The 72,089-nt window shown below is 34.8% G+C and overlaps 4 protein-coding genes, 1 long non-coding RNA gene and 1 pseudogene across 5 annotated transcripts; 2 read left to right on the plus strand and 4 right to left on the minus strand.

Moving 5' to 3' along the window:
• Positions 1 to 10,100: 10,100 nt before the first annotated feature.
• LOC148772320 (uncharacterized) lies at positions 10,101 to 12,352 on the minus strand. Its single transcript, XM_088814980.1, has 3 exons — positions 12,151 to 12,352; positions 10,271 to 12,024; positions 10,101 to 10,112 (listed from the first exon to the last, which is right to left on the minus strand). Exons 1-3 carry the CDS (start codon positions 12,350 to 12,352, stop codon positions 10,101 to 10,103), a joined length of 1,968 nt encoding a protein of 655 aa, XP_088671106.1.
• A 7,149-nt stretch (positions 12,353 to 19,501) lies between these two features.
• Positions 19,502 to 32,389, plus strand: SWP (RNA polymerase II transcription mediator). The gene is made up of 8 exons (XM_012999664.2): positions 19,502 to 20,061; positions 21,513 to 22,589; positions 23,223 to 23,320; positions 24,169 to 24,343; positions 24,846 to 25,770; positions 25,876 to 26,897; positions 28,427 to 29,523; positions 31,254 to 32,389. The coding sequence occupies exons 1-8, from the start codon at positions 19,849 to 19,851 to the stop codon at positions 32,080 to 32,082; spliced, it is 5,436 nt and encodes a 1,811-aa protein (XP_012855118.1). The 5' UTR covers positions 19,502 to 19,848; the 3' UTR covers positions 32,083 to 32,389.
• A 481-nt stretch (positions 32,390 to 32,870) lies between these two features.
• LOC105974553 (sec-independent protein translocase protein TATA, chloroplastic) lies at positions 32,871 to 34,692 on the minus strand. Its single transcript, XM_012999665.2, has 2 exons — positions 34,211 to 34,692; positions 32,871 to 33,254 (listed from the first exon to the last, which is right to left on the minus strand). The coding sequence occupies exons 1-2, from the start codon at positions 34,511 to 34,513 to the stop codon at positions 33,150 to 33,152; spliced, it is 408 nt and encodes a 135-aa protein (XP_012855119.1). The 5' UTR covers positions 34,514 to 34,692; the 3' UTR covers positions 32,871 to 33,149.
• A 2,729-nt stretch (positions 34,693 to 37,421) lies between these two features.
• Positions 37,422 to 44,102, minus strand: MAA3 (P-loop containing nucleoside triphosphate hydrolases superfamily protein). Its single transcript, XM_012999675.2, has 20 exons — positions 43,880 to 44,102; positions 43,505 to 43,652; positions 43,037 to 43,167; positions 42,723 to 42,935; positions 42,273 to 42,464; positions 42,053 to 42,088; positions 41,737 to 41,825; positions 41,561 to 41,611; positions 41,143 to 41,254; positions 40,955 to 41,060; positions 40,169 to 40,266; positions 39,968 to 40,081; positions 39,779 to 39,871; positions 39,580 to 39,633; positions 39,119 to 39,177; positions 38,913 to 38,997; positions 38,401 to 38,769; positions 38,169 to 38,291; positions 37,977 to 38,066; positions 37,422 to 37,892 (listed from the first exon to the last, which is right to left on the minus strand). The coding sequence occupies exons 1-20, from the start codon at positions 43,979 to 43,981 to the stop codon at positions 37,674 to 37,676; spliced, it is 2,484 nt and encodes an 827-aa protein (XP_012855129.1). The 5' UTR covers positions 43,982 to 44,102; the 3' UTR covers positions 37,422 to 37,673.
• Positions 44,103 to 48,203: 4,101 nt separating this feature from the next.
• Positions 48,204 to 51,130, plus strand: LOC105974543 (uncharacterized). Its single transcript, XR_001174335.2, has 2 exons — positions 48,204 to 48,650; positions 50,927 to 51,130. It is a non-coding gene; the product is annotated as an uncharacterized LOC105974543 (long non-coding RNA).
• Positions 51,131 to 62,222: 11,092 nt separating this feature from the next.
• LOC105974866 (uncharacterized) lies at positions 62,223 to 64,461 on the minus strand (annotated as a pseudogene).
• Between the last annotated feature and the right edge of the window lie 7,628 nt (positions 64,462 to 72,089).

Consider the following 72,089-nt stretch of genomic DNA (forward strand, 5'->3'; position numbering starts at 1 on the left):
CGTTTATTACAATAATAAATACGAAAGACCACAGCCACATGTTGGCTTGTTGGTCACCTACTCTAACAATCTCCCACTTGACCTAAAGCCAACTACCCATAAATCGCAATCCCATCGACTCTCGATGTTTCTCATGGACCGATCTCGGTAAAGGCTTCGTGAAGGGGTCTGCAACGTTCTCTTCCGAGGTGACTCGTTCAACCTTAACTTCACCTCTATCAATGATCTCTCGGATCACGTGATACTTCCTCAGAATATGCTTCGACTTCTGATGAGATCGTGGCTCCTTAGCTTGCGCCACGGCTCCGGTGTTATCACAGTACAACGGTACTGGATCACTAGCATCAGGAATGACACCCAACTCTTGGATGAATTTCCTTATCCAAGTCCCTTCTTTTGCAGCTTCGGACGCTGCAATGTATTCCGCTTCGGTAGTGGAATCAGCCGTCGTGCTTTGCTTGGAACTCTTCCAACACACGGCACCACCATTAAGCGTGAATATAAATCCAGAATTCGACTTCGAGTCGTCCACATCCGATTGAAAACTAGAGTCAGTAAAACCCTCTAATTTCAACTCGGCACCCCCATAGACCAAAAATATATCCTTAGTTCTTCGCAAGTACTTGAGGATATCTTTCACGGCTTTCCAGTGAGCCGGACCGGGGTTAGACTGATATCTGCTTGTGACACTCACAGCATACGCAATATCGGGTCTCGTACATAGCATGCCATACATTATGCTTCCTATGGCAGAAGCATATGGCATCCTTTTCATCTCCTCGATTTCACTAGGTGTTTGCGGACACATAGATTTCGAGAGACGAACCCTATGGGACATTGGCAAGAATCCCTTCTTGGATTCTTCCATGCTAAACCGTTTCATAACGGTGTCTATGTACGGATAAGCCAAGCATCTTTCTTGCTCTATCTCTATAGATGCGTATTCTTAATACGTAAGATGTTTCTCCCAAATCCTTCATTGAGAAACGCGTGGACAACCATGCTTTCGTTTGTTGCAGCATTCCTACGTCATTCCCAATGAGTAGAATGTCATCAACGTAAAGCACTAAAAATATCACTGCCCTCCCACTAACCTTCTTGTATACACAAGGTTCCTCCGGATTCTTCTCAAAATCAAACTCTTTGATAGTTGAGTCGAACCTAATGTTCCAACTACGGGATGCTTGCTTCAATCCATAAATGGATCGCTGGAGCTTGCAAACCTTTTGCTCACTTCCAGAAGATATGAAGCCTTCCGGCTGCGCCATGTAAATTTCTTCCTCAATGTCTCCATTAAGGAAGGCGGTCTTCACATCCATTTGCCATATCTCGTAGTCGTACCACGCAGCTATGGCCAGCAAAATCCTAATGGACTTCAGCATCGCGACTGGCGAAAAGGTTTCCTCATAGTCAACACCTTGCCTTTGAGTGTATCATTTTGCTACCAATCTAGCCTTATAGGTCGATACCTTTCCATCAACTCCAATTTTCTTCTTATAGATCCACTTGCAGCCTATAGGAACAATTCTTTTGGGTGGATCTACCAAGGTCCATACCTTGTTGGAGTACATGGAGTCCATTTCGGATTTCATGGCAGTTAGCCAATGTCCCATGTCCGCATCCGATACGGCCTCATTGTATGTTCTTGGATCTTGTCCAAGATCAACATGATCTTCATCATTTTCGAGGAGGAATAACCTATCCGGCATTTTCCGAACTCTTTCGGATCTACGTACCGTAGGTTCAGGAGGTATATTAGTGGTTTGTTGTATTGGTTCAATTACTTGTTCTTGCGTTTGAACTTCACTTTGTGGTTCTTGAACTACTTCAAGTTCTATCATGCTGCCCTTTCTATCAGATAGAAATTCCCTTTCCAAAAAGGTGGCATTTCTCGAAACAAACGTCTTTGCTTCTTTGACATAGTAGAACTCGTATCCCATCGAGTCTTCGGGATACCCCACAAAATAGCACAAGTCGGATTTACTATCCAACTTATCTCCCACTAATCGCTTCACATAAGCGGGACAACCCCATATCCTAATATGTTTGTAGTTGGGTTTCCGGGAATGCCAAAGTTCATAAGGTGTGGATTTAACTGCTTTGGTGTTAACTCTATTCAGCAAATACGCGGCAGTACGAAGTGCATGACCCCACAAGTATGCCGGTAAGTTTGTGAACCCCATCATTGATCGAACCATATCTAATAAAGTTCGATTCCGACGTTCGGAGACTCCATTAAGTTGAGGAGTTCCCGGTGGAGTCCATTGGGATTGTATCCCATTCTCTTTTAGATAGTCAATGAACTCGATGCTCAAGTATTCTCCACCACGATCGGATCGCAGCTTCTTAATACTTCGTCTGAGTTGCTTTTCTACTTCGTGTCTAAAATCTTTGAACCTTTCAAATTTTTCAGACTTGTACTTCATTAAGTACACATACCCATACCTAGAATAATCGTCGGTAAAGGTAGCAAAGTAGTTATATCCACCATTCGCACTAACACTTAGTGGACCACATACGTCTGTATGGATCAAATCCAAAAGACCCTCGGCTCGTTCCATTTTCCCTTTGTAGGGTGACTTGGTCATTTTCCCTTTAAGGCAGGATTCACAAGTTTGCAGTGATTTCACGTCCTCCAAAGAGAACAATCCTTCACTGACAAAATCGTTCATCCTTCTTAAAGAGACATGACCTAATCTAGCGTGCCAAAGTTGTGCGGGGTTTTGATCTATCTCCTTACGTTTTGCTGATATAACATTAATAGGTATTTCATTTGGATTTAGTTCATACAAGTTGTTTAATAGTCGTCATTTGCAAATTAAATTCTCATTCTTTTGTATAATGCAAATCGAATTTCCAAAAACAAAAGTAAAACCTTCAATATCTAATACAGGAATAGAAATAAGGTTTCTAATGAGCGACGGAACAAATAAACAATTGTTCAAAACAATAGGAAAACTAGAATCCAAAACATTTAAGTAAATTGTGCCAATGGCTTCAGCAGCAACTCTTGCTCCATTCCCCATCCTTAGGTAGGTCTCACCCGCTCTAAGTCTTCGACTTCTTGTCATTAGCTGCAAATCATTGCACAAATGTGAGCCACAGCCCGTATCCAATACCCAAGAAGAAGAGTTGACAGACAAATTTACGTCAATGAAATACGTACCCTTTTCAGAACCTTTCTGCTTTAGGTAAGCCTTGCAGTTGCGGCGCCAATGTCCTTTCTTTCCACAGTGATGGCAAGCATCATCAACTTGCTTACCAACCTTTGCTTTGGGGCCCCCACTACCTTCACCCACCTCGAACTTGTTGTTTGGGAAGGGAACTCTTTCCTTTCTCTTCTTTTGGAAAGAACTCTTCTTTCCAGAAGTAGCAGCAAAGAGAACAGACTTCTCTTTCTTAATGGTGGACTCGAAGCTGACCAACATGTTCATTAACTCATCCAAGGGAGGATCTAGTTTGTTCATGTTGAAGTTCACTATGAACGATTCATAGGAACTAGGAAGAGACAACAGGATCAAATCCAACGAGAGCTCGGCCGGGAGGGTGACATCAAGATTCACTAGCTTTTCAAGGAGAGTGATCATTTTGAGACAGTGCTCGTGGACCGAAGTCCCTTCGCGCAGTCTCGCTGTGATCAACTCCTTTGTAGCAGCGTACCTCGATGCCCTAATATTCTCACTATACATGCTATCGAGATGAGACTTTATATCGAAAGTGAAAGAATTTATGGTCCCGAATTCGTATTATACAGAGATGTTATCTAAAATGTTATGACACTTGAGACAACATGCAGCGGAAATATAACTATTAAAAGACAATGCTCAGATTTAAAAAATGTTCACAAGTAAAGACTTGTGAACTTGCCCTTTACAGGACGGAAAAATATATTAAAATCAGTATTCCAAGAATACAAACAGAAGAGTGCGAAAACTTCTTCCTTATGAGTGAATCTTTTTCAAGATCACTCTTACAACCAAATCTAGATACTAAAAGAAAGATATCAAAAATTCTAGATTTCAAAGAATGTACTCTTAAAGAGTACGTACAACAGATCCTAGAAACACACTAAAATTCTCGAGATTAAACTTCAGCTCTCTTTTTGTTTCTTCGAAATCTGTAGCAATCTTGAGTCTTGAGTTTGGTATTTATAGACTTGCCAAGCTTCCACTCTTCAGCCCATGATCTGCAAGAAAACCAACCACAAGTGCACTCAAGATAATGGGTTAGTGGGTTAGTTAGGAAGTTAACATAAATTCCATAATTAAATCCACTAAGCACTACTTAACCCCACTTAGCCCACTAACTAAGATTTAGTTTGGAAGTTAAGAAAAGTTAAAAACACATTGTGAATTTTATTCACGTGTTTCAAACTCCCCCTTTTTTGACTTTCTGATCAAAACTAAATCGTAGTCAAAGACTCCCCCTGAGATATTGCTCGAACTCCCCCTGAATTTGATACCATTTGAAAAACATAGAAACAATAAATTAAAACCAAATTCAGCAAGATAGTTCAACAAAAGAAATAATCAAAGTGCAGTCCTAAACAAAAGTTCAGAGGGAAAATAAACAAAACATAAACAAAAATATTGTTCATGAAAACAATCTAAAGTAAAATATCTAAAGTCTCCAAGGTCTCCTCGGTTTCAGCTGCTGCTCCTCCTCCATCACTAGATCCACTGCTTTCTTCTTGAGCTTCCCCCTCTTTCTTTGCTTCCTCTTCATTGACTCCTTGCTCTCTGCCTCTAGCATCCAAAGGATGAGATGTTCCTGCTTCAGTTTCATGACCTTTTTCTCCCCCTTTTTGATCAGAAAGGGCCTTCTGAATCATCTCCACCATGGACTGATGATAGGTAATCTGAGCTAGAGAATGAGTAAGCTGCTGCAATAGAAGATCTCTAGGAACAGACACAAGAAGGTTAGAAGTGTTGTCAACATGAGGTGCAACACCCTCAGTACCAATGTTATTTTGACCTGATTCAGTTGAGAGAAAATCATCTCCATTCCAAGGAAGATCTTGAACATGAGGAGCCCTCAGAAAATTTTGAGACACAGTGATCATGCCTTGTGGGGTGTGAAGATATTCTGAGTCATCTTGGCCCAAATTTTGAGAGAGTAAGATGGAATAGATGAGAGAAGGATAGGGGAGGTGAGTGGAAGGTGAAATTTTCTGGGCAAGATGACCAATAGTATCAAAGAACAGTTTGCCAAAATCCACTGGTAAACCCATCCCCAATTTGTACATGAGTACAGCATGAGGCTTAGTTACCACAGAGACATTTTTGGATGGAATCCAATTAGCCACTGTGAGTCTAAACAGGACAGAGTAGAAAGCAGTGAGTTGAGAGACTTGAAATTTTCTTGGGTGTGCAGGCCAATTTCTTAAACGGTTTCCAGAAATAACTTTGCAAATCTCAGTAAAATCACCATAATTATCCTCATCAATCACAGTAGGAGTTTGTAAATGAGAGTTGATAACTTTGGGAGAAAAAGAATAAATGGCATTGCGCACAAAGACTTTGCCAAAGTTTGGGGAATTTTTCTTTAAAAAAGAAGTTTGCAAATTGGCATAAAACTCTTTCACAACCAAGGGATCATAAGAGCAGGCAATCTCAACTAGGTTAAGGATTTTTCTTTGGTGAAGAAAAGCTGTTATCCTATACCTATCAAATTCTTCCTTAGAAATTTTCTTTTCCTCAATGAAATGACAATTCATGACTTGAGGACTCAACAGTGAATCAGACTCAAAATAGAAATTTGGACTGAAGGCATTTGTTACCTCAAAAGTGGTTGACAAGTTCTTCCCATCCAGGTCTGGTTCTTCTTCTTCTGAGGAAGCATCATCTTCTGAATCTTCAAGCTCATCAGGGACATATGCTGGTTCAGGTGATGCAGCACGTGGGGCAACACCTTCTTCCTGCTGAGAAGAGTCTTCAGAGGATTCACTGTCTGAATCAGAAGAGGACAAGTTTTTGCGAAAAGTAGCTAGTGGAACTTCCCAACTGTCTTCACTTTTCTCAGATACTTCAGCCTGAGGAGGAATTGTATCTGCTTGAGCTGCTGCTTCTGCCAGGGTTTCCAGAGGATCTTCCTGAGGTGCTGATGGAGTTTCTTCTGTAGTGGTGAACTCCTGAGCATCGACAAATGGGATGTCTACATGCTCTGCTGATGACATTCCAGAGAAATCAGGCATTTCTTCATCCTGATAAGGGGCAGCATCTTCAGTTGAAGCAGTAGGTGCAGCAGCATCTTCTGGAGCATGTGTAGCAACACCTTCAGAGACAGGTGCAGCAACACCTTCTGAACTAGGTGCAGCAACACCTTCTGAAATAGGTGCAGCAACACCTTCTGAAACAGGTGCAGCAACACCTTCTGGAGCAGAATGTGGAGAGGCTGCTGTTGCCATGCTGGGCTCCCCCTGAGTTGATGCTGGGGAAGGTGAGTTGTTGGAAGATGACTCGGAGGAGCTGGAGGACATGGCTTGAGCCTGTGGTGCTGCAAAGGTAGGATCACCTGCTTCATCATCAGTTTCTTCATCTACCAGATGAAGACCTCTTCGTGGATTTGACTGAACCGGAGTGCGGCCACCTCTGCCTCCTCTTCTTCTACCTCTGCTTCCTCTTCGGGGAGAGTGTTCTCCTCTTCGGCGTTGTGGCACCGCAGTGTTCAGATCTGGAAAAGGGTTCGTGCGTTTTGACCTGCGCGTTGGAAACCTTCCGGCAGTGGAAGAGGGACCCACAAAATCAAAATTATCTGGGTCAATCGGGTTCAGCTCATCTCCGGGCTCAATGTAGCTGATGGGTAGAGCATCGAAGTTGATTGGGTGAACGATGAGGGCCAGATTTGGGTCTGCTGGTACAGGTGCTGCAGCATCGTTGTGAACATCACCATCGACGGCTGGAGGAGGATTTCTAGGTGGGGATGCCATGATACAGTAGATGAAGGAAAATAGCTTCTTGTGCTTTTGATTTTCGAGTGTGAGTTTTTGAGAAAAGAAGCACTAAATTTATAAGCCCTAATTTTTGCTGGTGAAGAAGAAAAAAAAATTGAAGTGGAGAAGGTGAAGAAGTGGTGTCCGTTTTTCTTGGGGAGAGTGTGTTTAAGGAGAATAAAATTTCCTTTGGCAGTTTAAAGCAAAACGTGACACATGGCATAATGAGGAGTGGACTTAGTGGAAAATGAAGAATTAACCCATGTACCCCATGACCCATATAAATAGGGATAATTCAATCAAAATACAAATAATACCGTAGCACTCATGAATTATTCACAAAAATAGAAAAACACCTTTATTAATGATTAATAGTGAGAAAAAAAATAGCTGACAGGCATAGATACAATTATATATATTTATTATATATATATATATATTTTTTTTTTTTTTTTTTTTTTTTTTATTTTTTTTTAAATATATAGATATATAAACTCTTATTTTCAAGTCAAACAATTCACATGGAACATGATCAAGTGTTCAGTTTGAAGGTTCCTCAGTTACTAAGATATGACTATCAAAATAGAGGAGTTTGACTTATGTGAGTGTAATTATTGGCTAAATGTTTACATGAAGCATGATCACGTTTCAAGGTGAAAGACTTCCAGTTACTGATTTAGGAAATAATTCATCACAGTGAAGTCATTATTTAATGAAGCTAATGCTTCAGTAAATTGTGTTGCAGCTTAAGATATTTGATGAGATGCTGCAACACGTTTCAGGACATGTTTATTGAGTACACATCCCGAGAGATTTTCTGAGTTTTGAAAACCTCTCATAATCTAATGCCTTTGTAAAGATGTCAGCCAGCTGATCTTCTGTAGGAATGTACTTTAAGCACAAAATATTTTTCTCAACTATGTCACGAATAAAATGATGTTTAATATCTATGTGTTTAGTTCGTGAGTGTTGAACAGGATTTTTTGAAATGTCAATAGCACTTGAATTATCACAATATATGGTCAGGGTATCACTGGTTAACCCATAATCCCCCAACATTTGTTTCATCCAAATTAGTTGACCACAACACCCTCCAGCAGCTACATATTCTGATTCAGCTGTTGAAAGAGATACACAGTTTTGCTTTCTACTAAACCAAGAAACTAGATTATTCCCCAGAAAGAAACATGCACCTGAGGTGCTTTTTCTGTCACTAATATCCCCAGCCCAATCAGAATCACTAAAGCCTATCAAGTTTGTATTTGTGTCTTTGAAAAACTGAATCCCTAAGTCTACTGTACCTGCAACATACCTAATAATCCTCTTCACAGCTTTAAGATGAGTGACCTTGGGATTAGCTTGATATCTGGCACACACACAAACACTAAACATAATGTCAGGCCTGCTTGCTGTTAGATACAGAAGACTTCCAATCATGCTTCTGTAGAGAGTGCTGTCGACATCTTCTGCAACATCATCCTTAGACAGTTTTTGACTGGAACCCATTGGAGTTTTCATGTGCTTGGCTGATTCCAACTCAAACCTTTTGACCAGATTGAGAGCATACTTCTTTTGATTCACAAACATTCCTTCACCTGTTTGTTTGATTTGAAGTCCTAAGAAATAATTCAACTCCCCTACCATACTCATTTCAAAAGTGTGAGACATAGAATCTACAAAAGACTGCAAAAGGTTAGCACAAGTAGAGCCAAAAACAATGTCATCAACATATATCTGAACAATAATAATATGATTATTAGTTCTTCTAACAAACAAGGTTCTGTCTGCCTCCCCTCTTTTGAACTGTATTTCAAGTAAGAAGTCAGTGAGTCTTTGATACCAAGCTCTAGGAGCTTGTTTAAGACCATACAGTGCCTTCTTAAGCTTGAAAACATGATTAGGTTTGGCAGAATCTTCAAAACCCTTTGGCTGTTCTACATATGCTTCTTCATTTAAAACTCCATTCAGAAATGCACTTTTGATATCCATTTGGTACAGTTTGATTTTAAGAAAGCAGGCTATAGCAAGAAGTAATCTAATAGATTCAATTCTAGCTACTGGAGCAAAGGTCTCATCAAAGTCTATACCCTCAATTTGAGTGTATCCTTGTGCTACTAACCTAGCCTTGTTTCTAACAACTGTACCTTTTTCATCAGTTTTGTTCTTGTAGATCCACTTAGTTCCTATCACATTTACATGGCTTGGTCTGGGAACTAAGTACCAAACATCATTCCTGATGAATTGATTCAATTCTTCATGCATTGCATTGACCCAGAATTCATCCTTCAGAGCTTCTGCAATATTCCTTGGTTCCACTGAAGACACAAAACAAGTGGTTCCAGTTAGTGCACATTCAGAAGATAAATTTGCAAATCTTACCATATCTCTGTAGTTTACTCTCTCTTTTCTCCTGGTCCTCATTCCATCAAAGATATCTCCCACTACTTGAGTAGATGGGTGATTTTTCTGAATTCTACTTGAGGGTTCCTTTCTGCAGACATCAAAGATTTGCTGTGATTCAGTCTCTGTAGGATGTGTTGAGTCAGATGTGGTGACACTTGGCTCAACACCTTCTTCTCTTAAGACTGGACTGTTTGTATCTGGGCTCTCTGTGGTAGAAATGTCTTCCTCTGTTGTTTCTCTTTCAGCAATTAAGTCATCAACTTCATCTTCAGCTGTTTTACTGCGGAGATCAGCAAAGTCATCAAATACCACATTTACAGATTCAATAATGGTTCGAGTTCTTAGATTATATACTCTATAAGCATGACTGTTATTAGAGTATCCCATAAATAAACTCAAATCACTTTTTGAATCAAACTTAGCTAGATGATCTCTATCATTTAGAACATAGCAGACACATCCAAACACATGCATGTATTCTAGATTAGGTTTCTTACCATAAAGAATTTCATATGAAGTCATCATAGATCCTAATCTTAGGTACACACGGTTTGAGATGTGACAGGCTGTGTTGACAGCCTCAGCCCAAAACCTCTTAGACAGATTTTTTGCACTCATCATCACCCTAGCCATTTCCTGGATGGTTCTGTTTTTTCTTTCAGCAATGCCATTTTGCTGAGGAGTTTTTGGAGCAGAAAATTCATGCTTTATACCCTTTTTATTACAAAAAGCAACAAATAAAGCATTCTCAAATTCTTTTCCATGATCAGATCTTATCCTATGAATAGAAACTTGAAATTGAGTTTTAACAAACCTATACAAATTTCTGAATACATCAAAAGTGTCTGATTTTTCTCTTAAAAAGTACACCCAAGTATATCTTGAAAAATCATCCACACACACAAAGACATATTTTTTACCACCTAGGCTTTCTACCTCTATAGGACCCATAAGATCCATATGTACTAGTTCAAAACAAATAGTGGTACCAACGTGTTGCAACACTTTGTGTGGTACTCTGGTTTGTTTTCCCTTCTGGCACATTCCACATATAGGAATATCCTTGATCTTGAGATCTGGTACTCCTCTTATAGCATTGTACTTGTTGAGCAGCTTCAGATTCTTGAAATTTGTGTGGCCTAGTTTCTGGTGCCACAGCTCTACTTCACTTACTCTTGAGCTCTTGCATGAGATGGTGTCACCTGTTTGATAGCAATTATCCATTGATCTGGAACCTGTAAGTACACAATGATTTTGATTATCAAACACAGAACAACAGTATTTATCAAATTCTACACGTAGATCATCATCACACAATTGACTGATACTGATGAGGTTTGACCCCAATCCTTCAACGTGTAAAACATTTGAGAGTTTTGGAAGCCCTTCAATACTGAGTGTTCCACGTCCAACCACTTTGCCTTTAGCTCCTCCTCCATAGGTTACACGTCCTCCATTAAGTGTGTGGTAGTTTGATAGAAATTCCTTTGTTCCAGTCATGTGCCTAGAGCATCCACTATCAAAGTACCATGATCCTGAAATGTTAGCATTTAAAGAGGTGTATACTGCTTTGCACGAAAGTTTACCTTTGGGAGTCCATATTTTACACTCCTTTTTGGTAGATTCTACCTTTTTCTTTGAGGTGTTCCTTGAGGTGTTGTGGATTATTTTATACAACATTTTGTCACTGCTGAGTTTTTCACAAAATGGACGAATGTGTCCTGGTGAGAAACAGTAATGACAAACATAACCTCTTATTCTGGAATCTGGAGTGGTGACTGTGGACTTCCTGCAATCCTTTCTGTTTGCACCTTTTTCTTTTACAAAGACAATTTCTTTCTTCTTAACTGGCTTCATTTGTTTTTTGAACCCTAGCCCTTCATGTTTGTAGTGCTTTTCCATTGACACAATCTCTTCGAGCTTAGTTGTGCCAGTGTTCATCCTCTTGATTGCTAGAGTTGCCTTTTTGAGTTCTTCTTTCACTTTTGCCAGTTCAAGATCCTTCTTGGTGATTCCAACCTCCAAATGTGTGATTGTGTCTTTGAGGGAGGAATTTTCCTTGTTGGCTGCATCTAGAGCTTGAGTCTTCTTCTCCAAGTTTCTGATCAGCTTTTTACACATGTCTTCATCATCACTGACTGCTTCATTACTGGATTCTGCTGCATTCACAGAAATAGAGTTTAAACATGTATAATGATCAGTATTTAACTCACAAATTGAAAGTGTTTCAGAAAGTGTTGCAGCATCCAGGGAGACTCCTTGGGATTCTGTTTCAGAGGAACTTTCAGTAAGATATCTGACAGAAAGAGCTTGTTTAGAGGATTGCTGTTCCTCTGTCTGTTCAGGTTGTTCTTCCTCCTCATCACTGACAGCACAAATCAAACTCATTCCTCTCCTTCTCAAGGTATTTGCACATTCATTAGCATAATGTCCAAATCCTGAACAGGCCCTGCATTTAATATGATCCAAGTTAGGTGGTTCAGAATTTGAACGAATAAAAGAAGAATTTTTTAAATTGTTTTGAGAAGGTGTTTGAGGAAATGTTCTCTGTGGAATAGATCTGTTCCGGGGCTGAGTTTGTCGATTTTGTGGAGATCCTTCTGAAAATAACTGCCTGGGCTTGATTCCACTTCGTCTGTACGCCCTATTGAATTTCTGAATCTGAAATGCCACATTATTGAGGCATTCTTCTGCATCATCATCATATTCCGGAGCAACATCTTCCTTCTCTAATTCTGCCTGGAGTGCATTTGAGATAGCCTTTCCTTTCTCCTTTCTTTGATCTTCAAAGTTCATCTCTCTGGACTTGAGACTACCTATTAATTCGTCCAGCCGTAGAGATGATGTATCTTTAGCCTCCTCAATAGCAGTGACCGTCATGCTGAACCTATCTGGAAGAGTTCTCAATACCTTATTCACTAATGTCTCGTTGCTCAAAGGACCACCTAAGGATTGAAATTCATTAGCCAAATCAATCAACTTCTCATTGTATTGAGAAATTGTTTCAGTTTCCTCCATTCTCAGTCTCTCAAATTTGGAAGAGAGTAATCTGAGCTTGGTTCTTTTGACACTATCTGATCCCTCACAATGAAGTTGAAGAATTTCCCAAGCATCCTTTGCAGAAGTGCATACAGAGATTAATTTAAACATAGTTAAATCTACTGAATTGAAAATTGCATTTAACGCCTTTGAGTTTTGGTTAGCATTTGATAGATCGTCTGGTGTCCACCGTAATTCTGGAGTTGGAAAAACATCTCCGTCCACATCTGTGATAGTTGGTGGCTTCCATCCAGTGAGAATAGATCTCCATGCTCTCTCATCAATGGCTTTGATGTAAGCCCTCATCTTGACTTTCCAGTAGGTGTAGTTCGTGCCATCAAGTACAGGAGGTCGCATAGAAGCAGTCATCTGAGTATCCATCACGAATTCGTTTCTGTAAAGAAAATAGGAACAAACACTTAGTATACGTCAAGTGTTGGCTCTTGATGCCAATTGAAAGAATTTATGGTCCCGAATTCGTATTATACAGAGATGTTATCTAAAATGTTATGACACTTGAGACAACATGCAGCGGAAATATAACTATTAAAAGACAATGCTCAGATTTAAAAAATGTTCACAAGTAAAGACTTGTGAACTTGCCCTTTACAGGACGGAAAAATATATTAAAATCAGTATTCCAAGAATACAAACAGAAGAGTGCGAAAACTTCTTCCTTATGAGTGAATCTTTTTCAAGATCACTCTTACAACCAAATCTAGATACTAAAAGAAAGATATCAAAAATTCTAGATTTCAAAGAATGTACTCTTAAAGAGTACGTACAACAGATCCTAGAAACACACTAAAATTCTCGAGATTAAACTTCAGCTCTCTTTTTGTTTCTTCGAAATCTGTAGCAATCTTGAGTCTTGAGTTTGGTATTTATAGACTTGCCAAGCTTCCACTCTTCAGCCCATGATCTGCAAGAAAACCAACCACAAGTGCACTCAAGATAATGGGTTAGTGGGTTAGTTAGGAAGTTAACATAAATTCCATAATTAAATCCACTAAGCACTACTTAACCCCACTTAGCCCACTAACTAAGATTTAGTTTGGAAGTTAAGAAAAGTTAAAAACACATTGTGAATTTTATTCACGTGTTTCAGAAAGCATGCATGTGAGACTCATATTTCCTCGCAAGCGCGGGCTCCATGGCGGCTATCATATAGCACCTAGCATGAGTGTCATCTTTCTTCCAAACTTCATAAGTTTCCTTTTCAGCATCAGTCGCTGTGGCAGGTATAGTGGCGGGAAGCCTCTCGTTCAAAACATAGAGACGCCCCTCAACAGTTAGCACAAGCTTAAGACTACGCAACCAATCTAGGTAATTAGGGCCATTAAGTTTATTGTCGAGGATTGACATTATGGGATTTTTAGACATGATTATCTGAGACATATAGAGAAGAGGATTATTAGAGATTCGCGTTAAATGATTGTTACAATTAAATGTTTGGACTTATGTTATTTAATTGTTCTCCCACTAATTTTATCGAGTTCCACTTCCCTCTAGTAGACAAACGAGAAAACTGATTTTTCTTAATGGGCTTTAGGTCCAATAGACAAATATAACCCGTAGTTAATCTAGCCCGATTATATTTGCCCAAAGGTAGATCACAATCAATCATATCCACAATATGACCCTAAATTAATTTTCCTCACACTTGATAATGACCTAAGTTAATCTCGCGAATATCAAAATCGTCGTGTGTCAAGTCTAACCTACCAATCAAAGATGCTCATAGAACTTGATTATGCCAAACTAATGCAGTCCCTAGTTAATCTAGCCGACCACGTTAATCCAACATAACCCTTTTCTATGGCTACCTTCATCGTTATGTCAATTGAATTACAGCTTACTCTACCATAGCACTCCCCGCTAACACGGCTTACTGCACTACAGCAAAGGGCTACACATAATCCAACCGTTGGCAGAAGGAAAGAAATAACTCAACAGATTGGTTTTTTCTTTATAGCTTGAAATGATTCTTAATTAAATTAAGAATGAGGGATTTTTATTAAAATGTTTTATCTCATCAGAAGGTTTGGATTGGTCTATGTGATTCCTACATCTATGTTCTCTAAAGGTATATGGAAGCGCATATTGTCCTAAGAGGAACATACGACCTAATTTCATAATTAATTACATTAATTAATTATCGAGTTTTTCAAAATAATTATAGAACCTCAACTAGCATAAATCATTCAAATAATGTTGAGGTACTACTAATTAAGTTGAACTATAATCAATATTATATATGTGTTCTATTAATTGAAATCAATTTAACAATTTAAATCAATTTAATTAATCTAACACCTATTTACTAAAATAGATGATTGTCGATCCAATTATCTAATTGGGATTAATTGAAAATAATTTTCCAAAAATTAAAATCAATTTGTTTTAAGTTTAATTTTAGAAATCTGAAATAAATTTTTTTTTTTTTATTTTTTTTTTTTATTTTCAGTGAACCGGTTCGGCCCAACCGGTCTGACCGGTTCGAACCGAAGCGGTCCGGTTCTGTCCGGTCCAGCTGACCCAAATCAGTGGGCCGGGTCAGTCGGACCGGGAACCGGTCTGACCGACCCGAATCCACGTGGATTCGGTCCACTAAATCGCACAGAGCCATCGAACCGGCCGGTTCGACCGGTTCGATCCGATTAAACAAAAACCGATGTTTTAAAAACAATTTCAGATCCGATTTTCCAATTTTAAACAATTTTAAAGCTGGAAAAATTCTAAACAATATTTCAAAAATATTTTAAACTTACGAAAACTCCCAATTACATAATACGACAATCACTACTTTAATAAATCGAACATGCATAAAATCATAGCATATCATACAACGCAATTAATTACGCAACGAGCTCTGATACCACTGTTGGGTTTCGGGCACGTGTACGCAACGGAAAACAAAAATTTAATGTGATTTAAACGACTTTAAAGCACACAAGCACATGCCCGACAAATTAAAATCAATTAATTGCGTACCTTTGCGCTTCCCGCGAAATTAAAAACAACATACATGCTAAATAATTTAACCGAATTTAAATCAATTAACATGCTCGCGTTTAAACCAAATAACATGTTTGCAAAGATTAAAACGATTACACATAATCACATAAAATCATACGATAGCAAACATGAATTCATAGTTTAAACATAAACGAATCGAAACTAGGGTTTCGTGTATTTACCTCTTGAAGCGTGAGGTAGGAGCGTTTAGCAAGTCGAGATTGCTACGGAAACCAATCCGTACAATCGGGGCAGCAGCGGTGCAGCGGCGAATCGGCCACGGCGGCGCGTGAGGAACACGCGCGGTCTTCCGGGGCGGCGCGTGGGGCAGCGTGCGGCTTCGGCTCGTGCGTTGCTCCTCGATTCTTCGATCTACAGTCTTCCTCCTCTCGGATTTCACCTCGTATACTTCGATCTACTAAACACGTGGCACTAGACACGTAATAGTTAGAAAAACGGAAGAAAAAGAGAAGGAAAGAGACTACCAAGTCAATCGGCCGATGGACGGCCGATTCCGGCGAAACGGCGGGAGGACGGCGGTGGTGGCCGCGAGGGAGAGAGGCCGAGAGAGAGAGGTGGACGGCTAGGGTTAGGGTTTTTTTGTTGTGTGTTTTTTGTGCAAGACCTATAAATCAAGTATTTATATGTCTTGCATAAAACCCTAGCGGGCTTAAGTTGGACCGGGCCCAACAACTTAAGTCCGTTAGTACTTTTACTTGCTCGTCTCTCTCTTAATTCAATGACCGAAAAATTGCAACGATTACATTTTCGGAATCATTATAATTTCCTCGTCATTACGAGTGCCATCTCTTATTTTCCAACTTTCCAAAAGTGGAAACCCTAGTTCAGTGCACTTTCTAAATTTGGAAACTTCCCGATTTAGAAAGTTCACTAACACGTTCGCCTATTCTTTTCCTTTTCTCATTCTCATTCATAATTCCAAATTACGAATGTTGGATCCAATCATATTGACTTCCAATCATGCAAAGATAAACTATTTTATCTCTGACCGTTTATTCAAAGATCTCATGTGCACGAGCAGTGTGACCCTCGACGGTTCAGGTGTAAGCTAGCCGTGGGCCCACAACTCTTTGTGGTCAAAACTCGTCCCTTAGAGTTACGATTGAGATGAAGCTCGTTTCACCTTAATCACCCAACGAATCAAGATTGGCGTCTAGCAACTACGCGTCATGATTCCCTAGATACAAATGAAGTGCCTGCAAGAACCTTCAGATATAGTTAACGTACAGTACGGTCCCTTCGATTCATATGTCCCGATCGAACTAGAGGCATTGGTTCATCGAGACCTCTTTATATGTTCGATGACGGTGCGATCGTTCCAAGTGTTGTAATCCTTACGTGCATGACTTAGAGAATCGAATTCTCTAATCATCACTTAGTCAGCTCTGGCCAGAGACTTAAAATGATTACAAACTTTCAGAATACACAGGACATCCAAGACTATTCTAGCGATCGAATCCCCGACTACAATGCACAGACCTCCCACTAGATTTCGGACTGCACGAACACTGGCCCTTGGGATGGTCCTCGGTGGAACTCAGGGACAGGTCACGATACAGCTGGTCCTCTAGTGAAGTCACGGTGATGTCTAGGTCATAAGGACTAATGGTGTACAACTATACCATAGATATCTCTACTCGATTATTGGGAACCACTTAGAGATTTCTAGGGTGAGTGAGTTCAGTGAACTCGTCAACTTACGAGCACCCACTTATGCATGCCGATATCACAATACCGTTTACTGATGAGATGCAGTACACATACACTAAGTGCTAGTCTTAATGGGAAAGACCGATATCCTCATTAGTGGCGTAACCCTTCGACTAGGAACACGTTTAACAGTTATAATACTTGAGTAAATATCTCACGATCCTAACGATCAATTACTAGTACTTGTAATAACTGTAAGGACTATATCTATGCTTGTGACAAAGGGACAAAGATATAGAATGCCAATGTGTTTTATCATTAATACGAATAAAGGTTCGTTTATTACAATAATAAATACGAAAGACCACAGCCACATGTTGGCTTGTTGGTCACCTACTCTAACACGTTGGTCAATGCCGGAAAAAAAATTTCAGAAAAAAAGTATCAACGTCGAAGATCAGTGGTTGACGACTAGAGTTAAAATCGTGTTGGGATCAAAATTGAATAATTAGTGAAATTGGGTATAAATGACAAAATCAAAGTGTATAAAAGTTTGAGAAAATATATTTGTCTTTTAATGACCTTCGGTCTTGTCTTTCATTTTATGTAAAAATATATTTTGGATGAATTTATTTTTACTTATGTAAAATATATTTTGGATGAATTTATTTACGAACAAAGAAAAATTATGAACTTATATATAAGTGCTAGGGCATAAAAACGATAAAGAACCCCTTAAAAGAGGGATCATTTGAGAAACCCCCTCATATGTATTGTATCGGTTTATGCTATGCTACACCGGGTAAAATCCACCGGGTAGATCTTTACCATTCATATACACACAAACACAGACACGTCCACATTGGTGTATGTCGATCAATAATAAAAAACCACACGATGTAACCTTCACCGGGTGTAGCATAGAAATAACCAATTGTATCATTACAATAGATCTTTTTTCTTTCTTCCAATTTTTGAGATAAATCCAATTGCATTTAATTCAACAAATTATGTTATGAATAATCTATTTTTATCCCTTTTTTTGAACAATTTCTTTTACCTAGCCACAATTCTCCTAACCACTAGCCGTCTTTTATTTCTATTCTCTCCATTCTCTCCACAACCCACGTCCACACTCACACCCTCTCCACCCTCCTCCTTCTTGGTGAGACCTCCATCTCTTTCATTTGAACGTCGTCCATCTCTTTTCTTTCTCCACATGACCACCACATGACCACGATCGCCGCCTCCCATATCTCTTCTCTATCCACCGCTGGCAACGCCCCTCTCTCTCTCTCTCTCTCTCTCTCTCTCTCTCTCTCTCTCTCTCTCTCTCTCTCTCTCTCTCTCTCTCTCTCTCTCTCTCTCTCTCTCTCTCTCTTTTTTTTATACAACTGTTATTACGTTTATAGATCTAGCAAAGGGCATGCACCACTCTCTTTGGGAATGGAGGTTCCAAAGAGTTTAACGTTAGTCTTCGAATGTAATGATTATTTATTTTAATTTTTACATTGTCGATTTAAAATTACTTCATTTATTTAATTTTTTTTTCTAACATTGTGATTGTGGGATGTTATATTATGCGACAAGGTTCAGAATGTTGTGTGAAAACGGGGAAAGAATGCTTCAAAGTCCACTAAGAAGGCTGGAGACTTGGCTGGAAACATGTGGCACCACTGTGAGTTCCACGGGAGAGACATTGTCGTTGAACGCCTGTTAGGGACGTGCGTGAATGGCACTGAAGCGGTGCCGTCGCCATAGTACAACAGCCGGAATGATGCCTCGCTGCCCTTGTTGGTGGCGGTGTTGCACCTTTCCCTGGACATAATAGTGGATTTACATTTCAAATAAGTGGATTTACGTTTTGAATAGTGGTTTTACGATAGTAGATATACGCTTTTTTTTAATGTTATTTTTTGAGTTATGTTAGTAGTGAATTACGTTCATTCTTAGTAATTACGTATGTTTTTAGTGGTTTTCGTTAAGTTTGTTGTGGGTTATGTTAATATTAAAGTTGATTACTTTAATTTCACATTGAATTTTACGGTAACGATTTTCGATAAATTTATAGTAGTTTTCGGTGGATTTTGTATTTTTATTTTTGTATCCGTAGTGGAAAAAAAATTAATTAAAAAACTGAAATAACAAAAATAAATAAAAAGATTAGGAAGTTAAAAACCATATTTTTTAAACGAGTGGGAAGAAAAAATAGAAAAAAATAAAAGCAATATTTATTATAAAAATGAAATAAAAAACTATATTTTTTTTGATAAAAATGGAAAAAAAGGAATGAAAAAAAAAATTAAAAAAAATGAAATGAGGTGAGATTTGTGGGGGGTTAATTAGGGGATAAAGTATAATATGAATATTTTTGATAATTTGAGTCAAATGAATTTATGCAAAATTTCAAATTAAACATTGGATTTATCATTTATCATAATAGGCAACTTTATAGGGTTTTTTCTTTCTTTCGAATAGCCCCTTAAAACAAAGATTAAAAAAAAGAGAGGAATTTGATGAAAGAAATTAAATAGCGAAACCAAACGCAGCCTTACTTATAGAGATACAGACGACCAACGGAGAAGTCAAACCAAAGAAGAGTAAGGGAGGGGAAGGGAGAGAGAGAGAAAACGAGAGGAGAGAGAGAGAGAGAGAAAAACCTGAATAAATTCTCTCTTACCTGAAAACCCTAATTCAGTTATCCTGCTCCGATGATTCCTTCCCATTCGGGGCGAATTCCTGAAAGCAAGCACTAATTTAGTCAATTCAGTGAACGGAAATCAATCATGGCCGAGGTAGGGCAAGAGACATTGGATTTCGCGGCTCTGGTTGGACGCGCCGCCGAGGAATCCTATGTTTCGCTTAAGGAATTGGTGGAGAAATCCAAGTCCACGGAAATGCTATCCGACGCCGATAAGAAGATTATGATTTTGAAGTACATTGTTAAGACCCAGCAGCGGATGCTCCGTCTCAATGTCCTTGCCAAGTGGTGCCAGCAGGTGTTTCTCATTTCTTCTTTCATTACCATTTTCCTTTTTGCATTTTTCAGTTTTGTGTCGCTGTCCAAATACATTGTGTTGTGGGTTAGGGTTCGAGTTTGTATAATTGCTTCCTAAACACCGAGTGGGGATCTGTTCATATTTGAAATGTGGTGCGGGATGAGTTGGGATTTTCTGATTTGTTGAAAACTTGAGGGAATTTTGTTAATATTGGGGATAATTAGTAAGAGTTAGCCCTTAGGTTTACTTGATGTAAACTTTTTTTAAAGAGAAATATTACTTTGATTGGGCTCATAAAGTGTAGTTGTTCATCTAATTGAATGTAAAGAGTATTTCTTTTGATTTTGTGACATGGAGGCCGAGTTATGGAATCATGGATATCATTTGGTCATTAAATACATGGGGAATCAAGAACATGTAAGGGTTAGGGTTTTTAACTTGGGCTTTTGGAATATTTAACGGATATTGTTTATAAGAATCACTTGCTAGAGTGGGTTTCGGTGTATTAACTTTCCTAAATAAAGTGGTCACATGTGAAAATCATGTCTGCAAATTTGTTTATGTTTAAGTGGTTATAGGCAAAATTTTAAATTTTTAGGGGAAATTCTGATGATTTTACTTTTAAAATGGATAGAGATAGTAAGTACTTGAGAAATGAGAAAGAGCAAAGTACATAATTGGGCCTATATACGGATGCTCTTGGACTTAAAAAACAGCCATTTAAAGTGCTCTACATTCTTGCGATTGATACGAGGTTTCTTCTCTTGGCTAAGATTGAGTGAAGTTTTTGCGTTATTGGGGATGGGGGAAGGGTAGAAAATATGTGATTATATACGTCATATTTTCCATGCATAATTATGTCCACGTTGATTTTAAATACATTATTCTATAGCTGGAATGATTTATGGACTTACTGTATGTTTTCAGTAGGGTTTCTTTTGGAACTAATAGTTGATTGAATGAACCTTGCATGAGTGAAATGTCGGGCTTTAGCAGACTTCTTCGTGGAACATTAAAATGTTGTGCTGCTGCTTAGTCTCCTTGAATAATTTTCATTTTACGTTCTGCTTGATAGTGGGTTCTCCCTAAAAAATGTCCTGCAGGAATTAGATGTTGAATTTTTTTAGGACTCTGATTGCAACATTGGATATTATCTGGTAGCAAATGCAATTGCTTTAAGGCTGGATTTGTCTAGATTATACCTTTAGTTTCAATTCTACATTTCATTGAATTATTCTCCAAATAAACTTTTGTTTGGATAAATGAGACTTACTCACAGTTCAAGTGGTAGTGTCATAAATTATGTTAGATAATGATAACCATCTTTATTTTTATTTTTTTCCTTACAGGGAAAAATTGTTTACTAGTATTTCATTCTTCTATTGATACATTAGATGAAGAAACATGGTGCCCTTCATTTTTCTAATTTGTTCGTGCTGTTGGAATTACAGGTTCCTTTGATCCAGTACTGTCAACAACTTGCATCAACTCTATCAAGTCATGAGACTTGCTTCAGTCAAGCTGCAGATTCAATGTTTTTTATGCATGAGGGGCTACAACAAGCTCGAGCTCCCATCTATGATGTTCCTTCTGCTATTGAGGTTCTTCTTACTGGAAGTTACCAGCGTTTACCAAAATGCATAGAAGATGTGGGCACACAGAGCATATTGAATAAGGATCAGCAAGGGCCAGCTTTAAAGAAACTTGATACGCTTGTTAGGTCAAAGTTACTTGAAGTTTCACTTCCAAAAGAATTTACTGGAATCGAAGTTTCTGATGGTGTTGTCTTGGTTCGGGTTGATGGGGAATTCAAAGTTCTTGTCACACTTGGCTATCGAGGTCATTTGTCAATGTGGAGGATATTACATTTGGAGTTGCTTGTTGGTGAGAGAAGTGGGCTTGTGAAGGTGGAAGAATCACGACGACATGCTCTTGGAGATGATTTGGAACGCCGAATGGCTGCATCAGAAAACCCATTCACGACATTATATTCTATTCTTCATGAGCTATGTGTTGCTCTTATCATGGACACTGTTATAAGACAAGTGCAAACACTCCGACAAGGCAGATGGAAAGATGCAATTCGTTTTGAACTCATATCTGATGGTACTACTGGGCAAGGAGGGAGTGCTTCCTCCTCCCATGGCACTCATGACGGAGACACTGATTCTGGCTTACGAACTCCTGGATTGAAAATCATATACTGGTTAAATCTTGACAAAAGCACTGGAACATCTGATTCAGGGATATCCCCATTCTTAAGAATTGAACCACGCCCCGATTTGCAGATAAAGTGTTCACATAGCACATTTGTGATTGATCCTCTAACTGACAAGGAGGCAGATTTTACCCTTGACCGAAGTTGCATTGATGTTGAAATGCTACTGCTCAGAGCCATTGGCTGTAATAGATATACCCGCCTTCTTGAGATTTACAAGGAAGTGGAGAAGAATGGACAGATCAACAGAACACCTGGTGATGTCCAGCTTCAGTTTCATTTGGATGATTTTGCAACTGATTGTGGAAAGGTATCTACATAATGAAATTGTTATTCCATCAATGTTTCATTTTTTTTGTTTGTCCAATATTTTAGGCAGTCCACTGCTTAATTGACACATCTGGTTAGCGAAGAGAATGCCTAGCTGATAGTGTTTTTTTTCCTCTATCTAGTTTATAAGTTTATAAGTTGGTATGATAGACTCGGAACCAGGATTAACCATTTCCGCAAGCCCACCATATGTGAAGTATTGCAGGAATGCGATGAGGATGTCGCATGTTCAACAGGAGTATTGTGATATCCCATATTAACTGTGGCGTGATATTGGAATGGTTTATGAGTGCTAAAGTGAACTCTTCTAACAACTTGTGTTTACATATTTTTTCGAAGCAAGAATAAATTCATAGTAGTTACTAGTGGAGCTTGTTATGCTAAAGTCATTTTTTGCCAAAGTTTTACTCTAAGGCCCGTACCTTATAGTCTGACTAAATATTACTGTTGTTTATTATGGTTCGATGACGACTTAGTTCATATTTTCGGGAATAGTACATTGTACATGTTAGAAGTAGAACCATCCGTAGCCAAATTTATATTCAGTCATCTAGAAGAATTTGTTCCATGTCTTTACAATTGTGGAAACATAGTTTATGTTTTCGTTTAACAGAGGGATAATGATGCACTTGATCAAAAGCATGATGGCCAGGAAGTTCTGCATGTGCGTGCCTATGGTTCTTCATTTTTCACTCTTGGAATAAACATAAGGTCTTTTCTTACCTTTCTGTTTTCTTTAACCCCAGCATGCTTGATCTTTTCTCCATTAGAATTGACTATAAACTTGTTCTGTTATGTGCATGCTTGTGGACAGTGACTGTAAAATAAACTTCATTTGAAATTGATTACACGTGGTTGGTATTCTTTTTTTTTTTTTTTCTTCACAAGAGCTAAAAACAATGTAGCATGTCACGTTTTAACATTTATGGTTCGGGATTATGCTCTTCAGCTGACATATTCTGGACAACTTCTATAGCCATAATTTTTCAACATTAAGATAGATGATACTCTTCGTCTAACTGAAACCTGCCATTACAACGCACCACACTAATTTGAATGGTTTAGGAAGTCGTAGCAGGTTATGCCTTAAAATGATGGAAACCAGAAGCATGTTAGTATTGATTTAGAACATTGCATACAAAAACTCTGTGCACTAGTTCATCCTGTAGTTGTTGGAAGGCCATAAAAATTATTTGCCAATGAACATCTTGAACGTGTGTATGAATGTCCACTGAGTTCCCTATTTCTGAGTGATGGAAATAAATCAGACACTAAAGGAAGCTTATGAAACTCACCGCATCTATTTTGGGCGCAACTGTGTCTAAGAAAAAGAACATAAACTTGCACTCAGAGATTCTTAGCACAATTCTTTGATCTTAATTTATTACGTCAAAGTGTTGATTAGTTCAAAGCAACCCAAACTAAGCCCAAATTGACCAAATTGATGTCAATGCTCGAACTGATTCTTACTGGAGTATTTGTGGTGATAGTTGAAGTTTCAGGAGACGTTCTTTCTGGTTTAAAGAACTTAAAGCTAAGTTTTTCCTTTTGCTTTGCAGGAGTGGTCGTTTTCTTCTTCGCTCATCGAAGAATATCATATCATCAAAGGCTTTGCTAGAGTGTGAAGAAGCATTGAACCAGGGAAGTATTACAGCAGCGAAAGCTTTTATCAACTTGAGGAAAAATAGTATTTTACATTTATTTGCAAGCATTGGACGGTTCTTGGGTCTTGAGGTATTTATAATCTTTGAGACTTCTCCTTAATTTGCTAGTGCATCCGCAACTTCATTCTCTATTCAAAGTACTGTGACTTTATTTTCATCTGTATACTTAGTAAGGGTGTCTGTTCTGTGATGATAAGATATTAATTACCCACTGCTCACTGAATTTCTGATGATGGAAACTGGAAGATCTGGACATTTCCCTAAAGGCACTATTTTCCTGCTATAGATGCCTAACGAATTAGATTCATGAACCATGTGGTTTTGTTGTTTGCGAAGAAGCAACGCTGCTTAGGAAATTAAAATCCTACAGAAGCTACATCTTACAAATGACGAACAGTAGGGTTCATGTTGGTGGCAAACTGACTCTCCAAATTAAAATATCTGTAGCAAGAGGAAGCTATGTTATCTAGAGTGCATTCTCTATATGAGGGGATGGATATCCAACCTGCATATCTTGTATAAGTATTATATTGTTTGAACAACTAAATAGGCATAGTAATATCTTCTTGCAGGTATTTGATCATGGGTTTACAGCAGCAAAATTGCCAAAGAACATTTCGGATGAGTCAAATTCATTATTCATGGGATTCCCAGAGTGTGGGAGTTCTTATTTCTTGTTAATGCAACTTGACAAGGAGTTCAAACCTTGTCCCAAGTTAATAGAAGCACAGACAGATCCCTCTGGGAAAGGTGAAGCATTTGGTGATATGAGCAAAGTAACTAGAGTAAAAGATTTGGATATTAGTACGATGCACATGTGCAAAGATGAACTCAGTTTGAGCCTTCTCGATCGTCGGAAGATGGTATCGATTCTTGATGATGTTAATGTTAATGAGGTTTCTGAACGCATTCTTCACTCTAACTCCAGCTTGGAAGGTTCTGTTGCTCGATCTAGTGTTCCTATCAGTTTCTCATCTATTGTCGATGAAGTCTTTGAGATTGAGAAAGGGTCATCTGGACATAACACATTGTCTACATCTGGTCTGTCTTCTACATCCCGTTTTGGCTTGGGAAGTATGAATCTCCATAATGCAAAACCTTCAGCATCACCCCAAAACTGGGATGGAGCTCAAACATTACAAAATTCTGTGAGCAATTTTAAGAGCTTGATGCCGTCTGGTTCCACCAGTTCACTTACCACGCCTTCAGTGAAAAGCCAAGCTATGAATAAATTAACAGCTTCAAAGTCAGATCAGGATCTGTCTGCTCTCAGGTCTCCACATTCTGGTCGCTTTGGTTCTTACGGTGTAATGGACGAAGACCAGCTGACTGTAGCTGGACTTCCCTCAGCTCGGCTTTTGTCTCCACCACAGCGCACCGGCCCTCCAGTTTCAGTAGTGAGCATGAAGTCTAATGAACCTAAAAGCACGCCTGCTGGGACTGTATCAGGGAACTTTGCTATTTCTGGATCTAACTCATGGATTAATTCTCCTATATGTAAGAGGCCGTCTTAATTATTTTTTATTGCATTTGGTTTGTAAATTGCATTAACAAGCATATAGCTTCACTTAATCACATTTTCCATACATGCCTCTTTCTCAGCTTCAACACTGGACAGTGCTGTTCTCGAGAACTCAAACCAAGAAAGCATACCTCAACATGATGGAATACCCCGAAAACGAACTGTGTCAGATATGTTAAAATCTATTCCCTCACTGCATTGTCTTGCAATCAATGAAGCATCTAATAAGAGAAGGAAAATTAAGGAAACACCACATGCCGAGCTTTCTCATACACCGCCTCTTAGTTCTTGTGACCATCCTTGTAAAATTGAAAAACACAGCTTTGCGAATCTTATAGCTGAAGCCAATATGGGCAGCGCATCTCCTAGTATTTACGTATCTGCGCTCCTTCACATTGTTAGACATTGCTCACTGTGTATAAAACATGCCCGATTGACTAGTCAGATGGAAGAACTTGATATACCCTATGTTGAAGAAGTGGGTCTGAGAAGTGCATCCTCAAACTTGTGGTTCCGCCTTCCATTTTCCAGAGATGATACATGGCAACACATATGTTTGAGGCTGGGGAGCCCTGGAAGCTTGTACTGGGATGTCAAAATTGTTGACCCACACTATGAGGACTTGTGGGAGCTTCAGAATGGGAGCAATACTACCCCGTGGGGTTCTGGTATTCGAATAGCTAATACATCTGATGTGGATTCTCATATCCGTTATGACTCGGAAGGTGTTATATTGAGTTACAATTCTGTGGAGGCTGATAGTATTAAGAAGTTAGTGGCTGATATACAAAGACTTTCAAATGCTAAAACTTTCGCCCTTGGAATGCGAAAACTATTAGGTGCAAGGACTGATGAGAAACTGGAAGAGAACAATGGAAACTTAGACAGCAAAAATCCTGCTGGATTGAAAACCGTGATGGAGGGTTATGAAAAGTTGTCTGAACAGATGAGAAGAGCGTTTAGAATTGAAGCTGTTGGACTAATGAGTTTGTGGTTTAGTTTTGGTTCAGGTGTCCTTGCTCGCTTTGTTGTTGAGTGGGAGTCTGGTAAAGAGGGCTGCAGAATGCATGTTTCTCCCGACCAGCTTTGGCCCCATACTAAGGTTTGTTCATTCTTTAGCAGATATTTAATAAACTTTCTTCGCCTGCTCTTTCTCTGTGTTTCCTATTGTTTAGACATCTCAATTTATTCCAGCCCCCCTCCCCAATCTTTTCTCCTCAATGAATGACCCTTTTACAAGTGTATGCATTTCCTTGTTAGTTGGAAAGAGTTTCTTTCGTGTTAATGAAAGCTTAGAATTCATGGATAAGAACCAAATCCAAATGCAAATAAAATCCAACTCATAGGACATATGCTTCACACTGTTCGTGATTAAGATCTAATTAAAGTATTGCCAACCTTGGGTGCCACATTGTTATTGGTTCATTGGCGTCAACAGAATTTCCACCGGATGATTAGTTAGATTCTGACATCATGAAGCATAGTTACATTTCCCAAGCATAACCATGCTCAGGTTCAGGTGGCTCATAGCCTGGATCTGATTATATAGCAAATGAAATTCGGTATTCTCAATTGCGAAGTGTTTTATTTGTCAAGTGCTCTTTCAACAACCTTGAGTTCCCCAATTGAGATGGTGAGCATCTCTGACAACCTGATTTTCTTTTTACATTGTCAATGAGGGAGTAAAACCATATAGTCTTGTAGCTGGAATGAATTTTCAAACATCATTTTAAATTGCTTGGAGCAGCTTTGATTCTCTTAAAATTCTTTTGCTTTATTGGAAGTTTGCATACTAAATTTAGTGGCTCATGAGCATACTCCTTAGGCCCTTTTGTTCGGCGATATTGAGTACGTATTTGTTGTCATATGGTACCCATAATCTATTGACCGTAGTATTTGATAAATTTAGGACTTTGGGAATAAGATACATTTTTCTTTCTTCATGCTATTGGTTCAGGTCTGCCGAAGAACATGTACAGTCACAATTATGTAGAAATTTAATAGCATCTAAAGTAATAATTCTATACATCATAGATTTTCTTGTAAATATTAAAATAATTTTTTACCATCCTTGAGAAGAATGTGAGATCTTAGAAAGACGGAACAAACTTAAAAATAGTATCGTGGACAAGTTTGTGTGCTGAAAGGAGGTCTGACATTGGGGACGAGTACCTTATGTTTTTCTCCCTTTAGATTCCAAACTCACTAATTACCGTGGCAAAATTAAGATGTTGAGTTTCTATTTTTGGATTCAAACTTGCGAAAATTGGTTACTTCCGTTTTTTTGAATTTTTGTGCTTTTATTCTTTTCAGTTCGTAGGCATCACATAGAAATTTAATTTGTCAAGGTCAGATTCCTATCCAAATGCCATTCCATCCCATAAAAACTGAGTCTTTGGTTAATTTTTATTTCCATGGAGACAGAAGTTTACATGTCTAAAATCTGGGTGCATTGATGACTTTGAGTTGCTTGAGTTGGAAGATAACTTGATTAACCTTATTTTAATTTACTTTTGAGTAAAAAGAAACGTGCTTTATGATTATTTTGTTTTGCCTGTGCAAATGTTTTGAAGATTTTTCATTAGTTTCTTTAAACAAGCAGATAAAACTCTTAATTTATATTTTCGACAGTTTTTAGAAGATTTCATTAATGGAGGCGAAGTTGAATCCCTTTTGGATTGCATTCGACTGACTGCTGGACCGTTGCATGCTCTTGCTGCTGCTACAAGGCCTGCGCGAGCTGCTCCTGTTTCTGGGGTTCCTGGGATGACAAGCTCTATTTCTTCTACTTTAAAGCAGACTGGATATGTGCCATCTCAGAGTCTGCCTAGCAATTCCAACACGAATACTAGTCAAGCTTCATCTGGTCCTGCGGGTAATCCTGGTGTTCCTACATCAACAGGCCCTATTGGAACTCATAATACTGCTGCAGTCCTGGCAGCAGCCGCGGCGGCAGCAGCAGCAGCTGCTGCTGGTCGAGGTGGTCCTGGCCCTGGCATTGTTCCCAGTTCATTGTTGCCAATTGATGTTTCTGTGGTGCTAAGAGGCCCCTACTGGATTAGAGTCATATATCGCAAAAATTTTGCTGTTGACATGCGGTGTTTTGCTGGAGATCAAGTTTGGTTGCAACCAGCTACCCCACCAAAAGTTGGTGCACCTATTGGGGGATCACTTCCATGTCCGCAGTTTCGACCTTTTATTATGGAGCATGTTGCTCAGGAATTGAACGGCATCGATTCTAACTTTCCAGGTGCTACCCAGGCGCTTGGATTGTCTAATTCAAATAATCCCAATCAGAGTGCAACTTCACAGCTACCAGTTACGCCTGGAAGCAGATCCAACCTTGCAAATACTTCACCAATGGCTCGAACAGGAAATGTGTTAGCTGTTTTAAACCGGACAGGAAACTCTCTTCCTGGATCTTCCAATGTACCTTTGGTTAACCAATTACGTAGATCACCTAGTTCTGCGGTCCCTGCTCATGTTAGAGGAGAGCTGAATACTGCCATAATTGGACTTGGGGATGATGGAGGCTATGGTGGTGGATGGGTTCCTCTTGTCGCACTAAAAAAGGTCCTTAGAGGTATTCTGAAGTATCTTGGAGTACTGTGGCTATTTGCACAATTGCCAGAACTTTTGAAAGAGATCCTCGGGTCAATTCTGAAGGATAATGAAGGTGCATTGTTGAATTTGGATCAGGAGCAGCCAGCTTTGCGCTTCTTTGTTGGGTAAGCCTACAAGTTACACCTTATACATCATTGCGTGTTCATATTTACTTATTGTATAGAGCTTACAATATGTTCCTTGGACTTCCTCATGAAATGAGCTGGAGGATCAGTATTTAGCATCGACTTCACGGTTAAGAATCATTATAGCCTTAACCTCTCAACTTTTACTTTTCTCTGCATCCTCTTCTGTTAACTTGTCGGTTTCTCTTGTTAGACATACATGTTTGATTTGGAGTAACACACACTTACATTTTTAGTCTCAAAATAAACTTTGGGCGGGTAAAAATGTTTGAGGCTTAAGAACTGAATTTTCTTCGTAAGAGGGGTATGGGTATTCATGTGTTTCTAGATGACTATTTGTTTTTATTCTTGTCCTCATCCTTGCAAATATTCTTCATGCACGACGGGCTTTGTGAGTTTTATCCTCAAGCTCTCCTTTTTTTTTTTTTTTTTTTTTAATACTTATTATTATGTTTGCTTCTGTTCCTGCTCAGTTGTTTACACTTTTGTTGAAGCACTGTTGAAGTGAATGTCTCCCCAGATTTCTGGTGGCATCCTCACATGGCAATTTACATCTTACTAATGCAAAATGCTTGTCTACTTTAGCTATCATTAAAATCAATGGATGGTCATCCAAGCTGTGTTGTGCAAAAAGGACTTATTAAACATTAGTCTCCGAACCAACTACTGATATTTTGCTGACAGCAAATTTAGTGCTCTGAAATGTGATGCCAATTTTTTGGCAGCCAAAATTATTTTCCTCTTTACTCCCAGAGTCCGATAGATTAAGCAGAGTGGGAGAGACCATAATATTCATTTGCCAATGCGATTCTAGTGTGTGATTTGTTCTCTATATACTATAGAATTGTTTTCTTATAATATTATTGTACTGTATTTATTATACTTTCAAAATATGAACTTTCATCAAATGAACAGAAACGTACATGGATCAGATAAAAGTATTTAGTCGAGGAACTCCAGTTCTAGACATGATTGATTGATGTGACATTTTGAGTTTGTTCTTGTCACACTTGCGTGAAATGAGGTATTAGTAAATAGACAAAGTTGAATCTAGTCAGAAAGTAGGACATCGAGAAAGTTTCAATGTTTTGAAACAATAGTATGTGCATACTTATTTAGACATATATCCTGGATTTTCAATAGTTACTGTATTCCATAACTATATCATAACATATTTGTTTTACGAAAAAAGATGCCTTCTTTTAGTTGAAAATAAGTTATTACTTCAATAATTGTATTTCAGTGTGTTTGTGTTTCTACACATTTCAGGAATATTAAAGTATTCTTTAATTGCATTAGTCTATAGGCATTGCTGTAAAAAGATAATATAAAATATAAGGCGGTAATTTGATTAAGAAACTAGATCATAAGATATGTACAGATTTAAATATAATTTCAGAAAGTTTACGGCTGCTGTGGTTATTAGGGTATAAGTTTTGTGTATATTAGTTTCAACTTTCAAGTAGAATGAATTGTAGTGGAAAAGTAAAATGAAGTTCCAATGTTAGGTTCTTAGTCGTACTGCTTGAGCAAGTCGCTATATTATGATAAACATTGTGCTTATCAAAATCTTTTTATGCATTTTGTTTTCCTTTTATACACATAATCAAGAAAAAGAGAGAAGAAATAGTTAGATCTGTAGCATTCTGTTCATGTATTTTGTAATTTATACAATGTCCTTAGCTTATGATTATACGATGCTTTTGCAGCGGCTATGTATTTGCTGTTAGTGTTCACAGAGTTCAACTTCTTCTCCAAGTCCTCAGCGTCAAAAGGTTCCAGCCAACTCAGCAGCAACAGAATTCAGCCACTGCTCTAGAAGAATTAACTCAATCCGAAATAGGAGAGATATGCGATTACTTCAGTCGTCGTGTGGCATCTGAACCCTACGATGCATCTCGAGTTGCCTCATTCATCACCCTCTTGACTTTACCGATTTCAGTTCTGCGAGAATTTCTGAAACTCATCGCATGGAAGAAAGGATTAACTCAAGGTCAAGGAGCTGCTACTGCTGCTGACTCAGCATCCCCTACTCAAAAATCCCGAATCGAATTGTGCCTCGAGAATCACATGGGGTTCAACAAAGATGGCATCGCCGATAATACATCATCAGTATCCAAGAGCAATATTCACTACGAGAGGGCCCACAACTCGGTTGACTTTGGACTGACTGTTGTTCTTGATCCAGCACATATACCTCATATAAATGCTGCTGGAGGTGCAGCTTGGTTGCCTTACTGCGTTTCGGTGAGATTAAGGTACTCGTTTGGTGAAAATAATCCAACTGTAAGTTTCCTTCGAATGGAGGGAAGCCATGGTGGGCGTGCTTGCTGGTTGAGAAGTGACGAGTGGGATAAATGTAAACAAAGAGTGATTAGAACTGTGGAAGTGAATGGCTCTTCTTCTGGTGGGGATAATAATAATACTAATACTAATAATAATACGAATCAGGGAAGATTGAGAGTTGTTGCTGATAGTGTGCAGAGAACTTTACACGCTTGCCTTCAAGGACTAAGAGACGGCATAGGAATGACGTGATTTTGAAGATTAATACTTAGGAGAGATGACTTTTTGATTTAAATGAATGGTGATTCGAGAGGGGATTTTGATTGGTTTTAGTTATTTTAGCATACGCAGCAGCAGCATGGTTTTCCAAAGTGATTTGAGCTTGGCTAACTTGAAGACATGTATTTTAGTCAGGTTATTGTTTGTTTCTCTGTGTACAGGGTAGTAGTGGTTTTTATAGGTTTTTGTATAAATTTGATCACTCGATATTTTGTACAATTCAAACTGCCACTCTGTGAAAAGAAAGTGGTCTTTCAATTTACTTTTCGTTAGAAACTAATTGCTGTCGTATATTTTTTGGGTACATACATATGGTTTTGCCTTAGACATCTTTATAAATTGCGATAAGGTTGTAATCCGAGGGAGTTGATTCTAAATTGAGCGCGACTCCGAAAAACAAATATAGCAAACTATACTCCATTCTTTTTTAATTGGTGTATAGAGTTGTTGCGAACATATTAAGGTGGTGTTTGCAAACGCTTTTCCAAAGTGATTATGAGCTTTCTTCGGTTCAATGTCAGTTTCTTTTAACACCGAAGAGCTCGTAATCACTTTGGAGAAAGCGTCTGTAAACACCACCTAAGAATCATAATGAATAGTTCAATAGGAATGCCCAAAATACCCTCAGGATATTAAATGATCTTTTCTCTCCGGAAAAATATTCATTTATGATAAGAGGGCAAAATTGGTTAAATATTAATAAACTGTGCTCTGAAAAAAGTGACATGTAATATGGAAAAAAAGCAATTATGACTAAACACTTGAAACAAATGGCGTGAGTACTTCTTATTAGGTAGCTGATAAACACACAATTCTACACAATAAGCCTTATCATTACAACGTATTCTAACAAAAAAATGAAGTAAAAACGCAAATTTGGTCCAAGAAAACTAACCAGACGTAATTCATCTTATGTTGTCGCAATAGGAATAACAAACGGATTGAATGATGATAATACTCACGAGTACATATAGCTAATTTGTATCTAAAATACTTATTCGCCAACTCATCACGACAGAACAATTCTAATAAGTCTCTGCTCAGGCGCTCGGAATTTTTGCCTTCTCTTCTTCAGCGACTGTTGTGATCTTCTCTGCAGAAGGCTCTACATCGCTCTTCAGTTCCGTCTCAAATTCTTTTGCCGCCTACACTTGAATTAATGACACAAAACCGATAAAAGCTACAGCTTATAATTTATGGGGAACATAGTTTAAAAAAAAAGACCGAATATCAATCAGATGATATATACAGGAGTTAATGTAATCAGCTTTTCGATCTTTCAAATCACAAATTACACAACAGCTGTATAATAAACGCTTAACAGTAGAAAATACTCATTCTAAATATCAAAGTCAGAGAGGATATAAATTGCTATATATAGGTTTGGTTCATAATCGAACAATAATAGATTTTATTTCTATATATAGCTTGGGCGGTTCAGCTGCGCCCTTTAATGAACACTTGTTCCTCCGTTCAACGGCTAACACAGCGTTTATCGGCACCAAATACATTCCATTTGAATTCCCTGACCATGTTTCTAAATAGTAATTGATCATCATTAATCTCGATAAATCAAATAAGCAGTCGACTATTGAAGTGGAACGGGATTCTACAAGTTCAACTATAATGCAAGCTTTTAAAGACTAATTATGCAAATCATTCCAAGTCCAACTGAAATATCTGTTCGTAACGATCGTGATGGAATAATTTCATTCCTTGAAACTGGTTTAAAATGCATATAAATTACCGGAAAAACGAGAATTTTTGCTTGTGAAGATCCACCAAACATACATACACCTAAAGATGCATTTGGATGGAAGGATTTCAAATTCACAATAAGAAATCTTTCGAGGCTGTTTGGACGAATAAACTTGAAATTCTTAGCTCTCGATTTGAAGTTTGAACTAGTTTTTGAGTTAATAGGGGGTGGATTTCATCTGCCCCCAAATCCTCCAATCAAATTCAATCCTCTTATCAAGTTCAAATCATTCAATTCAAATGCATCAATCAGTAATTAATAACAGCAACAAACTGAAAAAAGCCCTAAAAGTTTTATTTATTTATTTTAATTAATTGAAGAAAAAGGAGAAAAAAGTGAAACCTGTTGAAAGCCCTTGAGAGTCTTGCCAATACTGCGGCCAACTTCAGGCAACTTCTTGGGGCCGAAGACCAGAGCCACGACGCCGGCAATAACAGCGATCTCCGGCACTCCGAGACCGAAAAGGCAGTTGCAGGACAAACCCCTCTTCTTGGAAATTACGATCCGGCCACGGTTGGGGTTGGAGTTGGAGAAATTGTTGTAGCTGAAGAAAACTGAGCTGGATGAAGAGAGAGAAGAAGTTATTATTCTTGTCGATGGGTTCAGGCTGAGCACTGCGGCGGAGGATGATGAGATTGTCGCCATTGGTAAAACTCTGATGATGAGAATGTATGTATATGTGTATGTGTATGTAGAGAGAGAGAGAGAGAGATATTATAATAGCTAGCTAGCAAGTAGAGAGTATTGCTTTGTTTTGCTTGGTGGTTGGAGGGTAGGTGAAGTAATTCTCATCGACACATTTTTAATTAATACTAGTTAATTATAAACGACCCCAATTTGCTATTTCTATATTTCAAATGTGGTATTAGGGGTGCAAGTTGGAACGGAATTTCCAACTTCCGCCGGTTCCGATTCGAAAAGTTCCGATTTTGGAACAACTTTTTTCATTCCGACTTTCGAAATTTTGATTTTCGAAATTTTCCGATTTTTTTGGATTGAAATTGGAATTATATAAAATAAATTTGGAATTTCCGATTTCCGATCCGATTTAATTCTGAAATTAATTCCGAAAAACACAACTATAAATAATATATATATTATACAATACTTAATTTACGAAAAATACACCTATAAGTTTTGTTTTAGGATTTTGACATAATGAATTCTTGTTAGAAGTTTTATTGGATATTAAGTTGTGTTTATTTTTTATTTATTTTTTTGAACTGAAATTTAGCAGTTATTAGTTTTACTTTTATCGACGTGGATGTTCTTATTTTTGAAAAATTATGAACATGTTAGAAAATTTCAGCTAAGTTTTGAAATTTTAAAGCTTATGTGATTTCCGATTTTTTTTCCGAAATTCTGAAATTTCCGGGCCTTTTTGAATTGGAATGAATTTTTCGATTTCAAAAATTTTGGAATTGGAATTGGAATAGATTTTGTACTTCAGATTTTCTTTTTGAATTTTTCCAAAAAGGCTAATTTCGATCCGTTCCATCCGACTTTCACCCCTATGTAGTATGGTTCTAGAGTATGCACCTTCACACACTTCGATTTAAATAAAAAATATATGGGCAAATAAGAAAAATACTTTTATATATACCAAAATTACCCCTAACTCATTGAAACACTAATTCAAATCCCATTTCATGATTTACATCCCAATTTAACTCAATTTCACCAATTAATCAAATTTGACCGCCACCACCAATCTCCGACGTTGATTTTTTTTTTCTTTTGAAAACTTATTTTTTCTTCAAAAAAAAACTATTTTAATTAATATTACTGTCTTGACCTGCTATATTACTGTCTCCAAATTTATTACTGTCTGAAACAGTAATTTAACTGTTTGAGACAGTAATATTACTGTCTAAGACAGTAATTTCATGCAAAATCTTCATATTCGTGCGGCTCCAAAACAACATAATCACACAAGTCGTCTCCTTCTTCTTGTTGTTGCATCAAAGAAAGATAAACTAGTTATATAATTGAGAAAGAAAAAAAAAAAGGAAGATGTTAGTGATTTCGTGTAGGATTACAAGAAATTAAACATTTCATTTTGTGCCATCTTGCACGAAATGGATAACATATCTTGTTATTGGGTCATTTCATGTAGAATCACACGCACTTCCATCAAATCGAAAATCAACTATTAATTTTAAAACTATTAGTTTAAAAAAAAAACTCATATTTTGGAGAAATCTTAATTTGCCAAAAACCCCAACTTCAAATCAAGGTTTTCTAGAAGAAGTATATATAGTAAAGAATATAATTGATTCTGAGCTTCAAGCTGCAATGTCCAATTCAAAGATTTTCTACAAATTTGTTTGCAAAATAAGATACAAGTATATCCCAACTATAGAGAAGGCTGATAAGCCAGGGAAGGCTTGTTCTTTTAGCAGAGAATTGACAAGGGTTTTTCTCTTTCATTGGAGTTTACTATTCATAATGTAATTTTTTCTAATTACAGTGCGAAATAATTCATTTGTTACGAAACCCTTTAATCTTTTTTCAAATTCTCTCAACCTCCAAAATCTAAGGCTTTCCAAATTGTCTTTTTTTTTTTTTTGTTTCCGATAGTATCAGTTAGAACACAACAATTTATCAATATGGCCGACAACAATCCCGACATTGAGGTAAGAAAAAACAAGTCTAGGCTGACAACTTATTTCGTTTTTGTGTCATTTCGCGTAGAATCGCACGAAATGAGACATTGCAAATTAAGATTTCTCCAAAATATAAGTTTCTTTTAAAATTAATAGTTGAGTTTTGGATTTGATGGAAGTGTTATGTGGGTGATGACTAGTGCACAAGTTGAAATGTGACTTTTTTTTTTTTGGTAAATCACATAACACACCCATGATATAAGACTAAATAACTTACAAATTCACATGGTATTGGCAATTCAAATATGAGGGTCACTAAAACAAATCCCAATTTTTTCTTAGTTCAATACTACCAAGTTTAAAGCCACAATTGAGTACATATTTATAATTTTTTTCTTACTTTAATACCAAAAAGAAATTAAAAGTACAAAAATACCCTTTCTTACAAAATATCAATTATATCAAAAAGATTTTGAAATTACTTATTTTGGTCACACATTTACACACTTACGAAGACATGAGTAATAAAATCTTGAAAAAATCATGAAATATTACTTTTGAATTCCCAAATATACCCCGAGGAGATAAGTATAAGCTGGTTTATCCGTGGTTTACCTTCTTTAATTTCTAATAATTATAAGGTGGTCAATAATATTAATCAACCGATCTATATTGCAACCGACAAAGTTGGTTGCCAACCATTCCCGACGCACAATTATCGTCCCGATAGTGGCTGTCTATTATCTTCCAAAGTCGGTTGATCGGGTCGGATATGTAACAGCCTGACAATTACCCGACCCAACCCAACCCATGCCCAGCCTAGAACTATATATGAGATATGTATTACTAATATATTTAATATCATTTATAGTGTATCGAATTATAATTAAATGTAGTTTGCCCATCAAAATAAAAAAATTGGGCTTACTCAAAACAGAATGAGTAAATGAGACTTAACTGGGTTTAATTAACATAACATAACAAAAATTTCAAAGAGCAAGAAATTTGAACCTAAAACACTCGCAAAGCAAATAGCTTACACGTTCGTTCCATAAGCAAACGACGTTAATAAGCCAAAATAATATAACCATCATATCTACTATATACGTAGTAGTATAAGTGCAAGAAGGGAAGATATTTTTCATAGCAGTGGGCGACATTAATAAATTCTCGTAATTTGCAAAGTAAGTATTTACTATTTAGTCCTCACCATAATCATCAGCGTAACCGTCTTCATCTCCAGCAGCATCACCCCAGTAGTCATTATCTTCAGCTTGTGCATCATCATCTTTGATTGCATTAACATTATTATACATATACATATCTTCTTCAGGAGGCTCCTCCTCCATTTCTCCCACCTTCGTTTCCATCGCGCTAAGGTTAGCCTCGTTGAAGAAGTCCACGTATGGCTTCGAAACCTAATATTTATTTGACTACTTGATTAATTGACGAAATCATATTCTCTGTAATAATTTGATTTTTTGCAGTTGGGGGATGTTTACCTTGAATAATACATCTCTCTGCTCTGCACTTTCTACCAAGTTCTTCCAGTGCGGATCACATCTTTTCAAAGTTGATGCAGAACCGACGACCTTCATTAAAAAAAAAAAAAAGAAAAAAAAAAAGAAGGTTATAATCCGATGAATGCGGACACAGTAATTTGAAAATCTGATTTAATTAAAATAAAGCCATACCAGAACAGACGACCTTGCTCGAGTAATACCAACATTCATTCGTCTAAAATCATTAACAAACCCAATGCCTCTATCTTCACTTGCTCGAACACATGAAAATATAGCAACGTCTTTTTCGCGTCCCTGAAGATTAATTTTTTTTTTTTTTAGGTTCAACTCAATAATTCTTGTTTCAATTACAAGAAATTAAGTCGAATAAAGAGAGCAGATAAATTACAATTAGAGAACCTACCTGAAATCCATCAACAGTGTTGATATCTACAACTTTATCAGAATCCACGCCAAAAGTGCTGCGGAACTTTTCTCTGAGGAGCTTGATTTGACCCCTGTACGGTGTTATAATTGCAAGGCGGGAACTTACCTTAAGCTCTGGATATCTACTCACCAATTTACTATACAAAGCTAAGACAAACTCAACCTCGTCCACGTTTACCCAAGAACCACTCCCTGGTGGTTTTGACTCATTCCCTTCATGTATATCAAAGAAGCAAAATGGCCCAAAGCAGCGGTATTTATGCCATCCGCGCAACGTTTGATTTTCAACATCAGGCCCATCTTCCAGTTCTTCATTATAAAACTCCCTTGAAGGAAAGCTCCTGATCTGTATCATCAGCAAATCAATTACGCTACAAGGACTCAGCATATTATTGTATAATGGAAATGCTATGTATATATAGCATGTATAGTTGTACACGAAAAGAAAGAAAAGAAAAAGAGAAGAGAAAACGGTAGAAAGACAGGGACCTCTGGATTCATGCGATATTGGGTCTTCAGCATCTGTACTGGATAGCCCGCCATCTGTAATCTTTTAAATAAGCTCGTCGTGTATCTATAGAACTTTCAGAAATTACTTATTCTTTTTCAAGTAGAGTTACCAGAAAAGAAAAATAAAACCGGAATAATAATGTCTGAAGATAAAGAAAAGTTGTTGGACAGGATGCCGCTCTTACCCAAATTTGGTTGCAACAGGGGAAATCACTGTGGCTGGCAACTGAACTGGATCCCCGACCTAAAACAAAAGAAGAATACAACTGATGATTACATTACTTGATGAATGAAGCGTAATGTAAGGTACAATCAATCACAAGTTGGAATTGCACTAAACTGCAAAGTTAATGAATTATGGAGACGGACCAACACAAATGCTATTGAACAATTAAAAATGAACCGTTCAACATTTAACTTTATTATGATTACCTATGATTTACATGTGTGAAATAAAATTTCATGCATTAAAAACGAAAATTAGCAACTACAAAAATTCTCAACATAAAATTATTACAGTGTTTGGTGTCAAAAGACTGAAACCTTTAGAATTAGAACTAGAATCATTTCCATGCAAATAAAAATATATTTTTTCATCATTTCACGTCAACGAGTTTAAGTATGAAGAATATTGACAATAACATACCAAAAATACTTGTTTACATCCATTAGCCAGTGGAATAAGAGTTGCGGGTTCCACCTGTTGCAAAAAATAAATTAGGCGAAGGTGCACTAAACATTCTTAAACGAGTAACTTTCTAGAAGGCAATACCAAGTGCACGCATGTTTAACATACATCAGACATATTTTTTTCAAAATTAAGATGATGATATACAAATACTTACAGCTTGAGCAGCTTCATCAATTATGACGACATCAAAACCACGATTTAATTTACTGAAGAGACCTGATCCGCTGAAGCTCAGAGTGGAAAAAACCTGGCAATACTCAGCTAATTACCAAATTTATTTTTCCATAGATAACCATCGAACGATTGTATTTATATTTATAATTTAAATAAGAGAACCACATACAATTACTGCTTCATCCAATATAGCAGCACGGATATTGTCTTTATCATTTGCTGCACCTCCTTGCTTCTGCTTGTCGCCAGCTTGAGAGTCCACGCTCGCAAGTTTTTGCGCTACCTGCAAAAAAATTGTCGACTTTTGAATATCTAAAAATCATTTAAATAACGTGACAATTAGGCTCTTTCAAATATTAATGACATGTACCAAGTAATCCATGGAAACTGCCTGGACTGAGTGGTGTGCTTTAAGACCTATTCGTACAATTTTGGGGTTGTACGCATGGTCATTTTCATCACGAATGCCTGTTACGTAACCATAAAAGCATCAGTGTTAGCAACCAAAAAATTTTTTTTTTTTGCCCTTAACCATGAATTACTTTTCTTCTCTACTATATTCATAAGTAAACTTTGTCCAGGCAACTATGTTTAATTGAACTTCTGAAAAGCAGAAAGTTAACTGATACATCGAAACTTAAAATAACATATCATATGATTCTACTTATTTATCGAATAAATATTTCTTGGCCGTCAAGTACAATGCTTACGTTAACCATGATTGGAACATTACTCAAGGAGCATAACCAGCCCAAGACCTCAGATACTGCCAAAAACCTTAGTTCGTTTCAAAATAAGAGCACACTATAGCTGTTTTGCTGTTAAAAAACGGTACTTTGAATATTGAACCTTTCCACTCTCTGTATAATTGGAGTGAGATATAAGAGGAAGGACTAATAGTCCAGGTTCGTATCAAGTATGCTTAATACTAGTGAAAAAGGAAAAGAAGAAACAAAGTCCTTGCATTCTTTGTGCAGAACTGTTATATTTCATTAAAGAAATAAAACATATTTGTATTACTTGATTAAATTCTTTAATACGATAGGAGTCAATTGACGTGATTACTGAACTCAATCAAGATCAAAGGTTTAAATATAAAAATTGAGAGTAGCAAAATCAATAAAATGACCCATCGTGAAAAATTAGACAAACTAACCAGTATGTAGGAGACGCAAGACAATCTCATCAAGCGCGGAGTTTGATGGAGCACATACTAGAACACGAACACGATACTTTCGGCTGGAATTGACCATTTCCGGTTTCTAAATGAAGTTCAAAAAATTTTGAGGACATGGACTTGCAGATAATTTCAGAATTAATTATGTCTAAAAGTTTTACTCTTACCATCTCGTTCCCAGATGTGGGGAAGAAACCATCATCGCCATTTACAGGCATGATCATATCTCTAGGATTAAGGCCAACTAGCCACGGACATGCTTTTTCCCAGTGATTGTATCTGTGTGATTTAAAAAATACATCCAAGTGAACTGTTAACCTTAAAACTCTAGACTAAAGTAAAATTTTAATATGGTTTTATTTAAGTTTCAATATTTGCTATTCTGCAGCTAAAAGCTATAGAATAAAGTAAAATTTTAATATGGTTTTAAAAACTCCATATTAACTTCCCAAGTCAACAAATCCTGAAAACTTGCCAAAGAAGAACTAAAATAAACTAAAAAACAGAGAGGATTATACAAATATAAACACAAACACTAGTACGGAAAGCTTGCAGCACATAAATGAAATACCAGCACCAACATACTTTTCTTGAATAGGCAATTCTGGCCCACGTTTCACTCCGACTAATGCTCCCCTAAATAGAAAACACATATCAAGTTAAACATACAAATAGTGGATATTATATCTGGCAGTTGCTGTCTAGACTGTCTCAGCAAAATAAGCAACTGAGAGAAAAAAAAAAGATGCAAAGATACTTACTTGTTGGAATGTACCCTGGCTGGCGTAGCATGCAAGATGGCACTGAGAATCCCAAGGATTGTTTGTGTTTTACCTGTCCCTGGGGGGCCCTAAGAGCAAGTATGCTGTTAATTTTGACGAATTTCAAGCTATTTTTGCATCATTTGTTTGGAAAGTTCAAGCACGGTACAAAAACAAATAGAGCCAGCATAGATCGTGGTTCTTTCAAGATATAGGTTATAAATTGATGTGGTGATGGCATTTTTATTTTTGTCTGAAATTCAAATTAAGAAAAGATTGCTCTCACATTTAACAGCATAAAGGTACAAAGTCAAACCTGTATCAAAACAAAGGGCTTGCGTGAAAGACCTGCCTGCAGCAAATTTGGAGTTCCTATTAGTAATCAAAATTAAAAGATAACTAGGAACAATTGCGCTAAGCAATTTTATTAAGAAACAATCAAACAATATATTTATTATACTGCTGCAAAACATCGAAAGATGAAAAGATTCATTAGGGTCCAGAACATTGAGGGTATAGTTTTCTTAAGAACTCACATTTATAGCCTCCTGCTGCGATTCATTATGATTGCTTTTAATAAATTCTGTTAGAGGCTTAGATATTTTCCAGGTACGATCCTCAGTAGTACTTTCAATCTCCGCTGCTGCTAATATCAAATCCTTGAATGGGAGAGAGGTAATGGACCGCAAAGCAACATACTCACGAACTATAGTTGATAAACTGCAAATCTGGACCAACAACACATGATGAAAGAAGTAGACACAACTAGGAATTAGTTGGCATATAGATGTAAACAATAAACTATTTTTGTATAAAACCAAATGCAATAACTAGAGATCACCACCAGAAGAAATAGGAGAAATCTCATTGTCTTAATTGAATATAAGGCATTTCTACAAACCACGTGTGCAGGAAAAGAAGATAAAAATCGGAAAAAAAAAAGAAAAAAAGAATCAACAAATACAATTTCTTTAATAGAACTTTACCTTCCGCACGTGGAAAGGCTTACTCCCTTCTTTTTGACTAACAATAGGAAGCATCCTTAGTAGCCTCGGGCAGGTATTTACAACATCTGTATTAAATCCTTTTACTTCTCCACTCAAATATAATCGAAGTGTTATCCGATCACGTTGACGTTGCTCAACTAACGCAAAGGCATACGTAGTTGGTAAACCTTTGTCCTCACCATCATCATCAAACTGTGAATCAGTGACAAATGAACAAAAAAAAATCAGATCAATAAAATGCCAGTCGGATGTTAATAATACAAACAGTTATCGTAAGTTCATCGACAAAATACCTTGGTATTAGAGAGCAACAAAAGATCATTCTGAGATACTGACTCTAAATCAGTTATCACCGTAGGTAAATGAAATCCATCCACTTCATTGCACTCTTGTACCATTCCATACTGCCACTCGCTTTGAGTTTCTGTACGTTCAAAACCACATGTTACATGCATATATGTACATTCAGTTATGAAACTACTGGAAAACAAAACACCCCGAAAACAACGAATTGTCTATACCAGTCACAAATAATTTGTTAAACCTATTTAAATTAATATTGTCGGGACTAACAAAATTCTATTAATTGAGTGAAATATTAAATTATTGAACTAATAGTTTATTACGTTTTAACCGAGTTGGGATCGGAAGAAAGTATTATTAAGCGAGGTAATTAGTTTATCGAGGTTCTACTGTAAACCCCAATTTAATATAACATAGAGACAAAGGAAGAAAAAGTAAGGACAAATAAAGAACACAACCTTCTTCGTCTTCTTCGTTTTTTTCTTTAGAAATCTGAGCTTTAACTTCTTCAAAAAGCAACGGCTCAAACGTATCGAAATAGTCATCGACATCTTTATACGTGCTCTTCACTTCCTTCAATTCCACAGCACTTGCTCTTTTTTTACCCTAATTTTTATGATCCTAAACAATTAGCCCCAAAATAAAAATAAAAAATACAAAATTTGTGTACGTACGTACATATTCTGCCCAAAACGTAGTATAAACACATACGAAATCGGTGAATTAAACTAAACGAAAACGTGAAATTCAATGCGCATTGTTGTGTATGATTGAGGGAGGGTTTATACACAGTAAAAAAAATGAAAAATTGAAGAGAAAAATGAAAAAAATACCAAGGATTGTTTAAGGATGCGGAGGTAATCCCAACTGAGGACAATCTTGTAGAAGCGATGAGCGGGTGACTCTTCTTCGAGCGTGTTCTTCTCTACCGCCATCTCCGAATTACGGTTTTTGTTTTTTTGATGTTTATGCACACGGCAGCAGGGTTTAAGCTTTTCAAAGGCACTGAGATATGGGCCAAAATATATAAAGCAAAATATTATTTTTATTTTATTTTTCATTTCCCATTTTTTTTTTTTTTTTTTTTTTTTTACTTTCATATAGTAAATTAGATTTGCAAATCCGCTAGCAAAATCATAATTCCGTCCGATAATCTTTATTTTTCTTTTTTTAATTATCTCTTCGGAAATATCTCTTTTTTACACACACTGATGTGATTTTTTTTAATTATCGAAAGATTAATGGAAAAATCTCTCTAACTTAAACACACACCGATATGGATTTTTTTTTTATTGTTTTGCCCTGCCTGATTTAATATTTTCTTATGTTATTTTGGTAATTTAAATTACACAATTAATTATTTTAATATTGTGTAATATATTTGATTTATACAATTTAATTATCATATATTTATTGTTTTTTTTTTGCTTTTTGCAATGCTATCATGTGCATCGCACGCGAAGAAGTACTGGTGACTCTTAATGAAAATTAATATCACGTAAATATAAAAAAATATCAGTTTTCTTTCTTTAAGACTATAACACACTCTCACTACCAACTCCCTCTTCTTCACAAACCCTCCCAAAACTTCCAAATTCAAAGAAATTAAAACCTCACAAAACTTACAAATTAGAGTCACAATACAACCCGTAGCCTTTTTTTTTTTTTTTTTTTGAGTTTGTAAGTAGATTTTCATGTTTTTTTTCTTCTTAAAACCCATAGCCTATTTTCGACATTTATAGGTCGATTTTGTCAATTTTCGACATATACATGTCGAATTTTGGATACCTGCAAAAAAAATTTCGAAAAATTATTACTGCTCTAAAAAAAATAAACAGTGAATTTTGACATATACATGTCGAATTTTTGAGAAATTTTGACATGTATATATGTCGAGAAACTACTGTTGCAAAAAAAAAATGAGAAATTCGACATGCATGTATATGTCGAAATTCACCGCTATTTTTTTAATTTTTTTCGACAAGTGGATGTCGAAAAAACATAATTCAATATTTGACATGTAAGTGTCGAAAAATTGGGACGGGATTTCAAAAAAAAAATCTTGAAAAGAAGGAGGATGAGGAGAAGGACAATGAGGGGTTTTGGGAAGAAGAATGAGAGGAGTGTGAAGATTTTGTGTGTGGTGTTAAACATTACAAAGAAAAATTACATTTTTAATATTTGTGAGGTATTGATTTTCATTATGGGTATTAATGTTATTAAATATTTATTATCTATTTGTATTTTGGTGGTATTGAAATGAGAAAGAAACGATATTTGTTTAGCCGCCTCCACCAATAAATTGTTTTAAACTTAGAGCATGTTTGGCTAAGTTTATTTTAAACAACTGATAAACTTTTATGTCCCATAAATTATTTTAAGAGCTAATAAGTTCTTCTTATTTTTATAATTAATTTTAAAGTGTTTCGATAATAAATTTATAGTTTATTTATACTGTTATAAACTTTTGAATAGGAAAATGTGGGATGGATGAATTTTTTTTTTTACTTTTTTAATTTTTAAGATCTTATTTTCTAAAAATTACGCAACAATCTGGAAGTTCCTTTAACCTTTTAAATATCTTATAAACTATTTTTAACAGCTTACAAGTTTAACCAAACATAAATGATGACTTATTGTTGAGTTAATTACACTTTGCACACCTAAATTATCATTCATACTAGATATATACCCTGCAATTAGGACTGGCAATTGTGTCGGGCCTACCTAAAGCCCATTGCGATATGATCTGGACAAGCTCAAAGATGAAGTATTTGAAGAAACGAAAACGTACGAGTTTAAAAAAGTTATTCGAGTTGGAATTGAAGAAGAAATATTTGAATCAAATATCTGAGATTTCATGGTGAACAATTTGAAGAAAAGAAAGAGGGGTATTCGTTGGACAAGTCGAATTCTATGCATCCGAGATTCTCACCTATCTCTGACAGTTCTATCATTCGTGATATAACTCTCTCATATGAAGTCCATTTAAGCTGATTCAAAATGATTCGAAAAGGCTAGTTGAAAGATCTACAACTTTCATATTTTGGCCAAAGAGATATTTGAAGTGGAAAAGTGTCGAAATCAAGCTTGAAGTTCTTGGACGTGCACAACCAAATGTCTACGCAAGTTTAGAAGGATGATCGAGAAGTCGACTTGATGTTCTCGTTATTTAGTTAGGTTAAATACACTTTGCAGCTATATAGTATAGACTATATAACGTTAACCCCCTTAAAGTATCATTTGTAACACGTACCCCTCAACATCATTTTTTTTATATTTTAAAATGGAAAACATAATAAATAACAATAAATAATTATTAGATCATATAACACTGAAAAGTAACTAAAATTAAATTATTGAAAAATAATTAAAAAGTAATATATATTGTATAATATTAATGAAAATTTATTTTAAGAAATTAATGAACTAAAACAAATTTAAATGCTTAAGATTACTATTAGCTGTGTATTAATTTCTTAAAATTTATTGATATGAATATATTCGATTAATTGGTCCAACAACAGTTAGATGTTATTTATTAAATATTTAGCCAACGCAAGATAATCTTTTTAGATTTTAAAATATTATATGTTTGAACAGATATTTTTAGTTGTATAGTTTAATTATTCTTGTAGTTATTTCTTTCAATAAAAGAGAAAATTTTAATGTATTAGAATTTAAAATACAAATTAAATTGTGTTTGAGGGGGTAAGTGTTACAAATAATACTTGAAGGATGGTAAGTGTTACAAGGGGGTATACTCTAAGGATGTAAACTATATTTAACCCTATTATGGTTTTATTATTGTATAGTTCTTTATGGTTAGAATTTGCTTATTTATTAGTATACTTATTATAGTTTAGGTAGGAGGATTTGCTTATTTATTAGTCTACTTATATAGTTTAGCTAGGAGTCATTTTCCTTGTGAAAAATGTGTCTTTTTAGATCTTATAAATAGGTTATCAATTTGGCCTTTTATGATGAACGAATTTTAATGATATTTTGAGTATTTAGGTGTAATTAATTCTCCTTCGCTTTTCTACAGCAAACTTCGGGATCTTACAAGTTGATTCTTGTAATTTTCTTAGCGAGGTTAATATTTCACCTTGGTAATAATGTTTTCTAGTTCTTTATAGCAATGGGGTCATTATTCCTTACTTCCGCCAATTTGAATCCTTGTTTTGGATGTTACGTGTTTTTGCTTCCGCGTAAGATACTGGATCTTGTAACAAGTACGTTCTACGGTGTTCGTATCACAATGACTCGGGCCATTTATTTGATCCCAGCTTAATTACAATGAATTGTGCCTAGTTTGAATTGTTCTATCAAATTCGAAAAGTTTAAGAAATGAGTTTGATCTAAATAAAGGTCAACCCCGAAAATCCTGTCACATAAACAACTTAAATATTTATTAAACTTATTATTTGACATATATTTATTTTATACAACTAACACGAGTCAACAAAAGTACTTTGATGATAAATGAAAATTGGGAATTCCATTCATCCATTGAAATTATTTCAATTTTATATTAAAAGTAATTTAACGAATCCAATTTTCTGATAACAAATATTTATCTTTTTCATTAGTTTGAAGCATTGAATGTAACAGCCCGCATTTTCATACGCATTTATATATGATAATATTGAACATATGGTAACTACGAATATACGTGCATTTCATGAATCGAGTAGCAATTTATACGTTATCTATGTGTTTATGTGATTTAGATACATTATAGTATTTTTAGAAGTAGACATTATTATTAATTGAGTAGTTGATTCTAATTATGTGATGTAATGAATTATGCGCTTATAGTTAATTAATCTAATATATGATTAGCAATTATCTGATTAAGTGCTTCATAAGTGTTTATAATATTGATGATTACTAGATGTTATAATGTGGTTGCTTGCTCAAATGTTTATAATGATTATTATTATATGATTAAATGAATTATGTGCTTTAGTCCATGGATTTTAATGATGTGCTTTAATTGATAATTAATCTAGGTTTGAGATGATGTGAAATTAGTAGTTTAATTGGTATCCTATTTAATCTATATGAATTATATGTTTTAGTGTGTGTATTGGCCGTGTGAGGGAAAATGAATTACTCCCTAGTTTATTAATTACAAAAGACTCCCCTCTTCTCCTCTATATTGCTAAGAAGCCCCAAGGTATGTTCTCCCCAAATTGCTAATAAAACCCCAATATCTTTTATATTGCAAGTAAGGGCCTCATCTCCCCTATAAATAAACCCCTCCTCTTCACATTTTCTACACACCAAAACATCAGCCAAAAGGCCCTCTCTCTCCCTCTCCTCTCCCTCTCCATCGAGCAAAAACAGCCCCAAGAAGAATTCTCTTCTTGCACTTCAAGAAGCTCCCATCAAGCCCCTTTCTATCTCCTTCCTCTCTTCAATTCCTCTCCAAGAGAAACCCCCTCTTCTTCAATTCTGCTAAAAATCTTCAAGAAACAGCCCCTTAACATCCATCAAACTCAGCCCCAAAGCCATCCAAGAACATCCAAGCCAAACCCGCCGAAAATCCACCGAGCCTTTGGTTTTCTTACTCCTCCATCTTCGATTTCTTGCTCTTGGGTAAGGACCTTGGTCTTTACTGAAATAATAACTTAATTAACATAAATTATATGGGTTTTAATGAATTATATGTTGTGGTTTAATTTTGGGCTTTAGAAGATAAATTCTTGATGAACACTACTTGAATTTCAGTTTCGTAGCTTCTGGTTGTATTGCATGTCTCATCGGGTAATCCCTAAGATAAAATTACGAAATTTTATGGTAGTCTAGATCTTTCGGTTAGCTTCATGTGGATATAAATTATGAATAAATTGGATTAGTATTGAGTGAGTTATGCATCGTTTTCTGAATCTGCACAGTTTCGGAGTCATCCACGAATTATGTGTTAAATAGCTTTTTATACTACTCTTATTGAAGTGATTTCACTCGAATATGATGATGTACTTATGAAACTAATATTCTACGAAATTTGGTAATTTTTGGATTAAGTGATGAATTATTTGGTATTTTTAAAGTTAGTGGATCTGTTCTGAATTTCTGCTCATGTTACTGCACTAAATTGATTATATCTCTTACATAGATGAGTTTCTTCATAAACTGTTTTAACCCTATAAACTAGACTTAGATATGAACATGTGTTCCAAATTTCATCAGGTTTGGATCTACGGATTAGGAGATATGAATTTCTGAAGTTATAGTGCCTAAACTGCCAGATATGTTTTGATCAAAGATGTAGATATAGATTACTAATGAATTTTCAGGTTTTCAGTCTCGGAGTTTACTGCATGTTTCACAGATGCCCTGTTTTCCTAAAATCACGAAATTTCATGGGTAACTAGATCTTTCTGTTCTCTTTAATTTGATATATTTTAATCATCAATCGGATTTCAGATGATTAAGATATGAACTATTTACTAAACCTGCACAGCCTTTGAGTCAGCTGAGTATTTGCTTCTAAAATCGATGTTTTCTTACTTTGATTTCCTTCATTCCACTTGGAATATATTTATAACTTATAAAACCAGTTTTCGACAAAGGTGTGCAGTGTTTTAACAAAAGGGTTATTTATTGAGTACTTTTAAAGTGGTTGGTTCTGTTTCTGAAAGTGTGACCATACTACTGTACTATTTTACTTATTTCTCTTAGGCTATTTGTTTTCTTGGAAAACTGTTTTAAAGGAGTCTTTTGCACTGATATAGGAGTATTGTGTTAAAGTTTCAGAATTTTTGAAGTTATGGTCTAAGAGAAATGTATTTTTCAAAGTTAAGATGTCAAAACTGCCCGATTTTCCTAAAAACGAATTTATTTGAATTAAAGGGGTCCTTTGTGAGCATGATTTAAACTCTTGAGACATGATTTAATATGGTAATGAATATAGATTATGATGTTACATCTAGAGAACCATTATTAGAGTACTTACAAGTAAGATACAAAGACTAGTATGTTTTTAGAACTATAAGTTGTTCTTGAAACTTTCTATGTCCTAGTACTTCTACTAGATTTGATTTTCTATAGTCCTTGAAATAGGTATTATGTGAATTATTGAAATTCATGATGATTATCTGAATAATGTGTTTTACTCTTGTGAGGTATAAGTATGTATATATATAAGTATATGTATATGTATATCGATAGTTTAGATCTATGATGTTATAGGCGTACTCCCCTCGGGTTGAGGAAACTTGTAACCCATAGTAATAAATTAGAGTATATACGTATATGTATAAGTATATAAATACGGATAAGTGCCTACGTGTATATACGTGTAAAAGTATATGTGTCTTTATTACTAATGTTTAATCTATATGTGCTTACTATATCCTCGGAAATTACTTCCGAATTATGTGATTTAAATCCTTCGAATTACGTGAATGATATAATTGGAATTATTATCGTGTTGCTATTAAGATCTTTGACTTGCGTGCATTCATCGAGTCATTAATTGGTATTGCATGGTCTACTAAAGAAAAGTCAAAGTTGTAACGTTGCTACGGTTGAATAGACACGGGATACGGGGGGCCGGTATCCCAACAACAGTTACTATAGAATAACAGGGTGGTTAGCTCCCACCGAATGACCGGGCTCAGCATATAAACGTCTATTGCCGGTGCTTACGTTAGGGATCCCAACAAGTGCATACTTGCATACGAAATAATATAGCATAATTTAATTATGACGTAAAACAACATAGACAGAAAAGAACATAGACAAATACTTTAGGACTCCCATAGGTCGTGAGAGATACGATGAGAGAGGCGTGAGTTCGTCAGACTAAGACTAATGTCCTTACTGAGCCAGTGTTTGGGCTCATGCTTTTATGCAAATTATCTTTTCAGGTTCTCCAAGCTATGTAGGAGGCCGGCGGAGAGGAGTTCGAGGAATCACGAGCCTTGGTGCCTAGATTATTTTACTCGTATTTTCTACGCAACGTTTTATCGAAAAACTAATCACATAGTATAATATTATTTTGTACTTTGATTGGAACCCAGTCTATTAAACGGGGGTATCTTAAATAAAGTTTATTTCCTTCCGCTGTCTCACGAATGTTTTCTAAACCCCGATAATGTTTTATGTGGATTATTCCGCCACCTCGAGATTATTTTCAAAATCCCGTTCATGTTATGGTACACTCTCTATGAAAAACCTTATTTTCCGATTGTGGGTTAGATTTGAAGTAAAGGGACATGATTCTTAAATTTTAAAGTGGTTTTTCTCAAAGTTTAAATTTGTTCCAAAAGTTTTTAATAAAGTCCGTGTTTTCTAAAATTTCTTTTAAATCATTGAGGGTGCTACATTGAAGATTTTTTTTTTTAATTTGCAAGTAATTAGAAAATCAAAAGTTCTCTAATTATCATGTCAACTAGGTGTGTAAACGTTGAAAGTTTGTTGATGGGAACGTCAAAACCCATACCTCATACAATTTGATTAGGGATGAAAACGAGATGATTTCGCAATTTGATAAGCTCGAGAAGATCGAGTTTTAAGTTTCTGAGCTCGAGTCGATTTTTTCGTGCTCAATTTACTCATTTTTTTCTCCTTTTCTCATATTAATATTATTATTTATTACTAGTACGTTGTCCCGTCCGCTGCACGGCCGGGTATTAAAAAAAAAAGAGCAAAATAAATACCTATAAATAAATAATAATAAACAATATAATATAACAAAATCAAAATTAATAAAAGTCATGTTGAAAACAAATAAAAAAAAATTATACTATGATGCATGGCCATTCATTTTTCTTCTCAAATTTGGATCATTTTAAAAATACTTTGAGCTTAATTTGGGAGTAGCTCCATCATTTGATCCATCGTAGCTATCAACATCTCCAACCATTTTATTTATTCATTTACTTAAAGGAGCCACGTAAAAATAAAATCGTAAAGGAAAATAAAAGAAAATTAAAGTTCATGCTTCTCATGCATCAAGACCATCTATTTGGTGTAAACTTGGTTTGAACCATCATCATAACGCGAGCAATAATTTTTCAATCAATTCGCCTAAAGATAATATCAACAATATTTGTGAAACTTAAGCCATAGTGAACGAAAATAAATAATTGCATGTTTTACTTTACTTCTAATGATGGTTGTTCCAAATCAAACAATACAACTTTCCGAGACATGAATTCCTAAATAAAATTGAATTTTGTTCCGAACCCTGGTCAAGTTACTAAATGGAAATAAAAACCAAAAATATGACAGTTGTAAAGAATTTTATGTGTAATTATTAGTTTTAAGTAAATATAATGATTATCAACTATTTATTTGTAAATATTGTGCATCGCCCGGATGAAGTTACTAGTAATATAATAATACTTATTCATCGAAAACCCTAAATCCAAAAAGATGTGCCCTTATTTAAATCACATTATTTCAATCTGTCATATCCGTCTTCAATTCTCTCTCTCTCTCTCCTCCCTCTCTCCTCTCTCTTGCATACTCTAACTCCAACGACCACAACTCACACACCACGGATGATGGAAGACACAAAAACTACACTCACCAACGGCATATCAGAGGCCGTCGAGACAACTCACACAACACCGACGATGGAAGACACAAAAACTACACTCACCGCCTGCACATCAGAGGTCGTCGAGACAACTCACACACCATCGACGATCGTCGCCACAACTACGACCCTCACCACCAGCACACCACAGGCCGTCAACACAAACACGACCCTCACCACCGGCACATCACAGGCCACCAACACATCTAACACACCACCGACAATCTCACTGCTGGAGCGCTTCAAAGCTGCAGTGAGGCCGGTGTGCAACCACGCTGTAACGCTTCTTCTTTGGGCAATCGTTGGTGTTGCCGCCGGAACTATCTTCCCAATTTATATAATCGGGGAAGAATCAACGGTTCAAAGAAACATAAGCTCGTGCATGGCTGGTTTCATAGTCATTGCTTTCTTTTTCATCGGCGAGCAATTCTAAAACACTGCAAATACCTACGTCAACTTCCAGTTTGGTATGTTAAGCTCAACGGCAATCATTTTTTTACTTTTGTTATATTTCACATATATTTATTGTATATAACTAACACGAGTCAGACAAAACTACTTTGATGATAAATGAAAATTGTGACTTCCATTCATCTATTAAAATTATTTCAAGTTTATATTAAAAGTAATTTAACGAATACAATTTTTGAATAACAAATATTAATCTTTTTCATTATTTTGAAGTATTAATTTTTTTTTTTTTTGCAAGTGATTAGAAAACCAAAAGTTTTCTAATTATCATGTCAACTAGGTGTGTACATGTCTAAAGTTTGTTGATGAAAACGTCAAAACCCATACCTCATACAATTTCATTAGGGATGAAAATGAGATGATTTCGCAATTTGATGAGTTCGAGCAAATCGAATTTTCAGTTTTTGAGCTCGAGTCGAATTTGTTGAGCTCGATTTACTCTTTTTTTTTTCTCTTTTTCTCATATTAATATTATTATTTATTACTAGTATGTTGTCCCGTGCGCTGCACGGCCGATTATTAAAAAAAAAAAGCAAAATAAATACCTATAAATAATAATAATAATAATAATAAACAATATAATATAAGCAAATGAAAATTAATAAAAATCATGTTGAAAACAAATAAAACAAATTATACTATCATGCATGTCCATTCATTTTTCTTCTCAAATTTTGATCATTTTAAAATACTTGGGGCTTAGTTTGGGAGTAGCTCCATCATCTGATCTATCATCTATCGTAGGTATCAACATCACCAACCATTTTTTTTATTCATTTACTTCAAGGAGCCACGTAAAAAATAAAATTCTAAAATAAAATAAAAGAAATTTGAAGTTCATGCTTCTCATTAAGATCACCTGTTCGGTGTAAACTTGGTTTGAACCATGATCATGAAACGGGCAATAATTCTTCAATCAATTCGTCTAAAGACAATATCAACAATATTTGTGAAATTTAAGCCATAGTGAACGGAAATAAATAATTGTATGTTTACTTCACTTCTAATGATGGTTGTTCCAAAGCAAACAATACAACTTTCCGAGACACGAATTCCTAAATAAAATTAAATTTTGTTCCGACCCCGGGTCAAGTTACTAATAGAAAATAAAAACCGAAAATATGGCAGTTTTTAAGAATTTTATGTGTAATTATTAGTTTTAAGTAAATATACTACTGATTATCAACTATTTATTTGTAAATACCGTGCATCGCATGGGTGAATTTACTAGTAATATAACATAACTTTACGCAATAGAAGCATGCCACTTAACCAACAAATAGACTTCGAGTGCTACTTTTACTCTATATATAGGTAAAAAGAATACAAAGAAGTAGTTATTTCTTGCAGAAAAAATACTGGTTGCAAGTTACAAAACAATACGTATGAATTACTTGGTTATTTCAGTTGAAATTTGATTTTTGTTTTTTCTTTTGGTTAAACCAATTACGCACTGGAAACTTGTATGAATAAGGAACGACAAACAAATGTTGTAGGTGGAATAGAACATTATGACACGGAAAAAGACTCGAAGTTATATACATTATGTAAAAATGATGAAAGAACACCATCTTCGAAAATAGTTTTAACTTGAAATTAATAATAAATAAATAATTTTATAAAATAATAAGTCAATTTAGAGGAATAAAAATGTAGAGTTCACTAAGGAAAAATCATACTGATTCTTTGTATTAACTTGAAAAATTAATGCCTTACTCTTACATAGTTATCAAATATAAAAATTTAAACATGACACTAGTTTTTATATGTATAAAACATATAATTAAAATAGTTTGCACAATATTTAATTTAATCAATGAAAAAGTCTAAAATAAATAAGTGATAAAGTCTAACAGACTCAAAACCCTGTATTAAAATTTAACCATGAAACAGAACCATTGATCTTTGTGTCAAGAGATTAATGACTTGAAACTAGATAAGAAATTAAATAAAAATGGGTTAATGAGGCATAACCTCCTCATTATGAAAAATATTAGAATTTACCACCCTTCATTAATTTTAATAAGTCAAACCTTCTGAATTTGTGTCATACCATAACTACCCTCATATTTTGTGTTGGAAATGACCTCCCCACAATCTTACCAAATTAATTGATGTTTTGAAGCAGTTCACACGAATCAACCTCTTCCTAACACCGTTTCTCCATCTTCTTCTCCATATCACTTCTATTTTTTTTCTTCCATCTTCTCAACAAAAAAAGTTTGCTATACTTAGCAACAACGGATGGGCAACGGCGACGATAGGCGCCTAGGTGTAGCGACGTCAAAGGGCGGTTCGACTGGAAAAACCGGAGTCAGAAAGCAAAACCACCGGTTCGCCCGGAAAAACCGGATAACCGGAAACCGGTGGAAGACCCCGATTTTTGTCTAAAATGGTGCTTTAGTCTTGGATGGTCGGATATGGGCTTTAAAGGTCGGTGAGGGCCGGATCTTGGGGTGAAGGCCGATAAACGTCGAGCAAAACCGGATCTAATCACTATGTCGCCGGAAATGGAGAGAAATGTAGGGAAGGAAAATGGAAAGGGAAGAAGGGAGAGGAAAGAGGCAGCTGTTTTCAAATGTACAGAAGAGAGAGAGAGAGAGAGAGGGAGAGAGTGGGGAAGGGGAGAAGTCAAGAGAGAGAAAAAGGACAAGTGAGGTTTAATTAAATAAGAAATATTGTATTTAGTAAATAAAATAATGTAGAATAAGGTGGATAGTAAAGTAAAAGAGTTGATTAAAATATATAAATAAATAGAGAAAATGTATATTTAGCGAATAAGTTGTGTGAAATATATAAATAAATAGAAAAATGGTAATTTTAAAGTACTAAAATTTATAAATAATGATAAAATCAAAAAATTAAAAAACCCGGGTTGAACCCGGTTGAACCGGTCCAACCGTGACCCGAACGCTTTGCCGGTTTTATGTCCGGTCCGGTTCTAATAACATTGAAAAACACGTCAAAGTGGAGGAAAAAAAAGAAAGAGAAATAAATGGGGAATATAATGTTGTATAAAAGAGAAAGAAGAGAATATAGAGAAAGAAGGAGAAAATTATGAAAAAAGAAGGGTAAAAGAGGAATAACAAAAAAACAAGGGGTCACACAATTCAGAAAATAAAAAATTGTTTTGCTTACAAATGTGGAATTATAAATTGGATCCAACCTTTATTATTTTATGTATTAAGCAGTGTTCTAAAAATCGGCCGAGGCGGTCGATTAATCGGTCTCCGAGGCGGAGGCGGTCCAAAACCTTTACGATTTTAGTGTAAATGTTTGAAAAATCGGTTTTTTGCCTGTGAGGCGGTTTTAGGCAGTTTGAGGCGGTCCGAGGCAGTCAAACCTTTATGGCGGGTCAAACTTCGGTGGCAAAAACCGGTCAAAAGTCGGTTTTCTTTTTTTGTTAATAATTCAAAATAAAAGTTGGGCTTTTAATTAAAAAAAAATTGAGTTTATGCTTTATTTTGTTTATATTAACTGTTATTGTTAAAGAACTAAGGATGTATGTCAGAAATGTTCAAGAGTAAATACAAGTTCTAAACTTTGCCTTTTTATTTATATTTTATAAGGATATTTTATCTATTATGATCTTATTTTTAAACATTTATTATGTTATTAGGATATATAAACTATGTTTTTAAATATCACTTTATATATGTTTTGGGTTTTTATGAATAATATCTAGAAATATATTATATTAAATTTTAAAAATCAATTTAGTTCCGATTTATCACCGATTAATCACCGCCGCACCGATTAATCGTGAGTCAGTCCCTGAGCGCCTCCAACCCGATTACCACTTTTTACAACCTTCGTATTAAGGGGGTTTTCCCTTATTTTCCCATAAAACAATCATTTCAAAAGTAGAAAAATAAAACATTACCATACTTAGAAGCAGAGATCACAGACTCCTTGGAACTATTAGGGCATCTCCTATGGAATGGGGAGGAGTGGGGGTGGGGTCGGGGTGAAGTGTTTAGTGAGTAGGGGGTGGGACTGAGGTAGGGGCTGGGGTGGCTGGGGGGTGAATTAAGCCCGGGCATAAGCCATGGGCTCTCACGTGCCTCTCTCCCACGTGAATTTCACGTTTTGCTGCTTTTATTTTGGTTTTTTTTTTCTTTTTCTTTTTCTTCTCTTTCCACGTTAGCATTTTTCTTTTATTTTTTTTTTTCTTTTGTTTCTTTGTATATTTTCTTTATTGTTTTAATTTATTTTAGTTCTTTCTTTCTTTTTCTTTTTTTTTTTCTTTCTTTTTTCTTTATTTATTTTCATTTTATTATTAGTTTCTTTTATTTTAATTTTTTTTTCTCTAATTCGATCTTTTTAATTTTAAATAATAATTTTATTGTAAATATTCTATTAATAATATTAACATTACGTGTTATTATATTACAAAGCATAGTTAAAAATGAAAATATAATTAATAACTTAATAATAGCACAACATAATTTAAAAAATCAAATACTCAAATTTATAGGTAAACACTTAAATATAACTATTACATAAATTCATAATTAAACACTTAAATATACTTATTACATATTTTGACCATATTTAAAAAAAAAATTGGCCCAAAAAAAAAAAGAAAAAATATTATTATTATTATTATTATTATTATTATTATTATTATTATTATTATTATTATTATTATTATTATTATTATTATTATTATTATTATTATTATTATTATTATTATTATTATTATTATTATTATTATTATTATTATTATTATAAGGTGAGAGTGTTGATGGAAAAAATTGGAAGAAAGAGATTGATTGGCTGAACGAAAAATGGATTGAGGTCGGGGTCGAGGGAGGGAGAGCCCGGGGGAGCTGCCCTCCATCGACAGGAGATGCCCTTCTTACATTCTCTTTCTGAATAGAAGTGTACAACCAAGATCAATTATCAACGCAATCTACATTAATACAACCAAGATCAATTCTTTCGTTCCAACAAATCCGACCACTAAACCAAAGAATACATAGAAAGACAAAATAAAAATAAAAATTAATTCACAAATTAATGTCAGAGAAATTCATACGTACACAAAAAACATCTAGTGAGTGTGCGTAGATACTACTTTGTAGCATGAGCACTATATACTGTAGACATTCCTTGCACAAAAATGCGAAATCCCTCGCCCCTAGGGCCCTCATCCCTTGGTCCGACAAGGATTAATTATATGGGTTGTGGAGACAAAAGGATATTGTTTTGAAAATGATAAAATAAAATAAAAGAAAATAGGACGGAACAAACAAAACAAATACGGTGGAGACTTTTTTTTTTTTTTTTTTAATAAGAAGTGGTGGAGAAATAACTGCTTGAAGAATAAACTTGCATCAAAACCCATATACGCCATTGGTTGTGGGTTAAGAATGTGAAAACTGCTAATGCCCACCATTCTAAAATTAGGGATGTTAATTATTTAATAAATATAGTAATTATTTAAATACTAAAATAACCATAGGTTTACAATATTTCACAAAAATGAGATTAGGATTTCGGGGCAAAACCTTTCTTTTATATATAAAAATTATTACTATAAATTATTTATACTATAATAAAGATATATTAAATAAAAAAAACTGTTCTTTTTTTTTTTCATTTTATATGCATTTGATACATTATATTATTTTATATTATATAATATTTATATTTATAATAAAAAAGAAAAAGGAAACATAAAAGTGCGAGCCGGCTTAGAGCATGTACAGTGGGGCTCACAATTTGCCCATTAGTGTCAGAAAAATAAGGCTCTTCAAAATTTGGAGAGGAAAAACTCCTCTAATGTGAAAAGTTAAACTCCACGTGGCCCTCCAAAATTTGGAGTTTCTCTAAGATCATGTACAATGGATTAGTTAAAACACCCTCTCCAAACAGTGGAGCACGTACTCATTTTCATTAACTTTATCACCTCTTTAAAAATGAGTCCCACATTTATCACTCTTCAAATTAAAATTACTCCAATGGGTATATTTTGTTGCTCTCCAAATATTAAACTGTAATAAAATATTCACTATTAATATAAAAAAAGTACAAATTAAATTTTCAATATTTTAGATTTAATTAATAAAATTGATATACCTAACTTGACTTTGAAATTAGGCTAATTTACATAAAAATAATTACCATTTAATCATGTTGTGGTTTACGTTAGTTTATTTTTTTTTCTATTTTCTGTAATAGATACAAACTAATTAATAATATGAAAATTTAACAGCTAACATAAAATTGACATAAATATTTTTATACGTCTTATTTTCATATCTAAGTTGTAATTTCTTTATTTTAGTAATTTTGTATCGTAGTATATATTGTAATAGGTTTTATTAATATTCAGTTTAAAGTTACTTTCATTTTATTATTATTGATAAAAGTTTGTTGAAATACTTAATTATTATAAAAAAAATTAAGAATATGAAATTAACAAATAACATAAAATTGAATTTTATTTATTAAATATATTGTTTTTCGTTTGTTCGCTTCGATAAGCAAAAAAATTAAATTTAAATTTAATTAGCATTTAAAGTTTATAATATTTCAGTTATCATTTAAATATATACATAAATTAAAGTTGAACAAAATAGAAATAAAAGAACATATAGAAATACAATTACAAGTAAAGAATATAAAAAAATAAATGGGCCCACATACCTTTGCTAGCTTGCTCATTAACTGTGGCGATGGGTTTATTTACTCTTCAAATTTGGAGAGCATTGAAGAGCCACTAACTATTCCACTGCATTCCAATTTCCTCTCCACATTTTACCGAACCTTAAAGTCTGACATAAAAAGAGTTTTTAATGAGAGCATGTACAATGGACTAGCCAAAAAACCCCTCTCGAAACAGTGGGCTCTACATGCCACATACTCATTTTCATTCACTTTAACTCCTCTCTAAAAATGGGTCCCACATTAATCACTCTCCAAATTAAAATTGCTCCATTGGATGTATTTTGCTGCTCTCCAAAATGACTCTCCAAATATTAAACTATAATAAAATATTCATTATTAATATAAAAATATACAAACTTAAATTTTCAATTTTTTTATAAACTTGATTTTGGAGTTGAAATATCTAATTAAATATAGGCATAATAAACTAATGAAAAGTTTATTTTCTTGGAATGATAAAATTATTAATGTGTAGTAATAAAAAAATTCGATTTGTTATAAAGTTGAATAACCTTAATAAGAAATGATCATCTATTATAAATAAAATTTATTTGTTAAATACAATTCAAAGTATTTAAAATTAATTTTGATTATAATAAGAAATACAAAGAACTCTAAAAATAAAATAAAAATAAGTTATTTAAAAGCCATAAAAGAAACTTCATAACATTTATTAATGAAATGAATATTAAAAAAAACTTAAAAAATTAGCTAATAAAAGAACATAAAATACGGAATAAAAGATAATAAAACAATTGTGGGTCCACATTTTATGGTTAAAGTCCTCTATAACTGTGGCTAGCAAGTTAATGATTGGTCCAATTTGAAGAGTGCTATTGAATACTATTTGGTTCCACTGCACCATTTTTACTCTTCAAAATTTGGAGAATTGGAAAAATCTTGCACTATTTTGTATTTTTCATTTGAGGAGGCCATTGTATATGCTCTGAGTTCATTGTACATGCTCTAAACAACTCCCACAGTTAGCAAGCAATCTAACAACAATTAATGGTCCCCACATGTCACACCCTCCTATGCTCATATTCATAATTTATTTTTTCCTTTCTAAAATAATGCGATCATTTTTTTTCTTCTGAACCATAATTAAAATATTAATTAATATGTTATTAATATTTTTTCCCTATGAGATATTTTAGTTTACAAATTATATTTTCCTATTATAATTTAATTAGTTTCACAACAAAAGTTGAAATAGATTAGATTAAAGTAATAACAATTTTATTATAGTAAATGGATCTTTTACTATGATTATATTATTGTGATAGTTTTTTTTTCTGTCATATTGTAATAGTTATATTTGAGGATGTCTATACTATTATTAATAATGATGATTTATTATTTATTAATTACAATATTTACAATATTTGTTATTCATTCATTTTACTTGTAAAAACCAATTTAAGAATGTCCATTTGTAAAATTTTGGCTTAAAAAGTTATATTTATAAGAATATTTAATTGAAGTACTAATATTGCAAATTGCAATGAATAGATTGTAGATAAAAAGACATAAATTAAGAAAATTATATATTGCAATTATACCCATTGGAGCATTAATAAATAAATTACTAATACAAACATATAAAGTTATAAAGATATTGATTGAATTGATTTTTCAGAAAAAAATGTTATCATAAGGAGTGAACTATTTTGCTGCAGAGATATGATAGATAATGATTAAATTGATACTTCGGGGAAAGTGCATATCAAAGTGTTATCATAGGGTTTCAGCTATTTTGCGGCAGAGTTAACGATAAATAGTAATTTATTTTTTGCAGTGATAAGATGTTGATGGAATTGATTTTTCAGAGAAAATGTTTTTACTGCAAAATTAAAGATCGATAGTCATTTAATTTTTTGCAGGAATAAGATATTGATTGACTTGATATTTTTTTAGAGATAAGATATTCAGTGAATTATGTTTCGGGAAAAGTGCCATGATTTTTTCACGGATATGATAGTGTGTGTATCTATGTAGCACGGATACGGATACGTGGATACGGACACCGCGATACGGCATTTTCAAAAAAATAGGATACGGACACCGGGGTGGATACACGTAAATATTAAAAATATAGAGGTATATGTGTAAATATTAAAAAATATAGGGGTATAGTTATTAATTTCAATTATATATATATATATATATATATATGTATATATGTGTGTGTGTGTATATATATATGTATATTGTATATTTACGAAAAAATTACATGAAAAAATTACAACAGAAGCAAATCAAAAGAAGCAAATCAATCTTGTATGAATTCCTTCCTACATGAGGAAACAATTAACAGTTTATTATTCAAAAAATAAACAAACAAATAATTAACTAATCAATAAACAATAAAACATTAAATAATTCAAAATCTAAAATCCAAAAGATAAATTTCAACATTCAAATACTTAATTCAAAAAACAAAAAACATAATAAAATTTAATAAACACCTTCCATCAAATTCCAGTCTCCACGTCTTCGGCAAAAATTACACCCTCCAATTCGGGTTCATCCAATGAAAGTTGAGCAATATTAAGAACTCCTTGAGCAATATCAAGAACTCCTTCATCTTCTATATTGCCAAAATCATCTCCACCCACATTCCACATTTTTGTCTTGTCATCATAGTATTGAGCACTACTTCTAGACAAAAGGCGAAGATTAGTATGAATGAAGACCAAATCCTCCGCACGTTTAGGATTTAACTTATTCCTTCTAAATGAATGAACGAAGGAATAAGTACTCCAATTCCTCTCGGAACAAGATGAAGAACTAGGTTGCCCAAGCACTTTGAAAGCCAACTTTTGAAGTAAAGGAGCACTCGAACCATAACATGCCCACCATTTCCTAGGCTCAACATCATATCTACTCACAATCGAATCTGGATCTCCAAATGGCCCAGTCTTTAGAGAGAAATTTGCAAATTCATCAATTGCATTCGTACGCTCCTCTATACTTGGAAAAAATCTTCTAAAACATTTGATTCGTTCGGATGAAACTTACCCATCCATATAAGGAGCCAATCTACCTTGTCCCTCTAAAAGCCATTTTCACTGTAATACCTTCAAAAGAAAAAAAGAAAAAAAAGAAAAAAAAAACAACAACAAAGAGTAAAAAACAAGTAAAAAAAAAATAGTAGAATAACACTTAAGGAACAACTATAATTAATTAAAAACTCACTTCGGGTTTAGAGAGTGAGCCAAACAATGAAGATGAGTATTGTTTTTTGCCCATCGGTCAACTAGAATTTGTTGGATCACATCAAAGAAAGCAGAAAATCCATACATCGATTTTTTCTCATGGTCATAAATAACTTTCTTCACATTTTCAATCATAGCATCCCACATCTCATAAACCAAATGAAGGCATGGCTTATCCGTGTCACAAACTCTAATCATCTCATATATATCTAATCATCTCATATATAGGTTCAGTGAAGGCTAGAATATATGAAACTTTTTCCCACCACTCTTCACTCAACACTGTGTCCCTGACAAATTTTGCTTTGCTTTGATCATCTTCTCGATATGATGTCCATTGGTTACACGTCACTAATAGTTGTAAAGAACGTTTGATAAGCATAAATCTTTTAAGCATGACAACAATAGACGCAAATCGAGTGTCAGCAACTGAAAGCAATTTTAAATGGGCAAATCAATTGTACATAGCCAATACCATCGCATGATTCATGATAAAATTTTTGACTTGCACAGCATCCCCATGAACAATGGTGATCCAACTACACAAATCATATGTCTCTAGATTGGATTCCACATTTTTAGCCGAACAAATATTCTTCAAAGCTAGATTCAGAGTGTGAACAACACAAGGAGTCCAAAAAATATGAGGATACCAACCTTCAATGAGTTCACCAGCCGCCTTACAATTGCTCGCATTATCCGTAATAATTTGGACCACTTTTTGATGCCCCACCTCATCGATAGTTTTTTTCAGTAAACTCGCGATAAATTTTTTATCTTTTACTTCACCAGAACAATCAACTGCCTTGATAAACATCGGCCCACAGTCAGAAACAACCATAACATTAATCAATGGCCTTCTTTGTGGGTCACTCCAACCATCACTCACGATGCTAACCCCTTTCTCTGACCATGTGCTCTTGATCGGCTCTAACAATCTCTCGACATGCGTTTTTTCTTGTTCGAGCAATGTGGTTCTCAATTTGTTATAACCAGGAGAAGATAACCAGGTATCGAGTGATTACAAGCAAATAAAAAAACACTCACATAGTAAGGAATCCTTGCAAAATTAAAAGGCAAACATGCAGTATAAAACATTCTGGCAATCTCTGCATCCAATTGATTCCTAACATTAGCATCAAAAGCTTTAGCAATAGGATTATCACAATCGCCGGCTTTTTGCCTTTTCAAAACATTAATAGTATTTTGTTCACTTGTACCACCAGACAACGAACTCATGGCTGTATTTCCGGTAGTAGGCAAAGACACATTTTTAGGTTGTGAATTCATGGCTATTTGTGTCGCCGCTTCTTCTAATTTTTTCATTTCGGTGATACTTTCTCTACTCATTTTTTTGTAAGGAGTAATCCCTTTATTACTTATTTGGAATAGGTGAGCCCTAACTCTAGTGTAACTCCCTACTTTTTCTTCATTACAGAAAGTACACAACCATCTACAATTACCACCGGCACCTTCCCCCGCTTTACCAAGTTTTATCACATATTTCCACAGAGGATGGAGATCGTTATCCTTAGTTTTTGTAGTCGCCGATGTGGAATTAACACTACTACCGGTAGATTGAGACTGCATACGATAATCTGTAATCAGCCAATGAAAATTTACCTTCACCGTCCAAGCACCCACTCGATGTTGCCGCGCTAGTTGATTACTTGATTTTATTAGGGTTGGTTTTTTGTTCAATGGAATAGGGCATATAGAAAACGAAAGAAGAGATGCTAAGATTTTTATGTGTTTTTGTCTTTCTGTTATTTTCTGTTTTAATTAGAAAATAAAATATATGAAATAGTGAAAGATTCCTAACAAAATAAAAAGCAATTATGGAAAAAAAAAGGAACGTGTAAAGACGCCGTGTCCAAGTTGGGAAGTGTCCATATTTTCTTTTTTTGCAAAACCGCCCGACACCCTACCCCAATACTTTATGGAAATTCGGATACGGCCCGACACCGTGTCCGAGCCGTGTCCTGGCGAGTCCGCGCGAGTTGGGTGTCCGATACGCGGATTCTCCTAGTGTTTGGCGAGTCCGTGCTACACAGGTGTGTATTAGTTGCAGACAAAGTGTTATTATGATAATGGGTGGATAATTTTCTCCACTATAAATAGTAGTCTTCTACTGATGATAAAAAACTCACCATTCATCTTCATTTTACATCTTAATCACGGATCCATACAATCATTTCAATCATAATATGAATCCATTATGTAGTCAGCAATCACCACAAAATGAGTCTCAAACATTTAATCCTTGTTTTTGCAGGTTCAACTCAAATTCCAACACAAGAGCAAATGCATACTCCAAATACATCAAAGAGAACGATAACCAAATTGGAGTATACAAGAGGATGAAGCATTGTGCAAAGCTTGGTTACATATTTCTGAAGATGCAGCAGTTGGTAAAGATCAACAGAGAGGGAGATTGTGGGACCGAATCAAAATGGAATTTATAAATAATTTAAAACACGATGTTGGTAGAAATTCAACTGGGCTAATGAATCGGTGGTCAACCATTCAACACTGTGTTAACAAATTTTCGGGATATCTCGTTGTGATTTAACGAACTCGTATAAGTGGATACAATGCAAAAGATAATATAAGTAAATAGATAAAAATATTATGTTTATTCACTTTATATAGATATATAGATATATACAATATTTTTTAAGTCAAGTATTTATATTTTAAGTTTTATCTGTGGATTGGAGCAACAAAGAATTTATATTTCAAAAAAGAAAATCATCATTTTAAATGGGATACTTGTTGGCTTATTCTGAAGGACACTTCAAAATTGTACAATCATATTAACGACTAACTAGAAAGACAGAAAAAGACTTCTCAAAGAATAATAACAGAATTTATTTGGATGATGATGATGTTGGAGAGTCTTCCAATGCACAAACTCCATCAACTGAGCAAGCTACCTCTACTGGGACTCCAACCGCAGTTAGTCTTGATGATGAAGATGGACTTTCTGATCACTGTTCAACTGGACTAGCACGTCCTAATGGTCACAAAACTGTAAAAGGTCCTATAAAGAAGAAAAAATTTCCTTCCATTGACTTATTTGTAGAGGAGTTTTCTAGTATGAGAAAAGAAGCTTCAAGTCAGTTCGAAGAAGAAGCCATTAGAAGAACCACAAGAGCACAACAAAAGTTACAAGCTAAAATGGAAGCAAAACAAATGAGGCTACAAGCTCAAAAAGAAACCGAGCAGATGAGAACTGCAGCAATTCATGAACAAGAAAAGAAAAGATTTGAGAAAGACGTAATGATAATGGATCCCGAGTCAGCACCTACACTTGAGGGCGAAAAATGGATTAATGATCAACAAACTTGGATCCCTGAACAACAAAGAGAAAGCATGAATCGTGCACGAAAAAATAAGTAAATATTTACGGATTCTAATACCAAGAATTCTCGTAATTTCTTTTTTATTTTGTTTTTGGTTATAGTTGGTGGGATGTTCCAACATTTTTATGCTATCATATTTTATGTTTTTAATATTTATGTTAAATAAAGGGAAATTGGCTAAACATCCCTTATCTAGACTTATATAGGTGGATATTCAATCTATTAGATGAATATAGGTGTATGTCATTGATCAATTAAATTGAATTAAATTAGTTGTATATAGACATAATACCCCCACTTAATATTTTAAATGTTTATAGTTATTTAAAAAGTTAAGGAAACAAATCCTACAATTCTCTCACTCTCTCTCCTCTCCACACGGTCACAACTCTCCCCTTACACCACAAGCCTCTTTCTCTCTCCTCTCTCACCCCCCTACCTCCTCGCACACTTATTTTATTTCTCTCTCTCAAACCTCTAGCTAAAGTGAAAATTAATTCTTAATTTTTTTAAAACAATCTTCAATTCTATTTCCACAATTATTTTATAGCAATCTTTAATTATTAATTTTCTTGAGACCATATGTATTGGATTTTAATTGTTATTTCCTATGTCCTCGATAGTATTGCATTTTTTGTTTGCATTTTCTAATAAGTTTTACTTCAGCAAACAACATAATAAAAAATTGAACAACAAAATATATTTGCATCATAAAATAGACAACTGCAAACTGCAACTTCTAACTAAAAATTGTATTATCAAACACCAAAAAGAACTTGAAACAACAAATGAATGTAAATCATTAAACAATAATTTTTTTGGCGCTCTAGAGGACTTTTTACATGTTAGCAATATGATCAAAAAATAGATCATCTTTTATCTTTTTTTTTGAACAAATACGAGTTGAAACACTCTCGCGGGTATACATATTTATCACACAAAGACGTCCAGTGCCAAAGTTTGACAATGGGACATTCACCCAATGCAGCGGGATAAGAGTGTAACAAAAGTCGCTCATATTCTTTCACATCATGAACTTTTTCACCATTGACATTGATTTCGTGCACGTCCGTATGCATTTAATATTCGTCTGTATGCATTTAATATTCCTTTTTTTTTTTTTTTTTTTTTTTGCAGTGGCTGTTGAACACGAAATAAAAAGAGATAATGATTGAACGTTACAAAACAACAAATGTAATAACTACAAATATTAACAACCACTGATTACAAATTGCAAATACAAATGGTGAAGGCAATCTGTAAACGAAAAATGATAAAGAGTGAAGTATAAACCGTACACAGTGAAGTATAAACTGTAAACTGTGAAGTATAAAATGCTAATACAAACATTTAATTATGAAATGTGATAGCATGTAACAATGCAACAAAAAAGAATAGCAAACAAATTTCCTACGAACAACTACATCGACAATTGTAGCAACATTTAAATCGACAATTCCTAGCAAAAAATAGCAAATAGCAAAACGAAATCATAGAACCAATTTTTAGACTCCGGTCTTTCACCAATTTTCATTCTCGGACTACCTAAACCACAATTTTCATTATTTCACCTTCAGTCTCTAGACTACCTAAAAGAAAAACCACAATATTTATTTTTCAAACTACCTAAACTTAATGGACTACCTAAAATACCCAAAATATGCAGACTTCATACAAATGACACTCAAACTAGCAAAATTAGATCGATAAAACCACACGCAAACAACAAATTAAAAATGCAAACTGCAAAATTAATTAGACTTATGACATAGACAAACCTTGAAAGTTATATCCGATTTTGGTGATTCGAAATCATCATTTAGGTTCATTGTCAGTGAAAAATAATGGTTTTCAAATGAGAGCCCAAAATTCGAAAAATCTTATGTATTTTTTTAGTTAATGTTATTGGTGCTTACCGAGACTCATACGTGTTTGAACCATCTTTAGATTTTTTTGATATTTGCACGGTGTATTCTCCGTGCGATTATGCAAACACTGGGATGAGTGAAAACCTCAAACACCAAATAATGCAAACACGAACCAATACTCCAAAATAGCAAATAGAGTCTCCAAGATTGCAAACGAATAACGAGCAAACACTTACCAGCAAACAACAAACGAAATTGCGGAGATTGTAAACGATCCGAAGGCCCACTATGTCGCGGTACAATTTTTTTGCTAGGGTTCTTTATTTCTGAATTCCGTTTTGTGGATGGGTTGGGTTGCTTTTGATATCTGTAAAATAACTGCTATTGTTTTGGGATTTTGGAGATTTGAATGAAAGGTTGATTACGGATCTTCTATATAACTGGTGTATATAAAATGAGATTTTAATTTCCATATAATGTTAGGGGCATTTTTTGCACAATAAAAACAATATATTTAATGAAAATAGAAAATTATTAATTGGACTTTTTAGACATAAAATCTACTATAGAAGGACCTATAGCAAATTGCCCGTTAAATAATTCATATATTTTAATAATTAATACATTGTATATACAAATAGACAAAATAAATAAACTAATGAAACTTACAACGTAATTAAATATTATAAAATATTAAATAAGATACCTAATTTAAAAATTAAATTAATCAAGAATTATATATGATTTATTAATTAAATATATGAATTTAAAAAAAAATAACTTTTAACTCTTATGTTTATAATGAATATTTTATTATAATTTAATATATAGATAACTATTTTATAGAGAACCAAAATGTACCAATTGGAGCAAAAAATAATTTGAAGAGTGTATAAGTGGGACCTATTTTTAGAGAGGAGTTAAGGAAGATGAATGTGAGTATGTGACATGTGGGCCCCATGGTTTGGATAGTGTCATTGGAGAGCAACATTGTGGATGCTCTAAGAGCATTTCTAGTGGAGCACCAATTGGGTGTTTTTGTCAACTCCAAAAAATATGGGGATTTGCATGTGCTCTAATGGGTTCAATTTTCTTCCTCAAACATGCCACGTGAACTGGGAGTCCTTAATTCACTCTCTACAGTTAAGACTTATTTTGGGAGGGGAATGTGGGCCGTGTGCATTATTTTAATTGGCATCCATTGAATTGTGTGCCATGTAAAACCGTGTTTCTCTTATTCTTTTTTTTTTCTTTTTCTTTTTCTTTTTCTTTTTCTTTTTTGTTTAATAATATTTAATTCTTTTTATTATTTGATTATAGTATTTTTTCAAGTAACGTTTAATTGTATTTTATTAATTGATTATATTATATATATATTTGTTTTTTTTAAGTAATGTTTAATTTTATTTTATTATTTAATTATATTATTTGTTGTTAAAGAATTACAATATTAAATTTCATTGGTTTTAATATTAATAGTAAAAGAAATGTTACATTTAGAGTTATCGAAAAAAAAACTTATATTTTAATTTTAATAAATTCAATTACAATATAAAATATAATACACGAAACATTTATTTTGTTCTTTTTTTCTTAAATATTATCAATTTTAAGCCTAATAATAAAAGAGAAGTTACAAATATTATATTTAAGGGGTTAATATACTTGGGTCCTTCGTAGCAAATTTAATTAGAACTAAATGACAACCCCAAACTAAATTTTTTAAATACATCCCTATTTTAAAATATAATATGTCTCACATTCCTATTTTTTTAATCCCTAACTTGCCCTTGTACCCTAAATATAAACTCTATTTACGTCTCTCCGATCCAAATCTATTTCTTTTCTTTTATTTTCTCTATCTTTCTCTTTCTCTCGTTCCTTTCTCACGTTCTCTACATGTCTGTTGCTTTTTCTTTCTCTCCCTCTCGACCTTTCTTGCTCCCAGTTATATGGTGGATGCTATGACGTCTATGGCGGCGGTGGGGGTGGTCATGGAGGCGGCAGGTAACGTGGGGTTGTTATGGAGGCGGTCATGGTGGATAGCGACGACTATAGAGGCGGTGCATATGGTGAGGGTTACTATGGCGGCGGCCATGGAGGTCGTGGGTATGGTAGAGATAGTTATGGAGGCGGTTAGGAGCAGTGGTGGTCGCAATTATGAAGGGGGTTGATTATGGAGATAGAGAAAGGTCTTGAGGCGATGAATATGGAGGTTGTGACGGCTATGGTGACGGTTTTGCAAATCTAGGTTTTTATTTTGGCGGCTATGGCGACGGTAGTTGTAGATCTAGGGTCTTATTTTTTGATGACTATGAATTTTCGTGGGTGTGTATGGTTGTCTATGGCTTGTTGCGGCTAGGGTTCAAAGAGGGTGTTAGGGTTTTCGTGGTGGAGCGGAGCTAGGGTTTGGTGGTGAAGATTTAAGATTTTTCAATTTGGATGTCTATAGAGGTCTGTGAGTGTCTATGGAAGTCTGGCGGCTAGGGTTCAAAGGAAGAGTTAGGGTTTCAAGACATCTGCAGGTGACTACGGACTACTACGGTTCCTAAGAATTTCTGTAGATATCTACGACCGAACAAACTTAAAAAAAATCATAATTTTTATTATGACAGGTGAACTTTCACACCATATACTTCCACCAATAGAATTACTCCTTTACATATAACACATGATTTCTTCATGTGTTATGTTTCAAGGACTTGTAATCTATTTACCTTAATACGTGTATTTTTTGTAAGGGCAAATGGCAAAAAGGCCCATCACATGGGACTTAAATGCATTTTGGTCCAAAAAAAAAAACGGTCTCTCATTTAAGCCCATCCTCATGTATTTAGTCAAAAATACCCTCAATAATATAATTCTTATCAATTCCACCAATTATACTCTAACTTCCTTAATATTACACATTGACCCCGAATTTAAACAAATATATCACATTAACCCCCAAAACTTTTTTTTTTCAGAAAATAATTTTTTTTCTGAAATGCTTTTTTCCGGCTAGATTCCGGCGTTGACTTTTTTTTTTTTTTTTTTGAATTGTTTTTCTTTGAAAAAAAATATTTTAATTAATATTACTGTCTCAGACAGTAATATTACTGTTTGGGACAGCAATATTATGAATATTATTTTTCCGAACAGTAATATTATTAATATTATTGTCTAAGACAGTTAAATTACTGTCGGAGACAGTAATTTAACATCCAAGGCAGTAATATTAATTAAAATAATTTTTTTTAAGGAAAAAAAAAAAAATCATCTAACAGTTAAATTACTGTCTCCGACAGTTAAATAACTGTCGGAGACAGTAATTTAGCAACGAATACAGTAATATTAATTAAAAATATTTTTTTTAAGAATAAAAAAGTCAATTAACAGTTAAATTACAGTCTCCGACAGTTAAATAACTGCTGGAGACAGTAATTTAGCAACGAATACAGTAATATTAATTAAAATATTTTTGAAGAAAAAAAAAATAAACAAACGAGTCAATTAACAGTTAAATTATTGTCTCCGACAGTTAAATAACTGCCGGAGACAGTAATTTTAGCAGCCAAGAGTAATATTAATTAAAATATTTTTTTAAGAAAAAACAAAATTATAAAAAAAAAAAAGTCAACGCCGGAGACCCGGCGGTCAACGGCAGTTGACCGGCCGGAAAAAATTTCAGGAAAAAAAAAATTTCAAAAAAAAAAAAAAAAAAAAGTCAACGTAGGAGACCAAAGGTCTCCGGCGGCGACCGGCGGTCTCCGGTGGTGGCGGGTCAAAATTGTGGTCAAAATTGAAATTAGGGTTAAAATTGGTTAATTGATGAAATTGGGCTGAATTGGGATGTAAATCATGAAATTGGAGTTAAATTGGGTTTTAATGAATTGGGGGTAATTTTGGTA

Source organism: Erythranthe guttata, chromosome 2, assembly GCF_056151865.1.
Source record: "Erythranthe guttata isolate IM_541 chromosome 2, IM_541, whole genome shotgun sequence".
NCBI classification, from domain to species: domain Eukaryota; kingdom Viridiplantae; phylum Streptophyta; class Magnoliopsida; order Lamiales; family Phrymaceae; genus Erythranthe; species Erythranthe guttata.

What these genes read in the sequence shown, in the direction of transcription:
- MAA3 (XM_012999675.2), bottom strand. Translation starts at nt 43,981, where the DNA reads ATGGCGGTAGAGAAGAACACGCTCGAAGAAGAGTCACCCGCTCATCGC. An exon ending in GCATCCTTAAACAATCCTTG is followed by an intron (nt 43,653 to 43,879) that starts GTATTTTTTTCA and finishes CATAAAAATTAG; the next exon opens with GGTAAAAAAAGAGCAAGTGC. An exon ending in AGCCCTTTGTTTTGATACAG is followed by an intron (nt 41,826 to 42,052) that starts GTTTGACTTTGT and finishes ACTTGCTCTTAG; the next exon opens with GGCCCCCCAGGGACAGGTAA.
- LOC148772320 (XM_088814980.1), bottom strand. Translation starts at nt 12,352, where the DNA reads ATGGAGGAAACTGAAACAATTTCTCAATACAATGAGAAGTTGATTGAT. An exon ending in ACGGCTGGACGAATTAATAG is followed by an intron (nt 12,025 to 12,150) that starts GTAGTCTCAAGT and finishes ATGATGATGCAG; the next exon opens with AAGAATGCCTCAATAATGTG.
- LOC105974553 (XM_012999665.2), bottom strand. Translation starts at nt 34,513, where the DNA reads ATGGCGACAATCTCATCATCCTCCGCCGCAGTGCTCAGCCTGAACCCA. An exon ending in CTCTCAAGGGCTTTCAACAG is followed by an intron (nt 33,255 to 34,210) that starts GTTTCACTTTTT and finishes ATTCAAGTGTAG; the next exon opens with GCGGCAAAAGAATTTGAGAC.
- SWP (XM_012999664.2), top strand. Translation starts at nt 19,849, where the DNA reads ATGGCCGAGGTAGGGCAAGAGACATTGGATTTCGCGGCTCTGGTTGGA. An exon ending in ATGGATTAATTCTCCTATAT is followed by an intron (nt 25,771 to 25,875) that starts GTAAGAGGCCGT and finishes CCTCTTTCTCAG; the next exon opens with CTTCAACACTGGACAGTGCT. An exon ending in GCTTTGCGCTTCTTTGTTGG is followed by an intron (nt 29,524 to 31,253) that starts GTAAGCCTACAA and finishes ATGCTTTTGCAG; the next exon opens with CGGCTATGTATTTGCTGTTA.